This window comes from Carcharodon carcharias, chromosome 27 (genome assembly GCF_017639515.1).
Source record: "Carcharodon carcharias isolate sCarCar2 chromosome 27, sCarCar2.pri, whole genome shotgun sequence".
Classification (NCBI taxonomy): domain Eukaryota; kingdom Metazoa; phylum Chordata; class Chondrichthyes; order Lamniformes; family Lamnidae; genus Carcharodon; species Carcharodon carcharias.
In genome coordinates this window covers 14,109,428-14,181,516 of record NC_054493.1, presented here as the reverse complement: position 1 = coordinate 14,181,516, position 72,089 = coordinate 14,109,428, and the positions used below count along the sequence as shown (strand labels likewise).

Genomic DNA, 72,089 nt, shown 5'->3' with positions numbered 1-72,089 from the left:
TTATCAAAATACATCATGTTGCACTCTGAGCTGCTTCAATACAATTATAATACAATTAGTATTCAATGCATACATTCATTTTGAGCTGTACAGCACGAGGGGCCTTCAAAAGTTCCCAGCCCCTTGGTGCACTATGGCAGAAAGGTCTTAGACAGTGACCTTTCCCCATTGTGCCTTTGCGGCAGCTGCCCCAAGCTTTAGTGCATCCCTCAGCATGTAGTCCTGGACTTTGGAATGTGCCAGTCTGCAGCACTCGGTCAGGAACAACTCTCTGTGCTGGAAGACCAACAAGTTTCAGGCAGACCAAAGAGCGTCTTTCACCGAGTTGATGATCCTCCAGCTGCAGTTGATGTTTGTCTTGGTGTATGTCCCTGGTTCAGCCCATACTGCACAGAGTCCTGTGTCACAGAACAGCTCGGGATGAACCTCGACAGAAACCATTGCAGATAAAAGCAAAAAACTGCGGATGCTGGAAATCCAAAACAAAAACAAAAATACCTGGAAAAACTTAGCAGGTCTGAAAGCATCTGCGGAGAGGAACACAGTTAACGTTTCGAGTCCATATGACTCTTCAACAGAACTAAGGAAAAATAGAAAAGAGGTGAAATATAAGCTGGTTTAAGGGGAGGTGGGACAGGTAGAGCTGGATAGAGGGCCAGCGATAGGTGGAGATAACCAAAAGATGTCATAGACAAAAGGACAAAGAGGTGTTGAAGCTGGTGATATTATCTAAGGAATGTGATAATAAAGGTACCCTAGTGGGGGTGGGGTGGGGGGAAGGGATCAAAATAGGCTAAAAGGCAAAGATAAAACAATGGATGGAAATACATTTAAAAATAATGGAAATAGGTGGGAAAAGAAAAATCTATATAAATTATTGGAAAAAAGGGGGATTGAAAGGGGGTGGGGATGGAGGAGAGAGTTCATGATGTAAAATTGTTGAACTCAATATTCAATCCGGAAGGCTATAAAATGCCTGGTTGGAAGAAGAGGTGCTGTTCCTCCAGTTTGCATTGAGATTCACTGGAACAATACAGCAGGCCAAGGACGGACATGTGGGCATGAGAGCAAGGTGGAGTATTGAAATGGCAAGCGACAGGGAGGTCTGGGTCATTCTTGCAGACAGACCGAAGGTGTTCCACAAAGTGGTCACCCAGTCTGCATTTGATCTCTCCAATGTAGAGGAAACCACATTGGGAGCGGCAAATGCAGTAGACTAAATTGAGGGAAGTGCAAGTGAAATGCTGCTTCGCTTGAAAGGAGTGTTTGGGCCCTTGGACGATGAGGAGAGGGGAGGTAAAGGGGCAGGTGTTGCACCTTCTGCGGTTGCATGGGAAGGTGCCGTGGGAGGGGTTGAGGTGTAGCGGGTGATGGAGGAGTGGACCAGGGTGTCCCGGAGGGAACGATCCCTACAGAATGCCACCTGGGGGGGTTGAAGGGAAGATGTGTTTGATGGTGGCATCATGCTGGAGTTGGCTGAAATGGCCTAGGATGATCCTTTGAATGTGGAGGCTGGTGGGGTGATAAGTGAAGACAAGGGGGACCCTAACATGTTTCTGGGAGGGAGCGGAAGGTGTGAGGGCGAATGCACGGGAGATAGGCAGGACACACTGCATCTCTCTCCAGACCTTCTTTGCAAAGGCACAATCCACAAGGAGGTGAACAACGGTCTCATCCCCACCACAGCCACCTCGAGGGCAACGTGCCGAGGGGGTGAGACTCCTGGTGTGTTGGAAGGATCTGACAGGGAGGGCCTTTCTCACCACCAGCCAAACTACATCTTGGTGCTTGTTGGAAAGTTCTGGCGATGAGGCATCCCACAGGATCCACCCTCTCCTTTTCCCGCAAGGCCACCAAGACGTTACATGCTGACCACTGCCTGATGGACTTGTGGTATTTATCTGCATAAATTTTTCCACGAGAGACAGATGGTTTGGCACGGTCCAACTACTTGGAGCGTTCAGTGGCAGCGTGGCCAGACCCATTCTTCGCAACACCAGGGACAGGTAGAACCTCAGCACAGTGACACTTGGTGTTTGCATACTGAGGATCTACGCACAGCTTGATGCAGCCGCACACAAAGGTGGCCATCAGTATGAGGGCGATGTTGGGCATGTATTTTCCCCCCTTATCTAGAGGCTTGTACATCGTGTCCCTGTGGACAATCCATTTTCAACCTCCAGATAAAGCGAAAGATCGGGTGATCGCCATTGCGCAGGAGTCTGGAATGGGACAGACCTGCGCCACGTACAGCAACAGTGAGAGTGCCTCACACCTGATAACCAGGTTCTTACCCACAATGGAGAGGGAGCGTTGCTCCCACATGTCCAGTTTTCTTTGCACCACAGTCACTCGCTCCTTCCAGTTCCTAACGCATTCCCCAGTCCCTCCAAACCATATCTCCAGCACCTTCAGGCCATAAGCCCTGACGGTGAAGGGGTCAAAGGATCGGTCAGCCCAGTTCCCAAAGAACATGGCATCGCTCTTCCCACGATTTACCTTGGCCAGCATGAACTGGTCACAGATGCACAGGATCATTCTGCGAACCAACAGCAGATCCGAGCAGAAGATGGCGACATCTTCCATGTACAGGGAGTCTTTGACCTGACTGCCTCCACTGCCTGGGATCATCACTCCTCTTATGCCCGGATCCTTCCTGATGGACTCAGCAAAGGGTTCTATGAAACACCCAAACAGGACGGGGAGAGAGGGCAGCCCTGCCTGACTCCAGATTTAATAGGAAAGCTATCTGATTCTCACCCATTGATTGAGACTGCACTACTGATGTTAATGTAGAGCATTTGGATCCAATTGCGAATTCCATCCCCAAACCCCATTTTGGAGAGCACATTCAGCATGTAGGTGTGTGATATTCTGTCAAAGGCCTTCTCCTGATCCAGGCTGATGAGGCAGGTGTCCACACCCCTGTCCTGCACATAGGCAATCGTATCCCTGAGTACCGCGAGGCTGTCAGAGATCTTACTGCCGGGCACAGCGCATGTCTGGTCAGGGTGGATCACCAATTCCAGAACGGAATTGACCTGATTGGCGATGACCTTGAACTTCTCCCAGAATGCTTCAGTCTCTTCTCACCAGCGCCCTTTGTTGGATGCTCTTCCTCCTGTTCAGCACCAGCGTCCTTCTCCTCGATTCCCTCCTGAGTCACGGTGTCTGCTGTGACTTCTCCCAGAATTTTTTTTTGAAAAATATACTTTATTCATAAAATATCTGTAAGAACATTACAAAACAATTAAAAATCGCTATCACAAAAATTACAATCAGATCAAACTTTTACACAAGGATCACGAGGTGCATCGATACAGTCAATGAATATTACAATCATTTCAATATGGTCATTACAGACAAACAGACAATGGTATTGGAGTTATCAACATACATCATGTTGCACTCTGAGCTGCTTCAATACAATTATAATACAATTAGTATTCAATGCATATATTCATTTTGAGCTGTACAGCCCGAGGGGCTCTAAACAGTTCCCAGCCCCTCAGTGCATTATGGCAGAAAGGTCTTAGACAGCAACCTTTCTCCATTGCGCTTTGCAGCGGCTGCCCCAAGCTTTAGTGCATCCCTCAGCACGTAGTCATCTTAGAATGTGCCAGTCTGCAACACTCGGTCGGGGACAACTCTTTGCGCTAGAAGACCAAGTTTCAGACAGACCAAAGAGCATCTTTCACCAAGTTGATGATCCTCCAGCTGCAGTTGATGTTTGTCTCGGTATGTGTCCCTGGTTCAGCCAGTGGAGCACAGATTCCTGTGTCACAGAACTGCTCGGGATGAACCTCGACAGAAACCACTGCATCTCTCACTAGAAGTGTGACTTCTCCCAGAATGCTTCAGTCACTTCTCACCAGCACCTTCAGTTGGATGCTCTTCCTCCTGATGAGTGCAAGGGACCTTCTCCTCGATTCCCTCCTGAGTCACAGAGTCTGCGGTCTTCTCCCAGAATGCTTCAGGCACTTCTTATCAGCGCCTTCCTTATATACATTTCTTTCTCTTTAGGATGAAAGTTCCAATGTTCCATATGTCTTTGCAACTATACCTTTCCCATAATATAAAAACTTTCATGTTGCCAATATTGTCAGTAACCTTTGAGAAAAATAAACTCACTCCTTAGCCTGGCTTCTCTGGCTGGTAGCAAACAGACTGACATCCCTTTTAAATCCAAACAATCCCTTCACATACCTAAAAATACAAATTCCCTTCACATTTTACATGCTAAAATAGCAAATATGTTTACTCAATAGCATTTCAAGTACATTTTGACACCTAGCTTATTCTGATAATTTCAAGCTTGCAGTCTACCTGACTCCAAATGTAATAAAATCACATAGACAGGACCATCTACCCTCACACACATATGCCTACCTTACAACAAACCAGCAAAATATTGTGAAAATTATTATACTTTCGTAACAAATTACACAACCTTGTTCGATCACTGAAATAGGATAGTGGTTCTTTTAACAAAGTCACCAAACATGGAAAAGTTGGATGGTCAACAGTTGAGTAGGAAAAGGGCTGATGGAGCAGGAGATGGGTCTCATAGACAAGGTGAGCACTGAGAGGGCATGAGAGGAGATTGGAAAGAAACTGGAGAAAGACGTGAGTTCAGGGCTTGGCAAGGGGCAGTTTTAGAGGCAGTTTGGATCAGTGGGCTAGTAGAAGGGAGGAAAGGAGCAGAGTCAACTGATCAGATTGCCTCAATCTTGGTGACAAAGAAGCTCCATGAGCTCCTCAGGCTAGTTGGAGATGAGGATAGAGGAGAGAGCAGAGAGAGAGAACATTTTAAAAGGAATTAACTTAGTTTAGAGATATAAAAAAGGCTCAACAGGCTGTGTTTAATACAAAGTGGTTTTCTTTGACTTTTATGCAGAAAATTAGCTCCAATTACAGGACTGGAGTTGATTAACATCAGCAGAAACAGAACCCAATGAACATATTTCAGTCCTGAATATGCTTCACAGCAAAGTCCAATCACTGTAGTAACTTGTGATCTTGCTGGTGTCTCAGCAGGGTGGAGGAGTGAGTGAATCCCTTCCCATACATGGAACAGATTAACCGCCTCTCCCCATTTTGAATTTGTTGGTGTTTCTGTAGGTAGGATGAATGAGTGAATCCCTTCCCACACCTGGAGCAGGTGAATGGCCTGTCCCTATTGTGAAAGTGTTGGTGTCTCAGCAGGTCTGATGAATGAGTGAATGCTATCCCACACTCAGAGCAGGTAAATAGCCACTCCCCAGTGTGAATTTATTGATGTTTCTGCAGGTCAGTTGAACAAGTGAATCCTTTCTCACAGCCGGAGCAGGCAAATGGCCTCTCTCCAGTGAACTCACTGATGCCTCACCAGGTTAGTTGAATTAATGAATCCCTTACCACACTTGGAGCAGGTGAACGGCCTCTCCCCAGTGCGAATGCACTCGTGTGTCAACAGGGTGGATAACTGAGTAAATCCCTTCCCACACACCGAACAGGTGAATGGTCTCTCCCCAGTGTAACTAAGTCAATGAATTTCCAGCTCAGATGGAGATCTGCATTTCTTCACACAGTACCCGCATTTCCATGGTTTCTCCATGGTGTCAGTGTCCTTGTGTTTCTTCAGATTGGACAATCAGTTGCAGCCTCATTCACACACACAATATGTGTACAGCTTCTCTCCAGTGTGAATGGTGTGATTTTATTTTAGCTGTGTAACTGGTTAAAGTTCTTTCCAGTCAGTTCACACTCTCACTCAGGAGTGTGTGAATGTCTTAATGCTTTTCCAGAGACACTGATGTTTGAAATGTTCTCTCACAGACAGAACACTGTCCTTTTCCTTCCACATTCAAAGGCTGATGATATTGAGGTCCTGATGAATCGAGTGACTCTGTCAGGTCTCAGTGTGATGTTTTTTATGATTTTCCCACCTGTAAATCCTCCCCTTCTAACTCCCTGTAAAAAGAGCTCAGAAAGCTCTTCACTTTAAATACAGGATAGAAATTTGTTCCGATTAGTTGGAGGACCAGCCATTCCCGCTGGGTCCTCCAAGCCTGCACCTCTTCCTATTGGTCCAGCTCAGCCGTCAATCAGCCAGACATTGTGAGGTGTCAGGTGAGAGGTCACTATCAGGAGCGAGTTAATAACAACTCATCAATACCAACACCCATCTAGGACCCTCCACCCCTGCCTGTCCTTCCGTCCCCACCCCATCTTCCAATACCAGCCCCGGCTGTGTATTCACTATACCCCCTGACCTTCCCCTCTCTGACGCTGAACGTTCAGTGCTCAGCAAATGACTTAGTTTCATACCCTTACACCCTCATCTCAATGAATTTTGGGCTTGGCACGATGCTGAACTCTTCTTCCGCCGCCTTCGTCTCCATGCTCACTTCTTTGGGCAGGAGTCCTCTCCCCGTTCAACGGATCCTTTTACCCACATCCAATATTCTCCCTCCACCTGGACCCCTCCCTCTGGATTCTTATCTTCTCTTGATCTTTTCATTGAGAACTGTTGGCGTGACATTAGTCGTCTCAATTTCTCTGCTCCTCTCACCCATTCTAACCTGTCTCTCTCTGAACTTATTGCATTCCGTTCTCGCAGGTCCAACGCTAACATTGTCATCAAACCCACTGACAAGGGTGGTGCTGCTGTTGTCTGGCGCACAGACCTCTAAGTTGCGGAGGCTGAGCGTCAAATCGCAGACACTTCCTTCTACCTCTCCCTGGACCATGACCCCACCACTGAACATCAAGCGATTGTTTCCAGGACTGTCACTGACCTCATCTCCTCTGGAGATCTTCCTTCCACAGCTTCCAACCTGATAGTCGCCCAACCTCGGACAGCCCACTTCTACCTCCTACCCAAAATCCACAAACAGGACTGTCCCGGCAGACATTTCGTGTCAGCCTGTTCCTGCCCCAAGGAACTCATTTCTCACTATCTTGACTCCCTTCTCTCTTCACTTGTCCAGTCCCTTCCCACCTACATCCGTGAATCCTCTGACACCTTACATCACATCAACAATTTCCAGTTCCCTGGCCCCAACCGCTTCCTCTTCACTATGGACGTCCAATCCCTCGACACCTCCATCCCCCACCAGGATGGTCTGAGGGCTCTCAGCTTCTTCCTCGAGCAGAGGCCCGAACAATCCCCATCCACCACTACTCTCCTCCGTCTGGCTGAACTTGTTCTCACACTGAACAATTTCTCCTTTAACTCCTCTCACTTCCTCCAAATAAAAGGTGTGGCTATGGGTACCTGCATGGTCCCCAGCTATGCCTGTCTCTTTATGGGCTATGCGGAACATTCCTTGTTTCAGTCGTACTCCAGCCCCCTCCCACAACTCTTTCTCCGCTACATTGATGATTACTTCGGTGCTGCTTCATGCTCTCGTCGGGACTTAGAAAAATTTATTAATTTTGCTTCCATTCTCCACCCCTCCATCATTTTCACATGGTCAATCTCTGACACTTCCCTTCCCTTTCTTGATCTCTCTGTCTCAATTTCTGGTGATAGACTGTCCACCAATATCCATTACAAGCCTACCGACTCCCACAGCTACCTCGACTACAGCTCCTCACACCCCGCTTCCTGTAAGGCCTCCATCCCATTCTCTCAGTTCCTTCGCCTCCGTTGCATCTGTTCTGATGATGCTACCTTCAAAAACAGTTCCTCTGACATGTCCTCCTTCTTCCTTAATGGAGGTTTTCCACCCACGGTCGTTGACAGGGCCCCCAACCACGTCCGGCCCATCTCCCGCGCATCCGCCCTCACGCCTTCTCCTCCCTCCCAGAAACATGATAGGGTCCCCCTTGTCCTCACTTATCACCCCACCAGCCTCCGCATTCAAAGGATCATCCTCCACCATTTCCGTCAACTCCAGCATGATGCCACCACCTTCCCTTCACCCCCCCCCCCCCCCCCCCCCCCCACCCCCCGGTAGCATTCCGTAAGGATCATTCCCTCCGTGACACCTTGGTCCACTCCTCCGTCACCCCCTCCTCCTCAACCCCCACCTACGGCACCTCCCCATGCATATGCAAAAGATGCAACACCTGCCCCTTCACTTCCTCTCTTGTCACCGTCCAAGGTGCTCAAACACTCCTTTCAAGTGAAGCAGCATTTCACTTGTATTTCCCCCAATTTAGTCTACTGAATTTGTTGCTCCCAATGCGGTTTCCTCCACATTGGAGAGACCAAACGCAAACTGGGTGACTGCTTTGCAGAACACCTTCGTTCTGTCCGCAAGCATGACACAGACCTCCCTGTCGCTTGCCAGTTTAACACTCCACCCTGCTATCTTGCCCACATGTCTGTCCTTGGCTTGCTACATTGTTCCAGTGAAGCCCAGCGCAAACTGGAGGAACAGCACCTCATCTTCCAACTAAGCACTTTACAGCCTTCCAGACTGAATATTGAGTTCCACAATTTTAGATCTTGTACTTCCTCCTCCATCCCCACCCTGTTTCCGTTTCTTCCCCCTCCCTTTTGTTTTTTTCCAATAATTTATATAGATTTTTCTTTTCCCACCTATTTCCATTATTTTTAAATGTATTCCACCCATGGTTTATTTCATCCCACCCCCACTAGAGCTACCTTGCTTGTCCTGCTCTCCATTCTTAATTAGTACATTCTTTTAGATAATATCACTGCCTTCAACAACTCTTTGTTCTCTTGTCTGTGACATCTTTTGGTTATCTCCTCCTATCACTGCTTGCTTGTCCCAACGACCCCCCCTCTTCTTGCCCCCCACCTTAAACCAGCTTATATTTCACCCCTTTCCTATTTCTACTTAATTCTGTTGAAGGGTCATGAGGACTCGAAACATCAACTTTGCTCTTCTCCGCCGATGCTGCCAGACCTGCTGAGTTTTTCCAGGTATTTCTGTTTTTGTTGCAGGTTAATAAACCCTGGGCGGGTGTGAGTGGGGTTTACAAATCCTGAGTGCGGCCCCAGAGCCGAATATTAAACAATGAACATTCTCCACTCTCACTATCTGCCACTTCTGGCTTCTCTCCGGCAACAACCTCAAAGAGACCAGGACCCTCTGAGAATGCGCGATCCATCCAGCCAACCTGCGGCAGATAGAGCAGTTTCGTCTTAGCATGGAATTATGGGTAATCAGGCCACCATTAGCGACGGGATCTCAGCTAATCTCTGTCTCAATCTGGGCAAGTGAGGGTGAGGTTCTGCTGACATAGGGATTGTAAAATAAAAATTATCAATGTCTTTCTCCTAGCATCCGCATCCTGCAATCTTGGCAATGAACCTGTTTCATTAAGTTTCTAAAAGAAGTGAGGGTGCAGGAGACAGGGGAAAAGGAGAGCACTTCAAAAGGAACTAACTTGTGTTAAGAGATATTAAAAAAAGTCGCAAAAGACTGTGTTTAACAAAAGCTGATTTTTTTTGAGTTTTATCCATAATATTACCAACTATAGTTGGGCTTGAGTTTATTAACATCGGCAGAAACAGGTCGGAGTTCAGTCTTGGATGTGACAGTCATATTCACTGGTGACACAGGACATGGGACAAAAAAACAAATCCATTCCCACATTCAAACAGGTACACGACCTCTCCCCAGTGTAAATTTGCTAGTGTAATGAGTTCAAGTGAATAGTGAACACACTCCCGCAGTGAAAACAGCTGAGTGGTCTGTCGTCAGTGAGAACAAGTTGAAGGAACCTCAGTTCCTGGGAACCGGCATAACACTTCCTGCAATCTGGGCATTTAAAAGGCCTTCCATCAGTATGAACATGCGTGTGTTCCAATAGGATGACTGAGTGAATTTCTTCCCTCACTCAGAGGAGGTGAAAGGCCTCTCCCTCGTCTGAACTCGTTGGTGTTTCAACAGGTTGGATGACCGAATGAATTCCTTCCCACATTCAGTACAGGTGAATTGCCTTTCCCCAGTGTGAACCTTCTGGTGTCTCAGCAGGTTCGTTGAATTAATAAATCCTTTCCCACACTTGGGGCAAGTGAAAGGTCTCTCCCTAGTGTGAACTCATTGGTGTATCAGTAGGTCAGATGACTGAGTAAATCCCTTCCCGCACTCGGATCAGGTGAACGGCCACTCCCCGGTATGAGTTCGCTGGTGGAAAGTGAGTCAAGATGATTTCCCGAACCTAGTTCCACAGTGAGAGCACCTGAACGGTCTCTCATCAGTGTGAACATGTTGATGGGATTTCAATTCCCAGGAAGTTTTATAGCATTTCCGGCAGTCTTGGCATTTAAAAGGTCTCTCGTCAGTGTGAACTCGCTGGTGTTTCAGCAGGGTGGATGATTGAATGAATCCCTCCCCACATTTAGAGCAGGTGAATGGCCTCGCCCCAGTGTGAAGCTGCTGGTGTATAATGAGTCCAGATGATCACTTGAACCCAGTCCCGCAGTGAGAGCACCCAAATGGTCTCTCATCAGTGTGAACATGGGATGGGACATTAGTTCCCAGGAACTTTTATAGGACTTCCCACATTGTGGGCATTTAAAAGGTCTCTCATCATGTGAACACATGATGGGACATCAGTTTCCCAGAACATTTATAGCACTTCCCGCAGTCCAGACATTTAAAAGGTCTTTTGTCAGTGTAAACTCGCTGGTGTCTCAACAGGGTGGATAAATGGGTGAATCCCCTCCCACACTCTGAACAGCAGAATGGTTTCTCCCCAGTGTGAACTCGCTGATGTTTCAGCAGGTTGGAGGAACCGGTGAATCCTTTCCCAAACACAGAGCAGGTGAACAGCCTCTCTCCAGTGTGAACTCGCTGGTGTCTCAGCAAGTTCGATGATCGAGTAAATCCTTTCCCACATATGCAGCAGATGAATGGTCTGTCTCCAGTGTGAGTACATCGATGAGTCTCCGATTCAGACGGGTAACCAAATGCCTCCTCTCAGTCACCACATTTCCATGGTTTCTCCCTCGTGTGAATGCGCTTGTGTCTTGACAAGCCAGATGATTGGCTGAAGCCTCGTCCACACACAGAACATGTATACAGTTTCTCTCCACTGTGAATGGTGCTTTTTCCTTCCATGTTCAAAATCCAATGATACTCAAGTTACGATAAACTGTGTGACTCCGTCAGATCCTGATATGATGCTTCGTCTCAGTTCCCTGATGCAAATCTTCTCCTTCTAACACCCTGTGAAATCAATTTAAAACAGAAAAAAGAGAATGAGAGAGACCCCACACAAACACTAAGGCAGGTTGTGAAATTGAGCTGAATGAATCTGGTAAATTGTGGACCGGCATGAGGAAAAAGTGACCATGAAAACTGCAGGATTGTCGTAAAAACCCAATAGGTTCACTCATGTCCTTCAGGGAAGGGAACCTGCCACCCAGTCCAGGCCTACACAAGACTGCCGCCAATGTGGAGAGGAGAGTGAGAGAGAATTGGGATCAGGTGCAGAGAAGGAGAGGGATTTTCTATTTCTGCAACTTGACCAGAACTTTGACAGACTTTCCAAAATGCTCAATCTCCACCACCTAGAGGAACAGGGTAACAGGTGTATGTGAACAGCATCACCTTCAATCTCCCCTCCAAGTCACACTCTGTCTTGACGTGAAAGACATCCAGATGAACAGAAATTTCCTCCATTTAAACATTGGAAGGACTGAAGCCATTGCCTTCAGTCCCCATTATCAACCCTGACACTGACTCCAGCCCTCTCCTTGACAACAGTCTGAGTCTGAACCGTTGGTGTCATATTTTACCCCAGGACAAGCTCCCAACCATATATCAGCCTCATCGTCAAGACTGATTCCACCTCAGTGACATTGCCAGACTCCACCCCGGCCTCAGCTCATCTGCTGCTGAAACCATCACCCATCCCTTTGTTACCTCCAAGATATCTGCGCTCTTCTAATTCTGGCTTCCTGGGCATTCCTGATTTTATTTGCTCCATATTTGGTGGCCCCATCTGCAATGGCCAAGAACATAAGCTGTGGAATTACCTCCCTAACCTTCTCCACTTCTCTATCTCCTTCTTTCAGATACTCCTGAAAACCTACTTCTGCTTCTGGTACACTGTCAGTCTACAGAAGCAGTCACTAGTAGTCAGGATAGGAACAGGAGAAGACCATTCAGCCCGTCCAGCCTGCTCCACCATTCAATGCGATCATGGCTGATCGAATACTTAAATGCCTTTGACCTGCGCTATCCCCATAACTCTTTATGTTATTATTAATCAGAAATCCATCAATCTCTACCTGAAACATACTCAATGACTGAGCTTTCACGGCCCTCGAAGTAGAGAATTCCAAAGATTCACAACCATCCGAGTAAAGAAATTTCTCCTCATTTCAGTCCTAAGTGGCTTCGCCCTTATTTTGAAATTGTGTCCCTAGTTCTAGACTCCCCTATCAGGAGAAACATCTTACCTGCATCTACCCTGTCTACTTCCTTTCAGTATTTTGTAGGTTTAAATGAGATCACCTCTCATTCTGCGAAACTGTAGAGAATACAGGCCCAGTTTCCCCAAGTTCTCCTCATAAGACAGTCCCGCCATCCCCAGAACAAGTCTGGTGAACCGTCGTCACACTCCCTCAATGGCAATAATATCCTTCCTGAGGTAAGGGGCTAAAACTGCACACACTACTCCAGGTACAGTCTAACTAAGGTTCTATATAAATGAAGCAAGACTTCACTATTCCTGTACTCAAACCCTCTTGCAATAAAGGCTAACATTCCATTAGCTGCATCTGCATGTTAGCTTTCAGTGACTTATGGACAAGGAAAGCCAGGTTCCTTTGTACATCTACATTTTCTGATCTCTTACCATTTAGGAAATGCTCTACACATCTGTTCCTTCTACCAAAGTGGATGACTTCACATTTTTCCACGTTATATTCGATCTGCCATGTTCTTGCTCACTCACTAAATCTGTCCAAATCCTTTTTTTTAATTCATTCATGGGATGTGGACATCGCTGGCTTCTCTTCAACTCCCAGCTCCTCTCGTGTTTCTCTTCAACTCCCAGCCCCTCTCGCGCTTCTCTTCAACTGCCGGCTGCTCTCGTGTTTCTCTTCAACTCCCAACTCCTCTCGTGTTTCTCTTCAACTCCCAACTCCTCTCGTGTTTCTCTTCAACTCCCAACTCCTCTCGTGTTTCTCTTCAACTCCCAACTCCTCTCGCGCTTCTCTTCAACTCCCAACTCCTCTCGCGCTTCTCTTCAACTCCCAACTCCTCTCGTGTTTCTCTTCAACTCCCAACTCCTCTCGTGTTTCTCTTCAACTCCCAACTCCTCTCGTGTTTCTCTTCAACTCCCAACTCCTCTCGTGTTTCTCTTCAACTCCCAACTCCTCTCGCGCTTCTCTTCAACTCCCAACTCCTCTCGTGTTTCTCTTCAACTCCCAACTCCTCTCGTGTTTCTCTTCAACTCCCAACTCCTCTCGTGTTTCTCTTCAACTCCCAACTCCTCTCGTGTTTCTCTTCAACTCCCAACTCCTCTCGTGTTTCTCTTCAACTGCCGGCTGCTCTCGCGCTTCTCTTCAGCTCCCGACTCCTCTCGCGCTTCTCTTCAGCTCCCAACTCCTCTCGTGTTTCTCTTCAACTGCCGGCTGCTCTCGCGCTTCTCTTCAGCTCCCGACTCCTCTCATGCTTCTCTTCAACTGCCGGCTGCTCTCGCGCTTCTCTTCAGCTCCCGACTCCTCTCGCGCTTCTCTTCAACTGCCAGCTCCTCTCGCGCTTCTCTTCAGCTCCCGACTCCTCTCGCGCTTCTCTTCAGCTCCCGACTCCTCTCGCGCTTCTCTTCAACTGCCAGCTCCTCTCGCGCTTCTCTTCAACTGACGGCTGCTCTCGTGTTTGTCTTCAACTCCCAGCTCCTCTCGCGCTTCTCCTCAACTCCCAGCTCCTCTCGCGCTTCTCTTCAACTCCCAGCTCCTCTCGCGCTTCTCTTCAACTCCCGACTCCTCTCGCGCTTCTCTTCAACTCCCAGCTCCTCTCGCGCTTCTCCTCAACTCCCAGCTCCTCTCGCGCTTCTCTTCAACTCCCAGCTCCTCTCGCGCTTCTCTTCAACTCCCGACTCCTCTCGCGCTTTCCATTATTCAAGATTCAGTATTAATTTTTTTTATATTAATGCCCTCGGTTGACTTGAGACTCTCTGAAATGTACAACATCGAATTGCAAATGTGACAGGCAAACAAAAGAATGCCAGACACCAGGTAATGCACTTGATATGGGCCTGATTTGAGATTTAGCGCATCAGTCAGCATTTCAACAAAATCAAAAGAATTTTGCAGGCAACAGATTTGAGAATGATAAAAACAAAAAAGCTGCGGATGCTGGAAATCCAAAACAAAAACAGAATTACCTGGAAAAACTCAGCAGGTCTGGCAGCATCGGCCGAGAAGAAAAGAGTTGACGTTTCGAGTCCTCATGACCCTTCAACATATTTCACCCCTTCCTTGGATTCACCCAGTTCTGTTGAAGGGTCATGAGGACTCGAAACATCAACTCTTTTCTTCTCCGCCGATGCTGCCAGACCTGCTGAGTTTTTCCAGATTTGAGAATGATGCGTTAATTAGATCTGATCGCTCTTTGTCTGTCGTTACGAGCACACATTATCTTTGACATGGTGGGTAACTGTGTTAATCTGTGTCGAAAGACCCATTAATTGTTGACTGAACAAACTGCTAATATCTGAGCGCAGTGAAGTACCAGCATCTAATTCCACTCAAGTGTGTCATGAAATTTCAGAGCGCCCTCGCTGAGAGAAAATGCAATACGCCTGGGACTTGGTAGATTCAGCTAAGCAAATCACCCTCAGTATTGAATGAGTAAGTTTTAATAACGTTTCTACCCATTTCCGAACCGGCGACTTTTCGCCTGTTAAGTGAATGTGATAACCACTGCACTACAGAAACTGCCGTGGCTGCAGTGAGCCTGCCTGGAAAGTTAAACTGCGCTGTGACGCAGCAGCACCCCGGGTGTCTATTTCAGAGAAATGGAACGCTGCAGCGAGACTGATGTAACAATGGAATCATAAAATGGCCTAGCACCGTGCATCCATGCAAAGGCATAAGAGGCCCATCCACCATCCGACCTCTGTCCCCTTTTTAAACGAGTAAACTAATGAATCACAATTTGCTTCTCTTTTAATAAACATGTTTCTTTTTTTCTCCCCTTTCATTAAATTGCTCACTACCCTTTTGAAAAAATAGTTTCTGCAGAATCCATGCCTAGTTTGCCTTAATTCACAAGGTTCACATGACGATTTGGACTTCGGTTCCTAATATACTTTACCACATGAAGATGATGTAATTTTGCAATTGATCTCATATCGAATTTATTTTTTCTAATCAAACATCTCATTATATCCGAGTTGATTTATACAATCTTATTACTTTTGCTCCATATCCCTTCAATCGAGGGTGCGATATTACAGAGGAAAATGTTTGTTCCGAAGTTTAACAGGGCCCGGCCAAGATCACGTGCTTCAATTGTTCCTTTACTTCATTTGGTTTGAAATAATTTTGTTCCTGTCCCGGAATCTTACGGAGGATAAATATTTGTGTAGCAAACAGGGCAGTGCTCAGCTACCAGAATGTTTGGAAGGTTTCAGTGGTTGGATTGAGGGTCCATGTCACTTGTTGCAGGAAGACAACTGTTGGTTTCTCCCTGGTGCCTCAGCTTGTTTTGAATTCCTAAATGTAGATGTGTCCATCCAGCAAATGTTTCCGGGTGGAATGCTTTCTTCCTAATCATTAGGAACATCCTTCTTATCCTTGGAACACGGTATTGAACAAACTTTACTCGGTATTTGTTCCATTATTCTATATTTAATATTAATATTTTATCTGTTATTGATGCCTTCATTTGAATTGAGGCTCTCTGAAATATGCACCAACCTCTAATTGCAAACATGACTGAGAGACAAAAGAATGCAAGTCAACAGATAATGCAAACCATGTGGTGCTCATTTGAAATTAAGCACAGTTAGCTTTCAAACAAAATGCTAGAGTTGTACTGGGAACAGTTTTGAGAATGATGTGTTCATTATATTTGATCCCTCTTTGTTCCAGGTGACAAGCATTCTGGCGTCTAAATCGCATTCATGTAGAAGACAGGAGGGAAGGCAGCAGGTCTGCACTGCGCCTTGGTTTCTACGACTCCCTGGGTCATTATTCGTGTAATTTTGCTATTCCAAAGACCGATTACTTAAAGGAGTGAATCTGTAGGAGCTAATAGAGAGAAGGAAACTGAGATTAATTAATTTGCTCTTTTAAAAAGCTTGACAGGGACAGGATGATGGAAGGGCCATGGTATGAATACATGGTGTTATGCCATTTTATGATGACATTGTGAGATGAGTCTGCAGCATTCCCGATAGGCTCACTAAAATCTTGGCTCGCCAATATTTCTGTGGTGTAGTTGTTGTCATGTTTTCCTCACATGCGAAAGGTTCCTGGTTCTAAACTGGGCAGAAACATTATCCAAGCTTGCTAATTTTGAGTGAGGGGAAATTTGCATCTCTCAGGATGTTGTTGAATGTTACCTGAATCTCGCGTGTGACAGGGAAGGTGCTTTTGCTCTTACCTGGGCCTTAAAATGAATGCAGCAAAATCAGAAGTGCTGAAATTTCATGACACATTGAGTAGAAATTTTTTGACTCAGCACATATTTTAGCAGTTCGTCTGGTGAGCAACAGAATTTAATGGGTTTTCAATGCAGATTTACATCATTACTCACCATCGCAAAGATGTCTCATACTAAAATGCGTTCGTAAAGACAGGCACAAGCGATGCTGTAATTGAACCAGAGGAAATGACAGAGCTGGTACAGGATCATTCCTTTAAATAATTGGTCTTCAGAATAGAGTATCAGGAAAAAAACAGTGAGCCGTGGAAACCAAGGCGTAGTGCAGTCCTGCTGGCTTCCCTCCTGTCTTCTACATGCACGCGATTTAGGCACCAGAAGGCTTCTCACCAAGAACAAAGAGGGATCAAATATAATGAATGTATCATTCTCAAAACTGCTCACAGTAAAATTCTTGGATTTTGTTTAAAAGCTAACTGCACTCAATTTTAAATGAGCACCACATTACCTGTTGACTGACATTCTTTCATCCATCAGTCATGTTTGAAATTCGAGGTTGGTGTATATTTCAGAGAGTCTCAATTCAAATGAATCAATAACAGATAAGATATTAATATTAAATATAGAATAATGGAACAAATACTGATTAAAGTTTGTTTAATTTCATCTTTCAAGAAAAGAAGGATATTCCTAATGATTGAGCAGAAAGCATTGCACCTGGGGACATTTTGAAATTCAAAACAAGCTGAGGCACCAGGGTGCAACCAACAGTTGTCTTCCTGCAACAAGTGACATGGACTCTCAGTCCAACCATTGGAAACCTCTAAACATTCTGGTAGCTCAGTGCTGCCCTGTTTGTTACACAAGTATTTATCCTCTGTAAGATTCCAGTCCAGGAACAAAATTATTTCAAACTAAATGAAGTAAATGAACAATTGAAAAATGCAATCTTGGCAGGGCAAGGTTAAACTCCAGAACAAACATTTCCTTCTGTAATATCGCACCCTCAAATGAAGGGCTGCGGAACAAAAGAAATACGGTGAAAATTAAGATGTTGAAAAAATAACAATTTCACAAATTCGATCTGAGTTCAATTGCATAATTACTTCATGTTCATGTGGTAAAGTATATTAGGAACCCAAGTCCAAATCATCATGTGAACCTTGTGAATTAAGGCAAACTAGGCATGGATTCTGCAGAAACTACATTTTCAAAAGGGAATTGAGCAATTTAGTGAAAGGGAGAAAAAACATGTTTATTAGAAGAGAAGAAAGTTGTGATTCATTAATTTGCTCATTTAAAAAGGGGTCTGAAATCGGATGGTGGAAGGCCCTCTTTTGCTATTGTATGGATACATGGTGCTCAGCCATTTTATGATTACATAGTTATATCCGTCTCACTGCAGCGTTCCTGAAAAGCAGCTGAATTCCATTTCTCTGCAACAGAGACCCAGATTGCTGCTGCATTACAGCGCAGTTTAGCATTCCAGACAGGCTCAGTGAATCTCAGTTGCTGTAGTGTAGTGGTTATCTCGTTCCCCTAACATGTGAGAAGTCCCAGCTTCAAAACTGGGCGGAAGCATTATGAAAACTTACTCATTAAATAGTGAAGGCAATTTGCATTGTTGATACTTATGTAGCAGGCATATTGCATTTGCTCTCACCAAGGTTATAAAATGAATGCAGCAAAATCAGCACGTGCTGAGATTTCACAACACACTTGAGTGGAAAACGATGCTCGTATTTCACTGTGCTCACATATTAGCAGTTCGTTCAGTCAACAACAGAAATTAATGATAAAAACAAAAAACTGCGGATGCTGGAAATGCAAAACAAAAACAGAATTACCTGGAAAAACTCAGCAGGTCTGGCAGCATCGGTGGAGAAGAAAAGAGTTGACATTTCGAGTCCTCATGACCCTTCAACAGAACTTAATGAGTCTTTTGATGCAGCTTAACACAGTTACTCACCATGTCAAAGATGTCTCATTGTAATGTGTGCTCATTAAGACAAAGAGGGATCAGATCTAATTAACGCATCATTCTCAAGCCTGTTCCCTGCAAAATTCTTTGATTTTGTTGAAATGCTGACTGTTGTGCTACATCTCAAATCAGACCCATATCAAGTGCATTACCTGGTGTCTGGTACTCTTTTGTTTGCCAGTCAAGTTTGCAATTCGATGTTGTTGTATATTTCAGAGAGTCTGAAGTCAACCAAGGGCATCAATATCAAGTATATTAATTCTGAATGTTGAATAACGTAACAAATTGCTGAGAAAAGTTTGTTGAATTTCGTCTTCTGAGGAGGAGAAAGCTGTTCCTAATGATTGAGCAGAAAGCATTACTGTCTGAGACATTTGCTGGATCGGGCCTTCTGCATTATAAAAGTTAAAAAAAAATGGAGGCACCAGGTGGAAACCAAGAGTTGTCTTTCTGTAACATGTGACATGACCTCTCAGTCTAACCATTGGAATCCTCCAAACATTCTGGTAGATCAGCACTGCCCTGTTTCCTAAAGAAATACATATTCTGTAAAACTACATTCCCAGAACAAAATTATATTAAACCAATTGAACGAAACCACCTATTTCAGCATGTGATCCTGGCAGGGCTCTGTTTAACTGTAGCAATCATTTTCCCCTGTGATATAAAACCCTCGATTAACGAGTTGTGGAGCAAATGTAATTAGATTGTGTAAATAACTCAGAAATAATGTGATGCTTGATCAGAAAAATTAGCACTTTCATCAATTCGAGATGAAATCAAAAGATAAGTAAATAATGTTCATATGCATAGCTATGTAAGGAACACAAGTCTAAATCTTCATGGCATTGGGTGAGGGGAACAGTGTTAATTAAGGCAAACTAGGCATGGAATCTGCAGAAACTCCTTTTTCATTGATATGCAGAAAAGTAACACTTTCACTAACAGACAGCGTTAGAGCAGTTTAACATTCCAAGCAGGTTCACTGCAGTCACGACAGCTTCTGTGGTGTAGTGGTTATCACGCTACCCTAACACACGAAAAGTCCCCGATCCAAAACCGAGCAGGATACGTGATTGAAACTTACTCATTCAATCGTGAGGGTGATTTGCATCGTTTAAGTTTGGCTGAATCTTCTATGTTGCAGGCTTATTGCATTTACTCTCACCGAGGACGTGTTGCGATTTCATGACACACGAGTGGAAATAGATGTTCGTATTTCACTGCGCTCACATATTAGCAGCTCGTTCAGTCAACAACAGAAATTAATCTGTCTTTTGACACAGATTAACACAGTTACTCACAATGTCAAAGATAATGTGTGCTCGTAACGGCAGAAAAAGGGGGATCAGATCTAATTAACGCGTCATTCTCAAATTTGTTCCCTGTAAAATTGTTTGATTTTGTTGAAATGCTGACTGTTGTGCTAAATCTCAAATCAGACCCATATCAAATGCATTACCTGGTGTTTGACATTCTTTTGTTTACCAGTCACGTTTGCAATTCGATGTTGCTGTATATTTCAGAGAGTCTCAAGTCAACCGAGGGCATCAATATCAAATAAAAAAATATTAATACTGAATGTTGAATAACGGGAAAAAATGCTGCTGAGTATAGTTTCTTGAATTTCGTCTTCTGAGGAGGAGAAGGGTGTTCCTAATGATTGAGCAGAAAGCATTTACTGCCTGAGACATTTGCTGGACCGAGCCGTCTGCATTGTGAAACTCAAAACAAACTGAGGCACCATATGGAAACCAACAGTTGTCTTCCTGTAACAAGAGTCATGACTTCTCAGCCTAACCATTGGAATCCTCCAAACATCTTGGTAGATCAACACTCTCCTGTTCCCTAAACAAATACATATTCTGTAAGATTTCATTCCCAGGACAAAATTATTTCAAACCAAATGAACGGAACGAACTATTTCAGCATGTGATCTTGGCAGGGGTCTGTCTAACTGTATGAATGATTGGTTAACGGGTTGTGGAGCAAATGTAATTAGATTGTGTAAATAACTCAGATATAATGAGATGTTTGATCAGAAAAATGAGCACTTTCGTCAATTCGACATGAAATCAAGAGAAAAAATAAATAATGTTCATATGCGTGGCTACGTGAGGAACACACATTGACTGAGGGAAAACAGTGTTATTTAAGGCAAACTGTACATGGAATCTACAGAAACTCCTTCCAAAGGGAATTGTGCAATTCATTGATATGCAGAAAAATAACAGAAAGAAGGAAACTGCGATTAATTCGTTTGTACTTTTAAAGAGCTGACAGAGACAGGACGATGGAAGGGCCATGGATACATGGTGCTGTGCCATTTTACGATGACATTGTTATATGAGTCTGTCTGCAGCATTCTAAATTAAAGCAGCGGAGTACCAATTCTCCCAACAAAAGAGCCAGAGAGCTGCTGCGTGACAGCAAAGTTTAACATTCCGGATAGGCTGAGTGCCGTCATATCTGGTCAATGTTTCTGTAGTGTAGTGGTTATCACATTCGCCTCACACGCGAAAGGTCCCCAGTTCGAAACTGGGCAGGAGCACTATCCAAGCTAGCTAATTTTGAGAGGGGAAAATTTGTGTCATTCAGGTTTGTTGTTGAATGTTACCTAAATGTCGCATGCTACAGGCATGGAGCTTTTGCTCTTATCTGGGCCTTAAAATGAATGCAGCAACATCAGAAGCACTGAAATTTCATGATACACTGAGTAGAAACAGATGTTCGTTTTTTGACTCGGCACACAATTTAGCCGTTCGTCTGAGCAGCAACAGGATTTAGTTTGTTTTCGATGCAGATTTACATCGTTACCCACCACCTCAAAGATGTTTCATACTAAAGTGCGCTGATAAAGACAGGCGCAAGCGATGCTGTAATTGAACCAGAGGAAAAGACAGAGCTGGTACAGAATCACTCCTTTAAATAATCGGGCATCAGAATAGAGTTTCAGGAAAAACGACCAAGGGGGTGGTGGAAACCGAGACGCAGTGCAGGCCTGTTGGCTTCCCTCCTGTCTTCTACATGGACGAGATTTAGGCGCCAGAACAGAAAGGGATCAAATATAATGAACGCATCATTCTCAAATCTGTTCCCAATAAAATTCTTGCATTTTGTTTACAAGCTAACTGTGCTCAATTTCAAATGAGCACCATATGATTAATATTACCTGCTGACTGGCGCTCTTTCATCTATCAGTCATGTTTGCAATTCGAGGTTGCTGTATATTTCAGAGACACTCAATTCAAATTAAGGCATCAATAACAGATAAAAAATAATGTTAAATGTAGAATAACGGAACAAATAAAGTTTGTTCAATTTCGGTCTTCCGAGGATAAGACGGATGTTCCTAATGCTTAAGCAGAAAGCATTGCGCCCGGAGACATTTGCTGGGCAGACACTTTTACATTTTGAAATTAAAAACAAGTAAATAATTTTGAACCTGGACCGGAATCTTAGAGAGAATAAATATTTGTTTAGGAGACAGGGCAGTGCTGAGCTACCAGAATGTTTGGAGGATTCCACTGAGGGTCCATGCCACTTGTTGCAGGAAGACAACAGCTTGTTGCCTCAGCTTGTTTTGAATTTCACAATGTAAAAGCTTCTGCCCAGCAAAGGTCTCCGGGAGCAATGCTTCCTGCTTAAGCATTAGGAACATCGGTCTTATCCTCGGAAGACCAAAATTGAACACGAGCACAAATTATCTTTGACGTGGTGAGTACCTTTGTTAATCGAAAGACAGATTAATTTCTGCTGTTGACTGAGCGAGCGGCTAATATGTGAGCGCAGTGAAATACGAACATCTATTTCCACTCAAGTGTATCATGAAATCTCAACATGTCCTCGGTGAGAGTAAATGCAATATGCCTGCAATATAGGAGATTCAGCTAAGCTTCAATGATTCAAATCACCCTCACGATTGAATGAGTGAGTTTTAATAATGTTTCTGCCCGGTTTTAAGCCGGGGACCTTTCGTGTGTTAGGCGAACCTGATAACCACTGCACTACAGAAACTGCCGTGGCTGCAGTGAGCCTGCCTGGAATGTTAAACTGCGCTCTGACGCAGCAGCACCCCGGGTGTCTATTTCAGAGAATTGGAATTCAGCTGCTATTATTAGGAACACTGCAGCAAGACTGATATAACAATGGAATGATAAAAGGGCCTAACACCATGTATCCATACAATGGCATAAGAGGTCTATCCACCATCCGACCTCTGTCTCCTTTTTAAACGAGCAAACTAATTCATCAAAATTTGCTTCTCTCTTTTAATAAACCTGTGCTTTCCTCTTTTTCATTCAATTGCTCGCTACCCTTTCGAAAAAGTAGTTTTTGCAGAATCCATGCCTAGTGTGCCTTAATTCACAAGGTTCACATGACGATTTGGACTTGGGTCCCTAATCTACTTTAGCATATGAACATGATGTAATTATGCAATTGATGTCATGTCGAATTTTCGACAGCGTTATTTTTTCAACCTCACTATTTGTACAATCTTATTACTTTTGCTCCATACACCTTCAATGGAGAGTGCGATATTACAGAGGAAAATGTTTGTTAAAGAGTTCAACAGGGCCCTGCGATGGTCATGTGCTACGTTTGTTCGTTTCATTTGGTTTGAAATAATTTTGTTCCTGGAACGGAATCTTAGAGAGGATAAATATTTGTTTAGGAAACAGGGCAGTGCTGAGCTACCAGAATGTTTGGAGGGATCCAATGGTTGGACTGAGGGTCTATTTCACTTGTTGCAGGAAGACAACAGTTGGTGCTTGTTTTGAATTTCAAAATGTAAAAGTGTCTGCCCAGCAAATGTCTCCGGGTACAGTGCTTTCTGCTTAAGCATTAGGAACATCCAACTTACCCTCGGAAGACCAAAATTGAACAAACTTTATTCAGTGTTTGTTCCATTATTCTATATTTAATATTAATTTTTACCTGTTATTGATGCCTTAATTTGAATTGAGACTCTCTGAAATATACAGCAACCTCGAATTGCAAACATGACTGATAGACAAAAGAAGGCCAGTCAGCAGGTAATGCAATCATATGGTGCTCATTTGAAATTGAGCACAGTTAGCTTGTAAACAATGTAAGAATTTTACTGGGAACTGTTTTGAGAATGATGAGTTCATTATATTAGATGCCTTTTTGTTCTGGGTGATAAGTCTTCTGGAGCCTAAATCACATCCATGTCAGAGACAGGAGGGAAGCCAGAAGATCTGCACTGCATCTCGATTTCCACCACCCCTTTGGTCATTTTTCCTGAAACTCTATTCTGAAGCCCGATTATTTAAAGGAGTGATTCTGTACCAGCTCTGTCATTTCCTCTGGTTCAATTACAGCATCACTTGTGCCTGTCTTTATGAGCGCACTTTAGTATGAAACGTCTTTGAGGTGGTGGGTAACGATGTTAATCTGCATCGAAAACCCACTACATTTTGTTGCTGCTCGGACAAATGGCTAAAATACGTGCCAAGTCAAAAACCAAACATCTATTTCTACTCAGTGTGTCGTGAAATTTCAGTGCCCCTGATTCTGCTGCATTCATTTTAAGGCCCAGGTAAGAGCAAAAGTAACATGCCTATAGCATGCGAAATTCAGTTAACATTCAACAACAAACCTGAATGACGCAAATTTACCTCTCTCAAAATTAGCAAACTTGGATTAGGTTTCTGCCCGGTTTCAAACCAGAGACCTGGCACATGTGAGGGAAACACGATAACCACTATACCACAGAAACACTGGGCAGCCAACGTGGCAGTGAGCCTGTCCAGAATGTGAAACTGTGCTGTCACGTAGCAGCTCTCTGGCTCTTTGTTTGGGAGAATTGGAACTCCGCTGCTTTAAATTGGAATGCTGCATACAGACTCATATAACAATGTCATCATAAAATGGCAAAACACCATGTACCCATACCATAGCCCTTGCATCGTCCTATCTCAGTCAGCTTTTTAAAAGTGCAAATGAATTAATCTCAGTTTCCTTCTGTAAACCTGTTATTTTTCTGCATATCAATGAAATGCACAATTCCCTTTGGAAGAAGGAGTTTCTGCAGGTTCCATGCCCAGTTTGCCTTGAATAACACTGTTTTCCCTCAGCCATTGCTATGAAGATTTAGACTTGTGTTCCTTACATATTTATTTTTTCTCTTGATTTCATGTCAAATTGATGAAAGTGCTCATTTTTCTGATAAAACATCTCATTATTTCTGAGTTATTTACACAATTACATTTGCTCCACAACTCGTTAATCGATGGAAATCATTGATACAGTTAGACAGAGCCCTGCCAAGATCACGTTCCATTTGTTTGGTTTGAAATAATTTTGTCCTGGGAATGAAATCTTGCAGAATACATATTTTCTTACGAAAAAGGGCAGTGTTGATCTACCAGAATGTTTGCAGGATTCCAATGATTAGACGGAGAGATCATGTCACATGTTACAGGAAGACAACTCTTGGTTTTCACCTGGTGCCTCAGTTTGTTTTGAGTGTCATAATGCAGAAGACTCGGTCCAGCAAATGTCTCAGGCAGCAATGCTTTCTGCTCAATCATTAGGAACATCTTTCTCTTCCTCAGCAGGCAAAATTCAACAAACTTTACTCAGCAGCAATTTTTTTCCGTTATTCAACATTCAGTATTATTATTTTCAAATTTGATATTGACGCCCTCGGTTGACTTGAGACTATCTAGAATATACAACAACATCAAATTGCAAACGTGACTGGCAAACGAAAGAATGCCAAACACTAGGTAATGCACTTGATATGGGTCTGATTTGATTGCACAACAGTCAGTATTTCAACAAAATCAAAGAGTTTCACAGGGAATAAATTTGAGAACGATGCGTTCATTATATCTGATCCCTCTTTGTCTGCCGTTATGAGCACACATTATTTTTGAGTTCTGATGAATAGTCATCCGGACTCGAAATGTTTACTGCATTCCTCTCCGCAGGTGCTGTCAGACCTGCTGAGTTTTTCCAGCTACTTTTATTTTTGTTATTTTTGACATTGTGAGTAACTGTGTTAATCTGTGTCGAAAGACAGATTAATTTCTGTTGTTGACTGAACGAGCTGCTAATATGTGAGCACAGTGAAATACAAACATCTATTTCCACTCAAGTGTGTCATGAAATCACAACATGTCCTCAGTGAGAGTAAATGCAATATGCCTGCAACATAGGAGATTCAGCTGAGCTTCAAGGATGCAAATCACCCTCACGATTGAATAAGGAAGCTTTAACAATGTTTCTGCTGAGTTTTGAACCAGGGACCGTTCGTGTGTTAGACAAACATGATAACTACTACACTACAGAAACTGCCGTGACTACAATGAGCCTGCCTGGAATCCTAAAATGTCCTAACGCCAGGTATCCATACAATGGCAGAAGAGGCCCTTCCACCAGGCGATCTCTGTCCTCTTTTTAAACGAGCAAACTAATGAATCACAAATTGCTTCTCTTTTAATAAACCTGTATTTTCCTCCCTGTCATTAAAATGCTCGATTCCCTTTCGAAAAAGTAGTTTCTGTAGAATCCATGCCTAGTTTGCCTTAATTCACAAGGCTCACAAGACGATTTGGACTTGAATTCCTAATATACTTTATCATATGAACCTGATGTCATTATGCAATTGATCTCATCTCGAATTTGCCGAAGTATTAGTTTTTCAACTTCACTATTTTTACAACCTTATTATTTTTGCTCCATGCCCCTTCAATCGAGGTTGCGATATTACAGAGGAAAATGTTTGTTCCGGAGTTTAACAGAACCCTGCCAAGATCGCGTGCTTCAATTGTTCGTTTACTTCATTTGATTTGAAATAATTTTGTTCCTGGTCCGGAATCTTACAGAGGATAAATATTTGTGTAACAAACAGGGCAGTGCTGAGCGACCAGAATGTTTAGAGGTTTCCAATGGTTGGACTGAGGATCCATTTCACTTGTTGCAGGAAGACAACTGTTGGTGCCTCAACTTGTTTTGAATTTCACAATGTAGACGTATCCGTCCAGCAAATGTCTCCGGGTGCAATGCTTTCTGCTCAATCATTAGGAACATCCGTCTTACTCTTGGATGATGAAATTAAACAAACTGCGCCTCGGTTTCCACGACTCCCTGGGTCGTTTTTCCTGATACTCTATTCTGAAGCCCAATTATTTAAAGGAGTGATTCTGTACCAGCTCTGTCATTTCCTCTGGTTCAATTACAGTATCACTTGCGTCTGTCTTTATGCGCGCACTTTAGTATGAGACATCTTAGAGATGGTGTGTAACGATGTAAATCTGCATCGAAAATCCACTAAATTCTGTTGCTGACTGGACGAACTGCTAAAATGCGTGCTGAGTCAAAAAACGAACATCTATTTCTACTCAGTGTGTCATGAAATTTCAGCATTTCTGATTTTGCTGCATTCATTTTAAGGCCCAGATAAGAGCAAAAGCTCCATGCCTGAAGCATGCGAGATTCAGGAAACATTCAACAACAGACATGACAAACGCAAATTTCCCTCTCAAATTAGCAAACTTGGATAACGTTTCTGCCTGGTTTCGAACGGGGGACCTTTCACACGTAAGGAAAATGTGATAACCGCTACACTATAGAAACATTGACCAACAATGACTGTAGTCAGCCTATCCGGAATGTTAAACTGTGCTGTCAGGCAGCAGCTCTCTGGCTCTTTGGATGGGAGAAATGGTATTCAGCTGCGATAATTTGGAATGCCGCAAATAGATTCATGTAACAGTGTCATCATAAAATGGCAAAACACCGTGTACCCATACGATGGCCCTTCCATTGTCCTGTATCTGTCAGTTTTTTAAAAGAGCAAACCAATTAATCTCAGTTTCATTCTCTCTATTAGTGAATTTATTAATTTTCTGCATATCAATGAATTGCATGATTCCCTTTTGAAAATGGAGTTTCTGCAGATTCCATGCCTAGTTTGCCTTAATTTACAACGTTTCCCTCTCCCAGTGTCATGAAGATTTAGACTTTGTTCTTTACGTAGCTACGCAAATGAACATTATTTACTTACCTCTTGATTTCTAAAAAAATTAACGAAAGTGCTTATATTTCTCCTCAAACAACTCATTATTTCTGAGTTATTTACACAATCTAATTACATTTGCTCATTAATCGAGGGTGTTATATCACAGAGGAAAATGATTGCTACAGTTAAACGGAGCCCTGCCAGGATCATATGCTGAAATAGGTCGTTTCGTTCAATTGGTTTAATATAATTTTATTCTGGGAATGTAGTTTTACAGAATATATATTTCTTTAGGAAACAGGGCAGTGCTGATCTACCAGAATGTTTGGAGGATTCCAATGGTTAGACTGAGAGGTCATGTCACATGTTACAGAAAGACAACCCTGGTGCCTCCGTTTTTTTGAATTTCAAAATGCAGAAGGCTCGGTTCAGCAAATGTCTCAGGCAGCAATGCTTTCTGCTCAGTCATCAGAGCCTTCTCCTCCTCAGCAGACAAAATTCAACAAACTTTACTCAGTGTTTGTTCCGTTATTCAAAATTAATATTAATATTTTATTGTTATTGATGCCTTCATTTGAATTGAGTCTCTCTGAAATATACAGAAACCTCGAATTTCAAACATGACTGATAGACAAAAGAATGTCAGTCGACAGATAATGCAAATCATATGATGCTCATTTGAACTTGAGCACAGTCAGCTTTTAAACAAAATCCAAGGCTTTTACTGGGAACAATTTTGAGAATGATGCGTTCATTATATTTGGTCCTTTCTTTGTTCCAGCTAAGATGCTTTCTGGCGCCTAAATCGTGTCCATCTAGAAGACAGGAGGGAAGCCAGCAGGTCTGCACTGCGCCTCGGTTTCCACGTCTCACTGGGTCACTGTTCCTGATGCTCTATTCTGAAGACCAATTATTTAAAGATGTGATCATTTCCTCTGGTTCAATTACAGCATCGCTTGCGCCTGTCCGAATGAGCACACTTTACTATGAGACATCTTTGAGATGGTGAGTAACGATGTTAGTGTGCATGGAAAACCTTCTAAATTCTGTTGCTGACCGGACGAATTGCTAAAATGTGTGCCGAGTTAAAAATTGAACACCTATTTCTACTCAGTGTGCCATAAACTTTCAGTGTTTCTGATTTTGCTGCCTTCATTTTAAGGCCTAGGTAAGAGGAAAAGCACCATACCTGATTCAGGTAACATTGAACAACAAACCTGAATTACACAAGTTTTCCTCACTCGAGATTAGCAAGCTTGGATAATGTTTTTGTCCAGTTTCAAACCAGGGGCCTTTCATACGTGAGGTGAACATGAAAACCACTACACTACAGAAACACTGGGCAAACGCGATGCAGTGAGCCTATCTGGAATGTTAAACTGAGCTGTCATGCAACATCTCTCTGTCTCTTTGTTTGGGAGAAACGGAATCCAGCTGCTATAATTTGGAATGCTGTAGGCAGACTCAGAAAACAATGTCATCATAAAATGGGACAACACCATGTATCCATACAAGGGCCGTTCCATCATCCTGTCTCTGTCAGATTTTTAAAAGAGGAATTAACCTCAGTTTCCTTCTCTCTTTTAGTAAACCTGTTATTTTTCTGAATATCAATTAATTGCACAATTTTCTTTTGAAAATGGAGTTACTGCAGATTCCGTGCCTAGTTTGCCTTAAATAACACTGTTTCCCTCACCCAATGCAATGAAGCTTTAGACTTGTGTTCCTTACATAGCTATGCATATGAACATTATTTACTTTTCCTCTTGATTCCATGTTGAATTGATGAAAGTGCTTATTTTTCTGATCAAACATCTCATTATTTCTGAGTTACTTACATAATCTAATTACATTTGCTCCACAACTCGTTATTCGAGGGTGTTATATCACAGAGGAAAATGATTGCTACAGTTTAACAGAGCCCTGCCAGGATCACATGCTGAAATAGGTCGTTTCATTCAGTTGGTTTAATATAATTTTGTTCTGGGAATGTAATTTTACAGGATGTATATTTCTTTAGGAAAAAGGGCAGTGTTGATATACCAGAATGTTTGGAGGATTCCAATGGTTAGACTGAGAGGTCATGTCACATGTTACAGAAAGACAACTCTTGGTTTCCACCTGGCCCCTCAGTTTGTTTTGAGTTTCATAATGCAGAAGGCTTGGTCCAGCAAATGTCTCAGGCAGCAATGCTTTCTGCTCAATCATTATTAACACCCTTCTCTTCCTCAGAAGACAAAATTCAACAAACTTTACTCTGCATTTATTTTACATTATTCAACATTCAGTATTAATATATTTCTATTTGATATTGATGTCCTTGGTTGACTTGAGACTCTCTGAAATGTACAACATCGAATTGCAAACGTGACTGGCAACCAACAGAATGCCAGTCACCAGGTAATGCACTTGATATGGGTCTGATTTGAGATTTAGCACAACAGTCAGCATTTCAACAAAATCATCAAAGAATTTTACAGGGAACAGGTTTGTGAATGACACGTTAATTATATTTGTTCCCTCTGTGAGCACACATTACTATGAGACACCTTTGACATGGTGAGTAACTGTTAATCTGCATCGAAAGTCACATTAATTTCTGCTGTTGACTGAACGAAATGGTAATATGTGAGCGCAGTGAAATACAAACATTTATTTCCACTCAGGTGTGTCGTTTTGCTGCATTCATTTTATGACCTCGGTGAGAGCAAATGCAATATGCCTGCAACATAGGAGATTCAGGTAAGTTTCAAAGATGCAAATTATCTTCACTATTTAATGAGTGAGTTTTAATAATCTTTCTGAATGGTTTCAATCTGGGGACCTTTCATGTGTTAGGCAAACGTGATAATGACTACATTACAGAAACAGCCGTGGCTGCAGTGAGCCTGTCTGGAATGCTAAACTGCACTGTAACTCAGCAGCACCCTGGGTCTCCATTGCGGAGAAATGGAATTCAGCTGCTATTCTCAGGAATGCTGCAGTGAGATGGATATAACAATGTAATCATAAAATGGCCAAGCACCATGTATCCAAAAAATGGCAAAAGAGGCCCTTCCAACATCTGTTCTCAGGCCACTTTTTAAATGAGGAAACCAATTAATCATAATTTGCTTCTCTCTTAATAACCAGTCTTTTTTCCACCCTTTCATTAAATTGCTGAATTCCCTTTTGAAAAAGCAGTTTCTGCAGAATCCATGCCTAGTTTCCCTTACTTCACAATGTTCACATGACGATTTGGACTAATATACTTGACCAAATGAACATGATGTAATTTTGCAATTGATCTCATATTGAATTCACGAAAGTGTTATTTTTTCTGATCAAATATTTCATTATATCCGAGTTGATTTATACAATCTTATTACTTTTGCTCCACAACCATTCAATCGAGGGTGCGATATTACAGAGGAAAATGTTTGTTCCGGAGTTTAACAGGGCCCTGCCAAGATCACGTGCTTCAATTGTTCGTTTACTTCATTTGGTTTGAAATAATTTTGTTCCTGGACTGGAATCTTACAGAGGATAAATAATTGTGTAGCAAACAGGGCAGTGCTGAGCTACCAGAATGTTTGGAGGTTTCCAACGGTTGGACTGACCAGGAAAGCTGACAAGTGACCCTTCAAAATCACTGATGATCATCTCTTTACCAGTTACTGCCCTTCCATTCACTGGCACTGCCGCCAGGTTTCTTACACAAAATGGTTTGCTTGATTAACCTTTGGTCACTGGCCATTGAGCCCAGGCCGTGATGGAGAAAGCAATGGCTCCAAACCACCTGGGGTCCACCATCACCAGCTCCGTACTGCCCTGTCCATCATTCTTGTGTCAGTTAATCCATCCTACCTTGCTCTCTATCATAGATCTTCCTTTTTGTTCTTTTCATGACTCCTGACTTTTCAATCAGGAAAAGCTGGAAATAGCAGGCGGAGAGAGAAACAGAGTTGATGGTTTTTTTCTTATTCATTCATGGGATGTGGGCGCTGCTGTCTAAGCCAGCAGTTATTGCCTATCCTTAAATTGCCCATTCTTTCAGGGGCCAGTTAAGAGTCAACTATATGTAGGCTAGTCCAGGTAAGGACAGCAGATTCCCTTCTCGAAGGGACATTAATGAAGCAGATGGGGTTTTACACTTTTCATTCCAGATTTTTATTGAATTCAAATTTCACCATCAGCCGTGGTGGGGCCACCAGAGCATTACCCTGGGTCTCTGGAATACCAGTCCAGTGAAAATACCACTGTGCTACATCAAAACTGGTAAATGTTAGAGATGTAACAGGTTTGAAAGATACAGAGGAGAGCAGGAAGAAACGAAAGGGAAGGTCTGTGATAAGTTGGTAGGAGCAGGAGAGATGGAGGGGGCAGTGGACTGGTATTGTCACTGGACTAGTAGTCCAAAGGCCCAGGGTAGTGTTTGAATCCCACCATGGCAGGCGGTGAAATTTGAATTAAAAGTCTAAATGATGAAACCATGAATTGTCCTTAAAAAACCCATCTGATTCACGAATGTCCTTTCAGAAACTTGCTGTCCTTACCTGGTCTGCCCGACATGTGACTCTGGACACACAGCAATGTGGTTGACTCTGAAATGGCTGAGCAAGCCACTCAGTTCTCAGGAGCAATTAGGGAAAGCCAATAAAATGCTGGCCCAGCCAGTACCGCCTACATCCCATGAATAAGTAAAAAAAACACAAGGGATGATGGTGCCATTCTGTCTCAATCAGTTCTCTCTGCTCTCACTTCTGTCCCACACTGAAAACTCTCAATCCTTCCCCTCTGTTACCTGGAACAAACATTTCATTGAACAAGCCCACACAAGTCACACAGGAAAAGAAATCTTCACTGTGACTTGGATAATTTCAGTTGCAGTTCCCTAATTTCCCTCCTGTAATCTTATGAATTAGACCATTTTCATCTGGATCCCATCGGATGTGGACCCGATGCTATCAGTCCTCCAGGAAGTGACTATTCTAATTCTGAGACTCTGACAGTTCTGTTGGTGCAGGGGCTTGAGTGGAACTTGCTACTTTTAAACTGTCATAAGAGCATAAGAAATAGGGACAGGACTAGGCCATTTGGCCCCTTGAGCCTGCTCTGTCATTCAATAAGATCATGGCTGATCTTCTTGTGTTTCGATTTCCACTTTCCCATCTAATCCTGATAACCTTTGATTGCCTTGCCTAACAAGAATCTATCTACCTCTGCCTTAAAAATACTCAATCGTCATTCATTGCATATCAGACCCACACCTACAAACTGCTGTCCACACTTCCAGTGAAGCAAAGGCAGTTTGCACCCAGAGCCCAATAACTGTGATGTTATCTGATGGAGACAGACTCTGTTCCAATGCGATGACACTACTGGAGGAATGGAGAGCTGGGGTTAGCTCCTGAAAACGGCAGCAATGTTTAAAGTCAACAATATCTGAGTGGAGCTTGAACACAGGATCCTGAGATTATGAAGCTGATGTCCCACCAGCTGAAGCAGCCAGGCATGCATGAATCAGGCTTCCTATCTCAAAATACAAGGAGACAAATGTTGGTTTCCACCCAGCGTCTCAGTTTGTTCTGAATTTCAAAGTGTAGAAGGTAATTGACCTACAAAAGCCCCAGGGGTGCAATGCATTCCTCTCAAATCATCAATAATATCATTCTCATCTTCCACTTCATTGCTGCATCTCTTTCCAAACATTGCAATCCATTTTCAAGGCTTGTTTCAGGATTTAATATATGATATTGATATTTTAATGTTGGTGTGTAAAAATGTCAATCTACTTCAATAAACCCATACATTTCTGTTGCAAGCTGTAAGAAATGCTAATGTATTTGCTGTGTGACAGTCAACACTTTCATCACTTTATGTGCTCTTAGTGCCATGCACTTATGTCACTTCTCATTTTGTGGACTGTACTTTAAGAGTTTGGTTAAAAAGCTTTTCAGGACATGAATAGTCTGATGCAGCTGTTACCAAATGTAAAAGGATTTTAGCCTCTTTCACAAAAGTGAAAACGTTCATGCAGAATAAGTTTCCACAAATTGTATCAGCTGAGGTTCTCAATTGAAGCTTAAGAAAGTTTCACTCACTCAGGTTTTCTGTGAACACTGTTCAGAGGTTGATTGACTGGAATATAACCTCCTTGTGTTTTCCTGAGTCTGTGCTCAGTGTAGTTGGAGGTTTGGACCGGGTTGCAGTATCTTGCAGCCCAGGGATGGGCAGTAACCCGTTGATTGATGCTGCTATCACTGCTTTCGGTTGGCAGTGGGTGATTGGAGTGTGCAGGGCAAAATCCTGTTGCTTGTCCCTGTCTCACTCACTGTGGAGCAGGGAAAACAGAATGATTGAGGCGTTTGTTGCCCCATCTGAAATGTAGCTTTGACCCACTGTTAGTGATGGAGGTCATGCTGCAGGAGCCTTTAATAATCTTACACAAATCAACATCAATCAGCCAGAATGTGCAAGTTTGAGGGAGGCTTTCTGAAGCATCAGAACTGGAAATGGGAGCAAGTGGAAGATTCTGTCTAGTTTCAGTGTGTACAGACTGTAGCGGGGATGAGCTAATATCACATGGCTGTTATTATATTCAGTTAATATTTAACAATAAAGGTGAATTATTGCTCACACTTAAATTCGTTTTGATAATGTTTCTGCCTGGTTTCAAACTGGGGACCCAGGAACTCTAGTTCCTATTTATTATGATTGATAATCACTGTCTATCTATAAACCTGTAGCAGACCAATATACTCTGCATTTTAATTGGATTTATCAGATGTGTGCACCGCTATGGGCTGGGTTGTGGACTGTAATGTCTTCACTCTTCTCTGGTGATCTCCAGAAAGGCTGGTGTGGATAGAATCACTTGGTCTGCAAGATACGGTCACTGTGAGGATGATAATGGAACAATTTTCGGCCAAAGTTCAGTGACATCCGATCACTTACCAAGTGATTATGTAAAAATCTAATTCATATAATCACAGCCACTGCTGGTGAGGGAGGGAAGTAGCAGAGGCAGCTGATCGGATTGTCTCAAACTTAGTGACAAAGAGCCTCCATGAGCTCCACACACTTGTTGGAGGTGAGGGTGGAGACAGGGGAGGGAGAGCACTTCAAAAGGAACTAACTTTGGTTTGAGATATTAAAAAGACTCAAGGCACTGTATTTAACACAAAGCTGATCTATTTGACCTTTATGTACAATATCAGCCCAAATAACTGAGCTGGAGTTTATTATCATCAAAAACAGACCCCAATCCTGGATATGATTAACAGCAAAATCCAATCATTGTCATTACTTGTGAACTTGCTGGTGTCTCTGCAGTGTAGATAAAACAGCAAACCCCTTCCCACATTCAGAGCATGTAAATGGTCTCTCCCCAGTGTGAACTCGCTGGTGTGTCAGCAGGTTGGATGACTGGGTAAAACCCTTCCCACATTCAGAGCATGTAAATGGTCTCTCCCCAGCATGAGCTCGCTGGTGTCTTAGCAGGTTGGATGACTGAGTGAATCCCTTCCCACACACAGAGCAGGTGAACGGCCTGTCCCCGGTGTGGCTGTTCTTGTGTACAGTGAGTTGAGACAACCACCTGAACCCAGTCCCACAGAGAGAGCACCTGAATGGTTTCTCGTCAGTATGAACACGTCGATGGCGCATCAGTTCCGTGGAACCTCTATAGTACTTCCCGCAGTCCGGACATTTAAAAGGTCTCTCGTCAGTGTGAACTCGCTGGTGTGTCCGCAGGTTGGATGACTGAAGGAATCCCTTCCCACACTTAGAGCAGGTGAATGGCCTCTCCCCAGTGTGAACTCGCTGATGTATCAGCAGATAGGATGAACTAGTGAATCCCTTCCCGCACTCGGAGCAGATGAATGTTTTCTCCCCAGTGTGAGTGCGGCAATGACGTTCCAGGTGAGACGAGGATTTGAATCCCTTTCCACATTGCCATTGTTTTATCCCGTTGTGACGGCATTTATGTTCTGACAGGCCAGAAGATTGGTTGAAGCCTTGTCCACACACAGAACACGAGTACAGTTTCTCTCCACTGTGAACGGTGCTTTCTCCTTCCATGTTCAAAATTCAGTGATATTCAGTTACGATAAATTGGGTGACTCTGTCAGATTCTGATGTGATGTTTGGTTTGAGTTGCCCGACTGCAAATCCTCCCCTTCTAATACCCTGTGAAATTGATTTAAAACAGAAAAAAGTGAGAGAGAACCGACAAAAATACAAAGGCAGGTTGTGAAACTGAGCTGAATGAATCTGGTAATTTATGGGCTGGCACCAGGGAAAAGTGACCATGAAAACTGCTGGATTGTCATAAAAACCCAACTGGTTCACTAATGTCCTTCAGGGAAGGGAATCAGCTACGTGGTCTATGCCCACTCAAGACTCTGTCCACAAATTTCAAAATTGTGCCTGAACACTAAGGTCTGGATCATTTATATGTATCAGGAACAGCATGGGTCCAAACACTGACTCCTGGGGAACTCCACTCTTAACCTTCCTCCAGTCTGAAAAACATCCATTAACCACGACTCTCTGTTTCCAGTCAGCCAATATTGTACCCATGTTGCTTCAGTCCCTTTTATTCCATGAGATATAATCTTTGCTCACAAGTCTGTTGCATGGCACTTTATCTAATGCCATTTGGAGGTCCATGCACACCACATTAACAGCATTAGAAAGAACAAAGAAAAGTACAGCACAAGAATAGGCCCTTCGGCTCTCCAAGCCTGCACCGATCATATTGCCCGTCAACTAAAACATTTTGCACTTCCGAGGTCCGTATCCCTCTATTCCCATCCTATTCATGTATTTGTCAAGCTGCCTTTTAAACACCACTATCGTACCTGCTTCCACCACCTCCTCTGGCAGCGAATTCCAGACACTCACTACCCTCTGCATAAAAAACTTGCCCTGCACAACTCCTCTATAGTTTTATCCTCTCACCTTACATTTATGTCCCCTAGTAATTGACTCTTCCACCCTGGGAAAAAGCTTCTATCTACTCTGTCCATGCCACTCATAATTTTGTAAACTTCTCTCAAGTCATCCCTCAACCTCTGTCGCTCTAGTGAGAACAATCCGAGTTTCTCCAACCTCTCCTCATAGCTAATAACCTCCAGACCAGGCAGCATCCTGGTAAACCTCCTCTGCACCCTCTCCAAAGTCTCCATATTCTTCTGGTAATATGGTGACCAGAAGTGCACGCAATATTCCAAGTGTGGCCTAACCAAGGTTCTATACAGCTGCAGCATGACTTCCTAGCTTTTATACTCAATAACCCTGCCAATGAAGGCAAGCATGCCATATGCCTTCCTGACTACCTTATCCACCTGTGTTGCCACTTTCAGTGACCTGTGGACCTGTACACCCAGATCCCTCTGCCCATCAATGCACTTAAGGGTTCTGCCATTTACTGTATAATTCCTGCCTGTATTAGACCTTCCAAAATGCATCATCTCGCATTTGTCTGGATTAAACTCCATCTGCCATTTCTCCGCTCAAGTCTCCAACCGATCTATATCCCGTTGTATCCCTTGACAATCCTCTTCACTATCTGCAATCCTCCAACCTTAGTGTTGTTTGCAAACTTACTAATTCGCCCAGTTACATTTTCCTCCAAATCATTTATGTATATATTACCCTGAACAACGCTCTCTGTAACCTCATCAAAAAGCTTAAGCAACTTAATTAAACACAATTTTCCCTTAACAAATCCATGCTGGCTTTCCTTAATTAACTGACATTTGCTCAAGTGACTATTAAGTTTGTCCTGAATTACCATTTTTGGAAGCTTCCCCAGCACCGAGATTAAACTGACTGGTCTGTAGCTGTTGGGCTTATCTTTGCACCTTTTTTTGAACAATGGTATAACGTTTGCAATTTCCAGTCCCTGTGTCAGCAAATCTGAATCTTAGGAAGGCTGGAAAATTATGGTCAGCACTTCCACAATTTCCACTCTCATTTCCCCTCAGTATCCCTGGATGCATCTCATCCAGTCCCGGGGTTTTGTCAACTTTATCAGACAGCCTATCCAATATCTCCTCCTTATCAATTTTAAACCCCACAAGGGTGTGAACTATCTCCGCTTTCACAATCACCTGTGCAGCATATTTTCCCTTGGTAAAGGCAGATGCAAAATATTCATTTAATACCTCAACCATGCCCCCTGTCTCCATGCCTAAATCACCTCTTTGGTCCCTAATTGCCTCCACTCCTCCTTTTACCATTATTTTACTATTTATATGCCCATGGAAGACTTCTTGATTTATTTCCATGTTTGCTTTCAGTCTCTTTTCATGCTCTCTTTGCTTTTCTTATTTGGTTTTCCAAATCTCTCTGAACCTTTTCTATTCAGCTTGGTTCTTGGTTTTATTATCCAGCTGACATGTGTCATAAGCACACCTTTTCTCCTTTATCTCAATCTCTATCTCTTTTCTCATCAAGGGGGCTGTGGATTTGTTTACCCTACCTTTCCCCTTCATGGGAATACATCTTTACTGTGTCAGTAAAGGCAGTGCATTGTTCAGTTACAGTTTCACCTGCCAACTTTTGATTCATCAGACCATAAGATGTAGGAACAGATGTAGGCCATTTGGCCCATCGAATCTGCTCCGCCATTCAATGAGGTCATGGCTGATCTGATAATCCTCAACTCCACTTTCCTGCATAGTCCTTGATTCCCTTACAGGTTAAAAAATCTGTCTATTTCAGCCTTGAATATACTTAACGACCCAACCTCTACAGCCCTCTGCGGTAAAGAATTCCAGATTCACTACCCACTGAGAGAAGAAATTCTTCATTGTCTGTCTTAAATGGGCGACCCTTTATTCTGAGATTATGACCCCTGTTCCTAGACTCTCCCATTCAGCATCTACCCTGTCAAGACCCCTAAGAATCTTATATGTTTCAATAAGGTCGCCTCTCACACTGCTAAACTCCAATGAGTACAGGCCCAGCCTACTCAACCTCTCCTCATAAGAAAAACCCCCCAAACCCGAGATCAACCTCGAGAGCCTTCTCTGGACTCCCTCCAATGCCAGCATATCTTTGCTTAGAGAAGGGGACCAGAACTGTTCACAGTATTCTAGATGTGGTCCAACTAGTGCCTTATATAGTTTGAGCAAGACTTCCCGATTTTTAAACTCCATTCCCTTTGAAATTCCAACTTACCTGGGTCAGATCCATTCTTACCCCATTGAAGTTGGTTTTCCCCCAGTTAATTATTCTTACCCTTACTTGAAATCTTTGCACACAGGTAGAACAGATAAGTTGTTTACCTTCCACATTAAAAGTGTGATGATATTCAGGTCCTGATGAATCACATGACTCTGTCAGATCTTGATGTGACGTTTGGTTTGAGTCTCTCATCCGTCAATCCTCTGCCTCTAATACCCTGGAAAATAAATTTCCAAAATCCATGACTGTCAGTCCAGGATAGACATTCAGAGGAAAAATACATTTCTCTTGGTTTGTGTTTGGTGTGTGTAAATCCTCCCCTTTTAATCCCCCCCGTAATAAGAGTTTTCAAAATCCATCCCTGTCAGTCCAGGATAGACATTCACAATATTCTCTCCTCCTGCTGACAGTGAAAGGGATGAACGCGCACGTGGGGAGCATTTTAGTGGTAGCGACCACAACATGGTACAATTTAAGCTGGTTTTGGACAAAGAAATAGATGAGTTGCAAAAAAAATGTTTTGGATTGGGGGAGAGCAGATTTTAGTAAAATAAGGCAGGATCTGGCCAAGGTAGACTAGGAACAGCTACTTGTGGGGAAATCTACAGAAGAACAGTGGGGGGGCATTCGAAAAGGAAATGGGAAGGGTACAGGCTCAACATGTTCTCTCTAGGGTGATAGGAAGGAGTAACAAGCCCAGAGAACCATGGATGACCAGAGATATTCAGGATACGATGATAAGGAAAAGAGAGGCTTTTAGCAGGTACAAGGGGAGGAAATCAGCGGAGGCATTAGTGGAATAGAAAAAGTGCAGAATCACAGAATCACAAAGTGCAGAAGAGGCCCTTTGGCCCATCGAGTCAGTGCCAACACGCGAGAAACACCTGACCTACCTAATCCCATTTACCAGCACTTGTCCCACAGCCTTGAATGTTATGATGTGCCAAGTGCTCATCCAGGTACTTTTTAAAGGATGTGAAGCAACTCACCTCCACCACCCTCCCAGGCAGTGCATTCCAGACTGTCACTCTGGCTCCAGCCATAGATTTCCCCCTTGGTCCATAATGGGCCCAACCCTTTTCCTGGTTATCCTCTCCCTATTGATATACTTATGGAATATCTTGGGATTTTCCCTGCCTTTCCAGCTGGAGCTTTCTCATACCCTCTGTTTGCTCTCCTAATTGCTTTGGGAGTGTCTTGGGATACAGGAAGATGTGGACGGGATGGTCAAATGGGCAGATAAGTGACAGATGGAATTTAACCCTGAGAAATGTGAGGTGATACACTTTGGAAGGAGTAGTTCGACAAGGAAGTATTCAATGAACGGCATGAAACTAGGAAGTCCTGAGGAACAAAGGGGCCTTGGCATGTGTGTTCATAGGTCTCTGAAGGCGGAGGGGCATGTCAGTGGGGTGGTTAAAAAAGGCAGATGAGGCATTTGCCTTTTTCAATTGAGGCATAGATTACAAAAGTAGGGAGGTCATGTTGGAGTTGTGTAGAACCTTAGTGAGGCCACAGCTGGAGTACTGTATGCAGTTCTGGTTGCCACATTATAGGAAGAATGTGATTGCACTGGAGGGGATGCAGAGGAGATTCACCAGGATGTTGCCTGGGGTGAAACATTTAAGTTATGACGAGAGGTTGGATAGACTTGGGTTGTTTTCGTTGGAGCAGAGAAGACTGAGTGGCGACCTGATTGAGGTGTACAAGATTATGAGGGGCATGGACAGGGTGGATAGGGAGCTGCTGTTCCCCTTAGTTGAGGGATCAGTCACGAGGGGACATAAGTTCAAGGTGAGGGGCAGGAGGTTTAGTGGGGATGTGAGGAAAAACGTTTTTACCCAGAGGATGGTGACGGTCTGGAATGTGCTGCCTGGGAGGGTGATGGAGGCGCATTGCCTCACATCCTTTAAAAGCTGGAAATCTCTTCTTGGGCCAGCAGCTATCACTGGCCCCCTGTCAAGCTCTCCTGCCCCACTCCTTTCTATCAGCTTATATTTCATCTCATTTCTATGTCTTAATTCTGATGAAGGGTCATACGGACTCGAAATGTCAACTGTATCCCTCTCCGCAGATGCTGTCAGACCTGCTGAGTTTTTCCAGGTATTTTTGTTTTTGTTCTAGATTTCCAGCATCCGCAGTATTTTGCTTTTATCCTTTAAAAAGTACCTGGGTGAGCACTTGGCACATCATAACATTCTAGGCTATGGGCCAAGTGCTGGTAAATGGGATTTAGGTAGGTAGGTCAGGTGTTTCTCACGTGTCGGTGCAGACTCAATGGGCCGAAGGGCCTCTTCTGATAGACTGTCCACCAATATCCATTACAAGCCTAACGACTCCCACAGCTACCTCGACTACAGCTCCTCATACCCCACTTCCTGTAAGGAATCCATCCCATTCTCTCAGTTCCTTCGCCTCTGTCGCATCTGTTCTGATGATGCGACTTTCAAAAACAGTTCCTCTGACATGTCCTCCTTCTTCCTTAACTGAGGTTTTCCACCCAAGGTGGTGGACAGGGCCCTCAACTGTGTCCGACCCATCTCCCGCACATCCACCCTCATGCCTTCTTCTCCCTCCCAGAAACATGAGAGGGTCCCCCTTGTCCTCACTTATCACCCCACCAGCCTCCGAATTCAAAGGATCATCCTCCGCTATTTCCGCCCACTCCAGCATGATGCCACCACCAAACACATCTTCTCTTCACCCCCCCCAGCAGCATTCCGTAGGGATCGTTCCCTCCGTGACACCCTGGTCCACTCCTCCATCACCCCCTACACCTCAACCCCCTCCCACGGCACCTTCCCATGCAACCGCAGAAGTTGCAACACCTGCCCCTTTACTTCCCCTCTCCTCACCGTCCAAGGGCTCAAACACTCATTTCAGGTGAAGCAGCATTTCACCTGTACTTCCCTTAACTTAGTCTACTACATTCGTTGCTCCCAATGCGGTTTCCTCCACATTGGAGAGACCAAACGCAGACTGGGTGACCGTTTTGCAGAACACCTTCGGTCTGTCCGCAAGCATGACCCAGACTTCCCTGTCGCTTGCCATTTCAACACTCAACCCTGCTCTCATGCCCACATGTCCGTCCTTAGTCTGCTGCATTGTTCCAGTGAAGCTCAACGCAAACTGGAGGAACAGCACCTCATCTTCAGACTAGGCACTTAGAGCCTTCTGGACAGAATATTGAGTTCAACAATTTTAGATCATGAACTCTCTCCTCCATCCCCACCCCTTTTCTGATTTTTTTTCCCCCTCTTTGATTTTTCCAATAATTTATATAGATTTTTCTTTTCCCACCTATTTCCATTATTTTTAAATGTATCCATTTGTTTATCTCTACCTTCTAGCCTTTTTCGATTCCTTCACCCCACCCCACCCGGGCTATCTGTACCTTGCTTGACCTGCTTCCTACCCTTAATTAGCACATTCCTTTAAATAATATCACCACCTTCAACATCTCTTTGTCCTTTTGGCTGTGACATCTTTTGGTTATCTCCACTATTACTGGCCCTCTACCTAGCTCTTCTTGTCCCAACCACACACCACCCCCCCAAACCAGCTTATATTTCACCCCTTTTCTATTTTTCCTTAGTTCTGTTAAAGAATCATGCGGACTCGAAACGTTAACTGTGCTCCCTTCCACAGATGCTGCCAGACCTGCTGAGTTTTTCCAGGTATTTTTGCTTTTGGCCTCTTCTGCTCTGTGTGATTCTGACTCCAGCTGCACGTTTCCCACTAGAAAGATGGCAGCGGCGCATGCGCCCTGCTGCACATTGTCCCCTATACAAATGGCGGCCGTTTACTTGGGCCTCTCTCCGAATGTAAAGCAGGCCCCACCTGCCGCCGCCTCGTTTGATGCAACCGCAGGACCAGTAGCTTCTTATTCACGGTTTCAGAACTCTACTGGATGTTTATGAAGATCCCCACCAACTCCGCCGCTTCCATTTCTCCCCACTCACCGGCTCCTGTTCTCGATATTTCTCAGTCCTTCGGTGAGCTCTGGACTACGCATGCTCCGGTTTGAGCTCACATTGCGCATGCTCCTGTCACTGCCCGGTACTGCGCCTGCGCAAGGAGCTGCGGTAAACCATGGCCAAGCCGGCCCCGTCCACATCCCGTGAATGAATAAGAATAGAAGAAGAAAAGAGTTGACGTTTCGAGTCCTCATGACTCTTCTCCGCCGATGCTGCCAGATCTGCTGAGTTTTTCCAGGTATTTCTGTTTTTGTTTTGGATTTCCAGCATCCGCAGTTTTTTGTTTTTATCTCTGTGTTTAATTGACTGCCACTGCTCTTCAAGAAATGCCTACCTCCTTGAAGAAGTTCTGTTCGTCTCTGCGACAAGATTTCCGTATCTCTCTTTTGCCTTGTTCACCTTCGTTGCTTTCCATCTCTCTCCTGGTGTTTGACAAGGTGTTTACTAAAACCCGCTTTCACAGCCATATCTCCTTTCCCAGTGACTGTCTCCGTCTCCGACTTACCCCACGTGGATTTCAACTGAAATTCCACCCCTCATGTTTTGAACCCACCCAGGATTACAGGTATCTCCGGGACATAAAACGTTTCTCGGACAGCTGTTCCCGTCGCATTCTGAGATCCACACTCAGTGCCATGCGCCGCCATATGAACACACTCGACCTCTCCCTCCAGCAGCACCGCCGTACCCTTTTTCAAAGCTGCGCGTGCCCCCAGTTTCATTTTATTCTTCGTCTCATCAGTTCTGTTGAAGGGTCATGAGGACTCGAAACATCAACTCTTTTCTTCTCCGCTGATGCTGCCAGACCTGCTGAGTTTTTCCAGGTAATTCTGTTTTTGAAAAAGAATAGGGTCCATCCTGCCCCGTGGCGAATGCTGGGTAAACAGGCTGCCATTGAAACATGATTGTGTTCAACAGAAAATTATGTTTTGTGATCCGATGCTGATTGGAGCCACAGGGCCAAGATATAAAATTATTATAAAAGTAAAATTATGCGGATGCCGAAAATCTGAAACAAAAACAGAAAATGCTGGAAAAACTCAGCAGTTCTGACAGCAACTGTGGAGAGAGAAACAGACTTGATGTTTCGAGTCCGTATGACTCTTCTTCAGAGCTGACTCTTGTTCAGCTCTGACGAATCTTACGGACTTGAAACGTCAAATCTGTTTCTCCACAGATGCTGTCAGACTTGCTGAGTTTTTCCAGCACTTACTGTGTTTGTGTTATATAAAATTATTAAGTCCATTGATACAGCAACCAAAATGCACTGGTACTCCAATCTATCTTCATAACTGAAGATTCTCATCCCTGGAACCATTCTTGTAAACCTCGTCTTCACTCTTTCCAATCCTATACTGTGGCACCCAGAACTGTCCCGGTATAATTAACAGCAGAACATACACCTATGGTTAATTGTAGGCTGTTTGAACAAGTGACTTTTCTTCCCATACACAGAACATTCAAACTCTGTGTTGTCAGTAGAAATGTAGCAATTTTAGATCAAAGCCTCTGAAGGTTTAAAACTTGTGTGTTAACAAGTGGGCACAGTGAGTAAACCCCTTTGCACAAATGCAGTATCTGAATGGTCTCTCTCAGGTGTAACTGTTGCTGTGTCAGTGAATGGGGTGACAGAGTGAATCACTTCTTCTGAAGAAGAGTCATACAGATGCGAAACATTAACTCTGTTTCTCTCTCCACAGATGCTACTAGACCTGCTGAGTTTTTCCAGTATTTTATGTTTTTATTTCAGATTTCCAGCATGCACAGTATGTGGCTTTTATATGAGTCATTTCCATATTGAGCTGGTGACCTTTTTGTGATTTTACCCATGATTTTCCAGCTCAAACTGGGTTCTCAAATCCTTCTAACAATCACAGAAACAGAGAATTGTAATGGCACAAAAGGAGGCCATTTGGCCCATCGTGTCTGTACGGGCTCTCCAAATGAGCATTATGACTTAGTGCCATTCTCCGCCTTTTCTCTGTAGCCTTGCACATTGTTTCTATTCAGATAATCACCCAATGCCTTCGAATGCCTGGATTGAGCCTGCCTCCACCACACTTCCAGGCAGTACATTCCAGACTCGAACCACTCACTCAGTGATTTTTTTTTTATCACATCACATTTGCTTCTTTTGTAAACCACTTTAAATCAGTGCCCTCTTGTTCTCGATCCTTTTATGAGCAGGAACAGTTCCCCCCACCCACATTATACTCTATCCAGCCCCCTCGTGATTTTGAACATCTCTATCAAATTTCCTCTAACTATCTCCTCTCCAAGGAGAATAGTTCCAGCCTTTCCAATCTATCTTCATCACTGAAGATTCTCATCCCTGGAACCATTCTTGTGAACCTCGTCTTCACTCTCTCCAATGCATCACATCCTTCCTATACTGTGGCACCCAGAACTGTACACAGTACTCCAGGTGAGGTCTAGCTAGTGCCTTATCTAAATTCAGCATAATCTCCTTGCTCTTGTACTCTATGCCCGATTAAAAGCCCAGAATACTGTATAATTTATTAACGGCTCTCTTCATCTGTCCTGCCACCTTCAATGATCTATGCACATATACACACAGGCCCAACTGCTCCTGCACCCTCTTTAGAATTGTACCGCTTATTTTATATTGCCTCTCCATGTTCTTTCTACCAAAATACATCATCTCACACTTCTCCACATTGAACTTCATCTGCTATCTATCTGCCCACTCCATCAATTGCCTATGTCCTTTTGAAGTTCTTTGCTGTCTGCCTCACGGTTTACAATGCTTCCAAGTTTAGTATCATCTGCAAACTTCGAAATTGTCCCCTGCACACCAAGATCTAGATCATTATTATTGGTCACAAAAAGCAAGGATCCCAATACCGACCTGTGAGGATCTCCACTAGAAACCTTCCTCCAACCAGAAAAGTATCCATTGACCATTACTCTCTGTTTCCTATTACTCAGCCAATTCTGTATTCACGTTATTATTGTCCTTTTTATTCCATGAACTATAACTTTACTCACAAGTCTGTTGTGCAGCAGTGTCTTGAATGCCTTTTGATAGTCCATAAACACATCAAGAGCATTACCCTCATCAACCTTCTTGTTACCTCTTCAAAGAACTCCAGCAAGTTTGTTAAACAGGATATCCCCTTTAGAAATACTTGCTGGCTCTTCCTAATCAACCCGCATTCTTCCATGTGACGACTAATTCTATCCTGAATAATTTTCTCTGGAAGCTTCCCCACCAACGAAGTTAAACCGACTGGTCTGTAAATGTTGGGCTTATCCTTACCCTTTGTGAGCAAGGGCGTAATGTTTGCAATTCTCCAGTCCTCTGGCACCTCCCCTGAGTCAAAGGAAGACTGAACGATTATGGCCAGTGCCTTTGCAATTTCCACTCTCACTTCTTTCAATATCCTTGAATGCATCTCATCCAGTCCCAGTGCCTTGTCAACTTTAAGTACCAATAGTTCAAACAACACTTGCCCCTTATCAATTTTGTACCCATCCAGTGACACAGGTTCCCCGTCTGTCACCATGGCTGATGTGGCATCTGCTTCCTTGGTAAAGTCAGATGCGAAATATTCATTTAACATCTCACCCTGCCTCCATGTGTAATCCCCCCTTTTGGCCCCTAATCGACCCCACTCCTCCTTTTACTATCCTTTTATGTACCTATAGAAAACTTTGGCATTCCCCTTTATGTTGGCTCCAGTTTTTTTTCTCATGACCCCTCTTTTCTTCTCTTATTTGCATTTTCATCTCCCTTCTGAACCTTTTGTAGTCTAATTGGTTCCCAATTGTATTTTCTATCTGACACCTGTCATCGGCACACTTTTTCTCCTTTATCCTAACTTCTATCTCATTTTTCATCCAGGGAGCTCTGGATTTGTTTGCCCTACCTTTCCTCTTTGAGGGAATATACCTCGAACCAATTCTTCTTTGAAGGTAGCCCATTGTGCAGCTACCTCTTCCCACCAACCTTTGGTTTCAGTCTATTCGGCCCAGTTCTGTTCTTGCTCTATTGAAGTCGGCCCTCCCCCAGTTAATTATTCTTACTCTGGATTGCACACTGTCCTTTTCTACGATCATCCTAAACCTAATGATAGAATGATCATTGTCTCCTGAATATTTTCCCACTGACACCTGATATAATTGGCTCACATCGTTTCCAAGACCCAGGTCTGGCAGTGCTTCCTTTCTTTTTGGACTGGACACATGCTGTAGAAAATTTGCCTGAACAAACCCTAGGAACTCTTGCCCCTATCTACTCTTTACACTACCACTACCTCAGTCTATATTCAGGAAATTAAAGTCCACCATTATAACTGCTCTATAATGTTTGCACCTCTCTGCTATTTCCCTGCAGATTTGGTCCTCAACATCCTTCCCACTAGTTGCTGGTTGAAAGACTACACTGAGCAATGTAATTGCACCCTTTTTGCTCCTTAGCTCTAGCCAAATTGATTCTGTCCTTGAACCCTCTGGGACATCCTCTTTCTCCAGCACTGCAAAGCTTCCCTTAATCAATACAGCCACCCCTCCTGCTTTTCTTCCTGCCTTATCTTTCCTGCACACGTTGTTCCCAGGAATATTTAACACCCAGTCCTGCCCTTTCCTGAGCCAGCTCTCTGTCAACGCCACAATGTAACATGGCAATCTGCACCTGTAACTCAGCAATCTTATCTACTATACTCCGTGCATTCACATACATATACTATAACCCTGATTTTGAGTGCATTATTTTCTCCCTCACTCCCTATTTGCTATTCTAGTGTTATCTGTCTTTCCCAGTATTTTGTGCACCTAGGTATTACTCTCTAATATTCTCTCCTAGTTCCCACACCCCTGCTGAATGAGTTTGAAGCACCCCCCCCCCCCCCCCCGCCCCCCCGCCCCCCGCCCCCACCCCAACCCCCAACAGGACAAGCAAACACACCTCAAGAGCTCAGTCCTGGCTCTGTCCAGCTGCAACCCTTCCGGCTTGTACAGGTGCCATCTTCCCTCAGAGCCAGTCCCAGTGTCCCAGGAATCTAAAGCCCTCCCTCCTGCAGACACACATTCATCTGCCTTATCCTCCTATTTCTATACTCACTTGCACATGGCACTGGAAGTAATATGGAGAATAATACATTTGAGGTCCTGCTTGCTAATTTTCTCCCTAGCTCCCTAAATTCTGTCTGCAGGACAACATCCCTCTTCCTACTTAAGTCATTGGTACCAACGTGGACCATGACCTCTGGTTGTTCACCCTCCCCCAGAAGAATATCCTTCACCCACTCGGTGACATCCTTGACCTTGGCACCAGGAAGGTAACATACCATCCTGGAATCATGTCAACAGCCACAGAAATACCTCTCTGTTCCCTTAACTAACGAATCCCTTATCACAATTGCTCTTCCTTTCTTCTTCTTCCAACTTCTCTTGTAGCTGGTCTGGAGAAGATCATGTCCACTTTGGAACTAGCAGCAAGAAATACCACTGTGGTTCTCCATAGACTCGGTCTGAAAAAAGATAACGTGTTTAAAACATGACTGTAGTGAAGGTCTTCCTAGTGACATTAAGGAGTGAGATGGCCCTGTAGTCACAATCTCTTCTGTCACCTTTGTTTTTGGTTATTGTGATGATTTTTGTGTCACGCATGTAGAATGGTTCCTATCTCCCAACAGAGAACAATAGGTGCTAACAATAGGTGGGACTTTCCGTGCTTGAGCAGTTCAGCTGGAATTCCATTAGGCCGGGTGACTTTCTGCTTGCTGAACAATCAATGGCCTTTTCAAGCTCGAGTGATGAGGGTTCCTTGTCCAACTAACCATGACAGGAAGTTACTGGAGAGTCAAACAGAGACTGGGAGATGTCCATCTCATGGGTGTACAGATCACAATAATGTTCAACCCAGCGGGACATCTGATTACTTCTGTTGGTGAGCACTTCACCATAAGATTTCAGTGGGAGTCAACTTTGGTGATGGTCGAACCAAGTGCCTTGTTCATCCAATCACTACATAGCACATAGATTTCCTACGCTCAGGCTGGTTGAATTTCTTGACGCAGGTCAATCCAGTGTTTATTTGCTGTTATGACCAATGCAGTTGGTGAAGTATAGTTATATAAAAATCCCAGAGGGAAACTTTAAACAACTGTCATAGCCTATAATTTTGAGTGTTATGTTTGAAATGCGGCCTTAAATTCAGGAATCAGACCATCAGTTCTCGAGGTTTTACATTAAACTAATTGAAACATTTATTAATTTACACAGGTTAAAACATATACACATGGCTACAAATTACTACTGTTACAGTTTTTAACAAATTCCCAAACTAGTCTTCATTAAGGCAACAGCAACTCATAGACTTAACCAAACACCAGGCAAAGCATTTTCACCTCACAAATTCAAAATGAGCTTATTTTCACTTTGGAGCCAGTTGGAGGCTTGCAGCTGTCTTTTGACATTACATTGCCTCTACCTGCACACCTGAAAAACACAGAAATTATACCTACCAGCCCCACTGAATGCTAATTCTCATTGTATCAACAACCTCTTTGAACTTCACCTTTTAACAATGAAACTCCTTTCATAATAACAATTTTATGAGTAACATGAACCACTACTCTCCTCCGTCTGGCTGAACTTGTTCTCACACTGAACAATTTCTCCTTTAACTCCTCTCACTTCCTCCAAATAAAAGGTGTGGCTATGGGCACCTGCATGGGCCCCAGCTATGCCTGCCTCTTTATGGGGTATGTGGAACATTCCTTGTTCCGGTCCTACTCCGGCCCCCTTCCACAACTCTTTCTCCAGTATATCGATGATTACTTCGGTGCTGCTTCATGCTCTCGTCGGGACTTGGAAAAATTTATTACTGGGGAGAAGGGCCACAATGCTTCAGAATGTCAAGTGAATATTACCCTGCAGGGACTGCAAACAGTTTTGACCATCCAATCCCCATTACTTTAATCTTAAATCCATATTGAACAACATCTGGGAGAGAAACAAAAACAAAACAATAACATTGAACAGTCTATTGCCACCCGGGTGATCAGCCCTGGTGGGAGATAGTATACAATACAGGATAAGCCCTGGTGGGAGATAGTATACAATACAGGACAACATCCTTGAATAATTGCAGCCACTACTTTCCTGCTAGTGTTACAGATGATGCCAATTCACCTTATATTGCTGATCTGCTTGCTTAAGAGAATTCTAAGACAGATTATAAGAAGAAAAAAATAGAAAGGGAACGTTTGCACTGATCAGGAGATAACCTTTGAAGCTACCAAAGGAAGAAGGTTCCTGAGACCTGAGGTGGAGAATGTTGACAGGGAGCAGCCAGATGGAAGACACAAATATCTCTAATAACTTTAGTAAACATTTCTTAATAGTAAAGGCATTTACCACATTTGCACTATGGATCTGCAATAGAGGTTTGTTCTAGCAAGTCATATTTGAGATAAAAATCGGACCAGAGGGCACTCATTTAAAGTGATTGAAAAAGAAGCATTGGTGACGTGAGGAAACATTGTTTTATGATGTAGACGGGAACTGGAATGCACTGCCTGAGAAAGTGGTGGAGCCAGATTCAGTCGAGGCCTTCAATAGAGAATTGGACAATTATCTGAAGAGAAAACATTTGCAATGCTATTGGCCAAAGATGAGCTACTCCTGCAGAGTTGGCACAGACATGATTTGTCAAATGCTTTCCTTCTGTGCTTTAATCATTGCATGATTCTATGGTATGAAGGAAATGCAGTTCCCCAGTGTAGGAGAGACTGATTGTTCCATCTTGATTTAATTGAAACACTGTCCCCAGTGCAGGAGTGGCTGGTTGTTGGGCAGTGTGAGCTGAGCATGCAGGGATGGTAAAGGTTGAAGCACAGATCAAGATTCTTGGGGATGAAATAGGCCTGGAGGACATTTGTTAATAAACCTGGGAGGTGCCAGCTGCATGTACCTTGAACGTGACCCCAGTCACAATTATAAACAGTAACCATATATATCACTGATTTTAATGAGATGGCTTTCCACCTCTTTCCTCAGATTTAAAGTAATTTGCAAAATAAGCTAATGTGAAATGAGCACTATTGAGCACATCTAGAGTACTGTTAACAATATTGGTCACCTTATTTAAGGAAGGATATAAATTCATTGGAAGCATTTCAGAGAAGGTTTACCAGGTTAATACCTGGAATGGGTGATATCTCTTATGAAGAAAGGTTGGACAGCTAGACTTGTATTCGCTGGAGTTTAGAAGAGTAGGAGGCAACTTGATTGAAACAGAAAAGTTCCCAAGGGTGCTTGACAGGGTGGATGTGGAAAGGTTGTTTCCTCTTGCAGTAGAATCTAGAACTAGGGGCCACTGTTTGAAAATAAGGGGTCGCCATTTAAAATGGAGATGAGGCAATTTTTTTTTCTCTCATTGGGTCATGAGTTTTTGGAACTCTCTTCCTGAAAAGGTAGTGGAAGCGGAGTCTTTGAATATTTTTAAGGCAGAGGTGGATAGATTCTTGGCAAGCACGGGGGTGATACATTATTGGGGGTAGGTGGGATGTAGATTTGAGGTTACTATCAGATTAGACACGATATTATTAAATGGCAGAGCAGGCTCTAGAGGCCGAATAGCCTACTCCTGATTCTTGTTCGTATGTTTGATGTTGGGAGAAATTTTTTCACACAGCGAGTGGTTTGAGCCTGGAAATGTAGTGGAGGCAGATTCAATTGAGGCATTTAAGAGGGCATTAGATGACTATTTGAATAATTACAATGCACAAGAGTGCGGGGAAAAGGCAGAAGCATGGCACTAAATCATAATCCTCAATTGGAGAACTAGTGCAGACATGATGGGCTGAATGGCCTCCTTCTGCATTATAACATTCAGTGGTTCTGTATGTACTAACTGTAAAGGGGGTGGGCTCTCAGAAGGTTCCACTCTGCTCGCTGTACGTGTTTAATTCTATCAGTGAAATGTGCTTCTGTATTTCAGTGCTGGGGATATGGTTTGGAGGGACCAGGGCGTACATTAGAAACTGGAAGGAGTGAGTGGCCATGGTGAAAAGAAAATTGGGCATGTGGGAGCGACGATCCCTCTCCATTGCGTGTAAGAACCTGGTCATCAGATGTGAGGCACTTGCGGTGTTGTTGTACATGATATAGGTCTGGCTCACTCCTGTGCTGTGATGACCAGCCAAGCCATCTTTCACTTTATCTGGTGGTTGAAAATGGATCGTGTTCACTGGGACATGATGTACAAATCTCTAGATGAAGGGAGAAAAAACGTGCCCAACATCGCTTTCATCCTGATGGCCACCTTTGTGTGTGGCTGCATCAAGCTGTGTGTAGACCCTCGGTATGCAAACACTACGTGCTGAGGTTCTACCTGTCCCCAGTGTTGTGAAGGATGGGGGGCCATGCTTCCACAGAACACTCAAAGTAGTTGGACCCATGCCATACCACCTACCCCAAGTGGAAAAAATTATGCAGAGAAGCATCTTTAGGGGAGGTGGTGGCATAGTGGTATTGTCATTGGATTGGTAATCCTGAGGCCCAGGGTAATGCACTTGGGATGTGGGTTTGAATCCCACCATGGCAGGTGGTGGAATTTGAATTCAATAAAAAAAATCTGGAATTTCTGAAAAACATTGATGTTTGTTGTTAAAGCCCATCTGGTTCACTAATGACCTTTAGGGAAGGAAATCTGACGTCCTTACCCGGTCTAGCTCCAGGCCCACTGCAATGTGGTTGACCCTCAAATGCCCTCTGAACAAGGGCATTTAGTGGTGGGCAATAAATGCTGGCCCAGCACATCCCATCCCATGAACGAATATTAGAAAAACCTTTGACCACAAGTCCATCAGGCAGTAGTCGGCATGTAATGTCCTAGAGGCCCTATGGGAAAAGGAGATGGGGGATCCTGTTGGATGGTTCCCTGAACAGACTGTCAAAATTATTTGGCAAAAAGCCTCATTTCCAGAACTTTTCCAACCCAAGGCATAGTTTGGCTGGTGGTGTTAAAGACCCTCCCCATTTGATCCTTCCGACATGCCAGGAGACTCACCCCCTCCACCCATTGCCCTTTAGGTAGCTGTGGTGGGGAAGAGACTGTTGTTCATCTCCTTGTGGAATGTGCCTTTGCAAAGAAGGTCTGGAGAGAAATGCAGTGGTTTTTGTCGAGGTTCATCCCAAGCAGTACTTTGACACTGGACTCTGTGCTCCACGGGCTGTTCTGAGGGACACACACTGAGACAAACATCGACTGCAGCTGGAGGATCATCAACTCGGTGAAAGGCGCTCTTTCTTGTTGGTCTTCCAGTGCAAAGAGTTGTCCCTGACCGAGTGTTGCAGACTGGCACATTCCAAGGTCTAGGACTAACTGCTGAGAGATGCACTAAAGCTTTGGGCAACCACCGCAAAAGTGCAATGGGGAAAGGTCGATGTCTAGGACCTTTCAGTCATAGTGCACCGAGGGGCTGGGAATTGTATTGACCCCTCAGGCTGTATGACTCACATCGAATACTATATGTGTAACAATTGTATTGAAGCACCTCAGAGTACAGCATGACCCATGTAGATAACTTAAATACCATTGCAATGACTTTTTGTAATGACCATGTTGAAATGTCTGTAATGTTCATTGATTGTATTCAAGCACCTCGTGACCTATGTGGAAAACTTGAATATGATTGCACGTTTTGTGATGGCCAGTTTGAAATGTTTTGTAATGTTCTTTCAGATATTTAATGAATAAAGTATATTTTTCAAAAAAAAATTAGTGAGTCACATTGGATGTATACAGTAAATATTACATGTATCACAATTGTATTGTAACATCTCAGACTGCAAAATGATCTATGTAGAATATTTGAATATCATTGCACTGTCAAAGTGGCCATTTTGAAATGGTTTATAGTGTTCTTTTAGATATTTCATGAATAAAACGTACTTTTCCAAAAAAAAACTGTGTCAGGACCAATTATTGTGCTTCACGTCCAGTATGCTCCTCATCCGTAGATCTTCTATTTTGCCAAGGTGGGGGGGGGGGGGGGGGGGGGGGAAATTTCTTGATTACTCACTTATCTCTATGGTAGTTAGTTTACCCAGAACAGCCTGCGCTGCAGAAAGTCCCTTATCAATGACTATAGGAGTCCAGTGCGCAGGTGCAGTGTGGGTGTGCGCTCTGAGCATGCTCAGTGTCAGTCATGGTGACCGAGTGAGGAGGAGCGGACGGTTCGGGAGGCGGGAGGAGATTGTGAGCACAGGGTAGGAATGGAAACCGCGGCTGGACTGGGAACTGGATCAACTTCTGGGGTAGGCCCCAGGCTCCGTGTTTACCCCGCGGTGACAGGCCCGGCGAGGAGAGGGCTCACTGGCCGCCATCTTGCGAGTGGGAGTCGGGGCGAATCAAGGAGGCGGGGCTTCCTTCCCGGTGACAGGCCCGGGTACCCAGGCCACCATCTTGGGAGGGGCAGGAGGGTCTTGTTCCGGGAGCGAGGCGCATGGGCAGCCATCTTGGTGAGGGAAGAGGCAGTGGGCGGGGCTTCAGGGACGCACCAGTCTGTGCAGCCTTGTAAGATGGAATTCACTTCCCCAATGCACATATTCAAGGCTGAGTTAGCTGCAGTGATTTTTGATCCAAACGGCAACCATAGGTTATGGCTGCAGGGAGAAAAGTGGAGTGAAGACCAGAATCAGATCAGCCATGATCTTATTGAGCAGGCCTCTGCTGCTCCTATTTCTTATGATCTTATGAAGGCGGAGCTGCTTCAGTGAGCTGAGTGTATTTATGGACATCTTACAGGGGAACAGAGATTTGGTGGAATTTCAGCATCCCAGAGACCAGGAGGGAGAGTGTTTGGGACAGGTGTGTTGGGGAAAGAAGAGAGGAAAAAATGTTGCGTAGAAACTAGAATTGTCTGCTCTGAATTTCTGTTCTTTACTGACAGTGGTACTTTTGTAAACTCTTTTTACAGAGAGGATTTGCAAATAAAAGCTTAAACCAAACATCGCATCAAGATCTGACAGTCACTTGTTTTATCAGGACCTGAATATTATCCACCTTTGAATGTAGAAGGAGAAATGTTTGTCTGTTCTATCTGTGGGAAAAGATTTCAAGCATTAGTGTGACTGGAAAATCATTGAGACAAACACAGTCGAGTGAGCGTGTTCCAGTGAATAGACTGTGGAAAGAGTCTTAACCAGTTAAACAATCTGTAAAACATTACCACATTCACATTGGAGAGAAACCACACACGTATTCTGTAAGTGGATGAGGCTTTAACTGATCATCCAATCTGGAGAGACACAAAGACACCCACACCATGGAGAAACTGTGGAAATGTGGGGACTGTGGGAAGGGTTTCAGTTACCCTTCTGAGCTGGAAATTCATCGCCGCACTCACACTGAGGAGAGACCATTTACCTGCTCCACTTGTGGGAAGGGATTCACTCAGTCATCCAGCCTGTTGACACACCAGGATGTTCACACTGATCAGAGACCTTTTGAATATTCTGACTGTGAGAAGAAATTTAAAAGCAAAAGGAATCTGCTGAGACACCAACACATTCACAGTGGGGAGAAGTCATTCACCTGCTCCATGTGTGGGAAGGGATTCACTGCTGCATCTAACCTGCAGAAATACCAGCGAGTTCACACTGATGAAAGACCTTTTAAATGCCCAGACTGTGGGAAATGCTTTAAAAGGTCTGGGGACATGACATGCCATCAACGTGTTCACATAGGCGAGAGACCGTTCAGCTGCTCTCACCACGGGACTGGGTTCAGGCGATCATCTGAACTCACTACACCAGCGAATTCATACTGGGGAGAGACCATTCACCTGCTCTGCCTGTGGGAAGGGATTCACTCAGTCATACAACCTGCTGAAACACCAGCGTATTCACTCTGATATGAAACCCTTTAAATGTTCTGACCCTGAAGAGAGCTTTAAAAGCAGCAATGATCTGCTGAGGCACCAGCGAGTTCATGAGTGACTGCAGGATTTGGATTCTGCTGTTTCTGTTGCTGTTAATCACATCCTGGACTGAACATGTGGGTTAATCCTGTGGTGTGTAAGAAATGTTTCCCAGCTGCTCTCTTCCATGGTTCAGAGATCCTAGACACAGGAAAGAAAGCTCCTTTACAACTGTGTTTAGAGCCAGTAAGATTAACGATGAATGCTGGAAACTAAGATTTTAGTCTGAAACTTACAGATTACCCAAAAGGGGAGTTGAAGTCATAGGTGACTTTTCAGCATTTTACTAAGAGGCAACAGTTTAGATATGATACATCAGTTAAATATTCAGAAAAGACACATGACCCATAATAGCTGAAAATGGTTTACTGATCCTTGATATACTTGACCTCATCAACCTGCCTGCCACAGATGCATCTGTCCATGACAGTATCGATCAGAGTGACCACCGCACAGTTGTTGTGGAGACAAAGTCTCGCCTTCATATTGAGGATACCCTCTATCATGTTGTGTAGCACGATCGCTGAGCTAAATGGGATAGATTTCGAACAGACCTAGCAACTCAAGACTGGGCATCCATGAGGTGCTGTGGGCCATCAACAGGATGGTACTTGAGCACACTCTGTAACCTCATGGCCTGGCATTTCCTCCACTCTACCATTACCATCAAGCCAGGGGATCAACCCTGGTTCAATGAAGAGTGCAGGAGGGCATGCCAGGAGCAGCACCACGCATACTTTAAAATGAGGTATCAACCTGGTGAAGCTATAACATAAGACTATTTACATGCCAAACAGCATAAGCAGCAAGTGATAGACAGAGCTAAGCGAAACCACAACCAACGGATCAGATATAATCTCTGAAGTCCTGCCATATCCAGCCATGAATGGTGGTGGACAATTAAACAACTCACTGGAGGAGGAGGCTCCACAAATATCCCCATCCTCAGTGATGGAGGAGCGCAACACATCAGTGCAAAAAATAAGGCTGAAGCATTTGCTGCAATCATCAGCCAGAAGTACCGAGTGGATGATCCATTTCGGCCTCCTCCGGAGGTCCCCAGCACCACAGATGCCCGTCTCCAGCCAATTTGATTCACTCCACGTGACATCAAGAAATGGCTGAAGGCACTGGATACTGCAAAGGCTTTGGGCCCTGTCAATATTCCAGCAATAATACTGAAGACTTGTGCTCCAGAACTTGCCGCGCCCCTAGCCAAGCTGTTCCAGTACAGCTACAACATTAGTATCTACCCTGGCTATGTGGAAAATTGCCATCTAGAAGGACAAGGCCAGCAGATAGATGGGAACACCGCTGCCTGGAAGTTCCCCTCCAAGCCACTCACCGTCCTGACTTGGAAATATATCGGCTGTTCCTTCACTGTTACTGGGTCAAAATCCTGGAATTCTCTCCTGAACAGCACTGTGGGTGTACTGACACCACATAGACCGCAGTGGTTTAAGAAGGCAGCTCACCACCACCTTCTGAAGGGCAACTAGGGATGGGCAATAAATGCTGGCCCAGCCAGTGAAGCCCACATCCCAGGCATGAATTTAAAAAAAAGATTATTAGATGGTGATATTTCAGAAAACGTGCTGTCCATTCAGGGATGTGTGTAAAACTGTGATCTATTCCTGACTGAAAGTGAAGTTTACAGTCTGAAAGTTTCCAAGTGTTTATGTGATATTCTGGAGTCACCCAATGTAAGGCAGTGACAACAATGCCTTGGATTTACCCTTGAACAGATTAAAATGTCCCGAGACCCTTCACAGAGGATCAAAAGCTGGGTTGAAAAGGTAAGAAGGAGACAGGTTTAGTGAGGGAATTCCAGCCCTCAAAGCCATCCCACTTCTCACCCATTCTGGAGAAGGCGGCTGCCTGATGACCACTGCCACATCACCAGCCCTGCCCCCTGTCCCTGAGCACTTGCTGATATACCCTTTTCCTGACGGCTTACCCAGTGTCGATCATCTATTCAGACCCCTCTGTCCAATGGAAACAGGACAGGTACCCAAAATGTCAGGGTGGTTACCTCCTCCCCTGTTCGTCGCCGTGCTCCAGTTCAGTTTTTTAGTTTCCGACATGCTGAGCGTCATTTCCTGGCCTTTTCTAAACACTTGCATGGATAAGGGGGTACACAAGATGCCATCCTACCAACTTAGGAATGTTAACATGTCAGCCTGAACCAAGTGACCTTGCCGTTTCCTGGGAATGTTTCGTGTTGTTGCCTGTTTAGAAATTGCCTTTCCAGAAGTTGCCTTTCCTGAGGGAGAAAATCAATGCTGTTGATCTAATCTCATAGAGCTCTATCCTGTGCAGAAATACCGATTTATTAAAGTTTGTTTTGGGAAGGTCACGTTTGACAAATTTGATTGAATTTTTTGAGGAGATAACCAGGAATGTTGTTGAGGGTAATGCCTTTGATGTGGTCGACATGGACTTAGCAAGACATTTGATCAGGTCCCTCATGGCAGACTGGTCAAGAAAGTAAGAGCCCATGGGACCCAAGGCAAAGTGGCACATTGGATCCAAAACTGGTTGAGAGGCAGGAAGCAGAGGGTGATGGTAGAGGGATGTTTCTATGACTGGAAGTCTATTTACAATGGGCTCCGCAGAGCTCGGTGCTGGGGCCCTTGCTGTTTGTGGTGTACATAATTGATTTGGACTTAAATGTAGGGGGTATGATCAAGAAGTTCGCGGATGACACGAAAAGTGGCTGGGAGATAAATAGTGAGGAGGATTGCCGTAACTGCAGGAGGGTATCAATGGACTGGTCAGGTGGGCAGAACAGTGGCAAATGGAATTCAACCTAGAAAAGTGTGAGGTAATGCACTTGGGGAGGGCTAACAAGGCAAGGGATTACACTATGAATGGCAGGACCATGGGAAGTACTGAGGATCAGAGGGACCTTGGTGTGCATATCCACAGATCCCTCGAGGTAACAGGGCAGGTAGGCAAGGTGGTTAAGAAGGCCTATGGGATACTTGCCTTTATTAGCCAAGGGAGGTGATGCGGGTACTGTATAAAATGCTGGTTAGGCCACAGCTGGAGTACTGCGTGCAGTTCTGGTCACCACATTACAGGAAGGATGTGATTGCATTGGAGAGGGTGCAGAAGAGATTTATCAGGATGCTGCCTGGGCTGGAGAGTCTGGGCTATGAGGAAAGATTGGATAGGCTGGTGTTGTTTTCCTTGGAGCAGTGAACATTGATAGGAGACCTGATGGAGGTGTATAAAATTATGAGGGGCAGAGATAGGGTGGATAGGAAGGCATTAGTAGACGGGTCAATAACCAGGGGGCAGAGATTTAGGTAAGAGATAGAAGGCTACGAGGGGAGTTGAGGTGAATTTTTTTTACCCAGAGTGGTGGGAGTCTGGAACTCATTGCCTGAAAATGTGGTTGAGTCAGAAAATGGGATTAGTGTAGTCAGATCTTTGTTGATTAGTGCAGGCATGACGGGCTGAATGGCCTCCTTCTGTGCTGTAAACATCTGGGAGTCTGGGAGTCTAAATCCCACCTGCAGAGACACCAGCGAGTTCACAGCTGGTGCAGGAGTTGGATTTTGCAGTTAATCACATCCAGGACGGAGCCATGTTCATTGGGGTCTTTTTCTGTTGATGTTATTAAGTTCCAGCCGAGTTACAGATGTTAATATCTGGATAAAAGTCAAATAAATCAGCTTTATACACACATCGGGTGATGAGTCATTTTAATATTTCTAACACAGGTTAATTCCTTGATTGGCACCCAATCCACCACTGTAAACATTCACTCCTTCCATCACCGACACACAATGGCATCAATGTGTACCATCTACAAGATGCACTGCAACAAACCACCAAGGCTCCTTCAACAGCTCCTTCCAGCAACCTCTACCGAAGGACAAGGGAGCAGATAGATGGGAGCACCACCACCTGCAAGTTCCCCTCCAAACTAGTCACCAACCTGACTTGGAAATATATATCCCGTTCCTTCACTGTCACTGGGTCAAACTCCTGGAACTCCCTCCCTGACAGCACTGTAGGTGTACCTACACCACATGGACTGCAGCGGTTCAAGAAGGCAGCTCACCACCACTTTCTCAAGGGCAGTTAGGGATGGGCAATAGATGGTGACCCAGCCAGCGATGCCCACATCCTGTGAGCGAATAAAAAAAGTGCTCTCCATCTCCTGTCTCCATCCTCACATCCAACAATTGCGAAGAACTCATGGAGCTTCTTTGTCACAAAGATTGAGACAATTTGATCTGCTGCTTCCCTCCCTTCCATGAGCCCACAAGGCCAAACTGTCTCTCAAGTTCCCCCTTGTCAGAGCCCTGAACTCGTATCTTTCTCCAGCTTCTCTCCTATCTCCTGTTATGCCCTGTCAGAGCTCATCTTATTCACCTCCTGGTCCCTCGACCCTATTCCCACTAACCTGCTGACTATCCACTTTGTCCAAAGTCACCTGGACAGTATCAGCTGCCACTGTGGATTCACAGTTGAAGAGTTGTTGAAAATGTTCTTTCCTGTGTTGATGGATGACATTGTCATCCCCGAGAGAAACACCATCCTGTAAGTGAAGGGGTTTATACATGGCCCTGGTGGCTTCAAAAAGCTTTGCTTGTCACAATAGTCAGTGTATTGTTGGGTATCTAGGGCTTGCTCCTCCCACCACTTGTACTTTATTGTCTTTGGCCGTCAGCTTTGAGCTGTTGGAACTCTGCCTTGTGACCTCGGGTTGTTCTGCAGGGCAATGAAGGTTGTTCATTTTTGTTACAGGAGGTCATGTTTTGAGCATCATTTTCATTGAACCAGTCCTGGTGATGACGATGCTTGAACCAAAAGGTCTGGGTACAGGAGTCTCATACAGCTGACTTCATCCGATCCCAACATTCTGAGGAGAAACGACACAGGCCGAATGGTATAATTTTGAAGAGGATGCAGAAAAGGACAGATTTGAGTTTGCTTGTGCACAAATCTCTGAAGGTGTGAGGACAGGTTAACAAACAGTCAATGAAGCAGACGGATTGCTGGGTTTTATAAGTAGAGACAGAGAGTACAAAGGTCAGGATGTCTCACTATAAAAAACATTAGTTCTGCCCCGGCTGGAGAATTGTGTCCAATTCTGAGCACCACATTGTATGGAGGACATGAAAGCTTTGGAGTAGACACAGAGGAGATTGACTCCAATGATTCCAGTGTTGGTGGATCACAGGTTCACGGATCAATGAGAGAACCTGGGGCTGTTCTCCTTGGAACAGAGAAGGCGAAGAGGAGACATCATGGAGGGTTTAGATAGAGTGAATAAAGAGAAGATATTTCCTATGACCAATGGTTTGATAACCAGAGGATATTGATTTAAGGTAATTGGCAAGGGAACCAGAGGCATCAGGAGGAAATCTTTTCAGTAACAAGTGGTTATGATTTGGAATGCGCTGTCTGACGGGGCGATGGACACAGGTTCAAGACTGACCTCCAAAAGGGAATTGGAGAAATACTTGAAGGAGAAATGATGCAGGGATGGGGTAAAGAACGGGGAAGTGGGACTAATTGGATCGCTCGTTGAAAGTTACCAGCACAGATTCGATAGGCCAAATGGCCTCCTTGTCTGCTGTACTATTAAGAGATTCTATGATTTATAATACAATGATTCATAGTAAACATCATTTGATAGAATCATAGAGCACAGATGGTGACCATTCAGCCCATTGTGCCTGTACTGTCCCTGAAAATGTTACCCACTCCCCTGCTCTTTTCCAATTGCCCACCAAATCATTCTTTATTAAATAAAAGTCCAAATCACTTTTGAAAGTTACTACTGAATCTCCTTCTACCAGTCATTTAGACAATGAAAACAACTTCAGTCTTCCCAATACTTAATTGGGGGAAATTTTTGCACATCCATCACTGGATGTCAGACAAACAGTCTGATAATTGACCAAGAGTGGAGAAGTTGAGAGAGGTGGTGGTAAGGTAGAGCTGGGAGTTATCAGTGTAATTGTGATAAGTGACAGAGTTTTCAGATGATGTCATTGTGTGGAGCAGATTGATGAGAAATAAGAGGAGACCAAGGCTGGATCCTTTGGGGACACCAAAGGTAACTGTGGGATTGGGAAGGAAAGACATTACAAGTGATTCTCTGGCTATGATTAGATAGAGAAGAATAGAACCAGGAAAGAGCGACCCCACCCAGCAGGACGACAGGGGAGAGGTGAAGGTGCAGAATGACGTGGTTAACATTGTCAAAGGCTGCAGACAGGTCGAGAGGGGAGAGTTTATCTTTGTCACAGTCACATAGGATGTCATTGTGACTTTGATAAGAGCTGGTTCAGTCCCGAGGCAGGGATGGAAACCTGATTAGAGGGATTCAAACATGAGCCAGGATTTTCCGGTGGTCGGGCGGGCCCGGGAGCAGTCAGGAAGCCGCCCGTGATCTGGATTTGAGGAAGGTTTTTAAAATTAAAAACTTACGCAAATGTTAAGAACATATCCCCTCATGTGACTCTGTCAGGAGGAGGGACATGTTATTAATTAAATGTAAACATTTTTATTTAATTTTTATTTGCTGTTGGAAACCTCACCCCACCCGTGGATGTGATTTCCTAAAAAAACTCCAAAGGCTGCTTGGCCTGTTCACCTGCCCACCGACCATGAGGTTGGACGGGCAGCGCAAAATTTCATTGAATTATTACTTTCATGGGCTCAATAGGCCTGTTAATTGTCAGCAGGCGCGCTGCCAACTCCCACATGTACCCACTGACCGCAATATTGCCCGATGACATTGGCCGTCATTTTATGTTGGGGTCGGGTGCGCCGGCCTGATGAGCACAATATCCTGCCCATGGAATTCTGGGAAAGATGGGCAGGGATTTGGGAGGTGACAACACGTTCATGGACTTTGGAGAGGAAAGAGAGGCTGGAGATGGGGGCAATAGTTTGGAAGGACAGTGGGGTCAAGGATTTGTTTTTTGAGAAGGGGGTGAGGATGGGAGATTTGAAGGAGAGAGGGACAGTACCTGAGAGAGAAACTGTTAACATAGTGAACATGGGGATGTTGAATGATCAGTGGTTTTGTGGGAGTAGGGTCGACAGGGCAGGAGGTGGGTTTCATAGACAAGATGAGCTCTGAGAGGGAGTCAGGGGAGATGGGAGGGAATCTACAGAAAGATGAGAGTTCAGGGCTCGAGCAACAGCGAACTTTAGAGGCAGTTCAGCCCTGTGGGCTAGTGGAAGGGAAGCAGCAGAGGCAGCTGATCAGATTGTCTCAACCTCAGAGACAAAGATGCTCCATGAGCTCCTCACACTTGTTATTGGGAGGTGAAGATGGAGGAGGCAAGGGAGAGGGAGAGCCCTTCAAAAGGAACTAACTTATTTTAGAGATATTAACAGGAGTCAACACACTGTCTTTAACACAAAGCTGATTTATTTGACTTTTAGCCAGAATATTAGCCCCTGTAAGTGATCTGTAGTTTATTAACATCAGCAGAAACAGACCCCAGTGAATGTAGTTCAGTCCTGGATGTGATTAACAGCAAAAGCCCATCACTGCAGTTACTTGTGAACTCGCTGGTGTCTCAGCAGGCTGGATGACGTAGTGAATCCCCTCCCACACTTGGGGCAAGTGAACGGCCTCTCCCCAGTGTGAACTCGCTGGTGTGTCAGCAGGTTGGATGACTGAGTAAATCCCTTCCCACACTCAGTGCAGGTAAACGGTCTCTCCCCTGTGTGAATTCGCCGGTGGTCAGTGAGTTGAGATGATCGCCTGAACCTAGTTCCGCAGTGAGAGCACCTGAACGGTTTCTCGTCAGTGTGAACACGTTGATGGTACATCAGTTCCCAGGAACTTTTAAAGCACTTTCCACAGTCCAAGCATTTAAAAGGCCTCTTATTAGTGTGAACTCGCTGGTGTGTCAGCAGGGTGGATGAGGTCGTGAATCCCTTCCCACACTCAGAACAGTTGAACGGCTTCTCCCCAGTGTGAACTCTCTGGTGTGTCAACAACTGTGATAACTGAGTGAATCCCTTCCCACACTCGGAGCAGATGAACGGTCTCTCCCCAGTGTGAATTCGCTGGTGCGTCAGCAGGTCGGAGGACTGAGTGAATCCCTTCCCACAATTGGAACAGGTGTATGGCCTCTCCCCAGTGTGAATTCGCTGGTGTACTGTGAGTTGAGATGATCGCCTGAATCCAGTACCACAAAGAGAGCACTTAAATGGTCTCTCGTCAGTGTGAACACGTTGATGGTACATCAGTTCCTGGGAGCTTTTATAGCATTTCCCGCAGTCTGGACATTTGAAAGGTCTCTCTTCACTGTGAACCCGTTGGTGTCTCAGCAAGTGGGCTGAAATAGTGAATCCCTTCCCACACGTGGAGCAGGTGAATGGTCTCTCCCCAGTGTGACTGCGCTGATGCTTTTCCAGTTCAGATGGGGATCTGAATCCCTTCCCACAGTCCCCACATTTCCATGGTTTCTCCCCGGTGTGACTGGACTTGTGTCTCGACAGGCCTGATGACTGGCTGAAGCCTCGTCCACACACAGAACACGTGTGTGGTTTCTCCCCACTGTGAACGGTGCTTTTTCCTTCCATGTTCAAATTTCGATGATATTCTGGTTACGAGAAATTGGGCGATTCCATCAGATTCTGATGTGATGTTTGGTTTGAGTTTCCCGACTGCAAATCCTCCCCTTCTAATACCCTGTGAAATTGATTTAAAACAGACAAGAGGGAATGAGAGCAAACCCACAAAAACACAAAGGCAGGTTGTGAAACTGAGCTGAATGAATCTGGTAATTTGTGGGGCTGGCACTAGGAGAAAGTGACCATGAAAACTGCTGGTTTGTGGTAAAAATCCAATGTGGTGATTGTTGCTGTAAGGCCAGCCTGACTGAATGAGGGTCACGTGGTCAGAACAGCCAATCAGCACTGAGCATGGGGAAGCTTATAAGGGGCGGAGTTTTCCTACTCTGGAGAGTGTATTGTAGCCTTGCTCAAAGCCTGCAGCTAATCCAGCAGCTCTGTAAATAAAGCTCAGCTAAAGAGGTGAGTGAGAGAGAGTCCACAAAAACACAAAGGTAGGTTGTGAAATTGAGCTGAATTTGTGGGGCTGACACTAGGAAAAATGACTGTGAAAACTGATGGATTGTCATAAAAACCCAACCGGTCCACCAATGTCCTTCAGGGAAGGGAACCTGTCAACCAGACTGGGCTACACAGGACTCTGGCCTCCATGAGAGGAGAGAGAGAGAGAGAGAGGTGGGAAATGCAGGGGCTGCAGGAGTGTTTAATACATCTTCAACTCAACCAAAACTTTGATGGAACATCCCAGATCCTCAACCACCACCACCTTGAAGGACCAGGCAGCAGATGAATGTGAACACCATCACCTCCAAGTTCCTCACCAAGTCACACACCATCCTGACTTATCTGACATCCAGTACTGGATTAGCAGAAGTTTCCCCCATTGAAATATTGGGAAATCCAAAATAATCATCTTTAGTCCCTGCTACAAACTCCAACCCCTAACCAACAACTCCATCCCCCTTGCAGCTCTCTGAAGCTGAACCAGACTGTTCACAATCTTGTCACATTTCAGCCCAAGCTGAGCTTCTGACTACAAATCACTAAAACCACCCATTTCCACCTCAGTAACATCACCCAGCTGTGTTCCTGCCTCAGTTCATCTGCTACTGAAACTCATCCATTCCTTTGTTCCCTCTAAACTGGACTATTCGACTGTGCTTCTTATCGGCCTCCCAGATTCAACTCCATAGAAACTGGAGGTCACCCAAAACTCAGCTGCCCATGTCCTTACTCGCACCAAGTCCTTTTCACTATCATCCCTGTGCTCCCTGACAGCCATGGTCGTCTCCAGCCCTTCAGCCTTCCAGGATTATCTGGGATGATTGAATTCTGGCCCACCCCCAGCTCCAAATCCTCCCGTGCATCCACAATCTCCCCCGGCCTCCTGAGTCACCTGTTCCACCTCAATCCATCTCCACCAGCCACAGTGAGCGCAGCCCGGTCCCCACGCTGGCACTCTGGGTTCCTATTCTCATTGATAGGGGACTTTCTGAACCATAAGGCATTCTGGATAATCATACCGTCATCGAGACCAATCAGTGAACAGGCATTTCTTTTCCCGGTTGGTAAAACAGAAGATCCATGGATGAGGGGGATATTGGACAGGAAGCACAATGAGAGGTTCAGACATTATATTAAATACTCACAGCAGAAGCACATTAATCTGATCGGAGATCACTTCCTCATGAGCAGCCAGCGGTGTGGAGCCTCCTGAGATTCTGTTCCCTTTCCCATCAGTATTTACAGGAGCTGGGACATGGAAAAGAGTCTCAGTAAAATCAGGGATTTATTTGTTCACTGTTTTACAATGGGTCTGGGCTCACATTCGAAGTTTGTGCAGCCTGTGATTCCCTGGGATTATTAACAATCCCCTTCCAGACCCTTTGGGCTCTCTATTGTTGGACTCTCTATTGTTTCTCAAGGTCTTCCTGGCCTTGTTGTACCTGATCCAATAAAAACCCTCTTTACATCACACAGAGAACAGCTTTAGACATGTTCTGACCTTTCACCTCAATCTTATTCTGCTGAATGATCTCACTGACCGTTCCCTTTCTCTCGATCAGTCCGTCCACCATCTCTTTTCTGGATTTCACTCCTTCTTGTTGTTCCAGGATTTCATCTCTCTGCCTTTTATTTCTTTTACTGAAGATTCCCGTCCATTGCTGCCTCACAGTCTTGTCCTGTTCCCACATATTCTCCATGTCTAAGTGCTTCCCAGCGGCCATGCCAGCCGTGGCCCCTATTCCAGCCCAGTCACTGATCCCTCTCTTCCCTCCACCCTTTTTACTGGTGTCACTATCACAGGGACTATTTCCATGTTTTCCAAAACTGCCTTAACACCTGGCTACTGAGTTGTCATAGTCCACCCATCTCTCTCCCTGCGTTCTGACTTCTGAAATCCCCGGATAATTCCCTTATCATCTGAACATTGAGATCCTTGTAGATGATGACATAACCTTGGGGATGGGTATGGTATTCAGGGCACATAGTTCAGGAACTCTTTTAAATCTTGTATCATTATATAGGCTTTCTGAGTATGGGTGATGACTAAACCATTTGTGGGGCCTATTTCTTATGGCAGGACAGATTGAGGGGGTATCAGTGAAGCAAATGGGGGTCTTGGGCTTCATAAATAGAGGCATTGAGTACAGAAACAGGGAAATTATAGAGTTTTGGTTAGGTCACAACGAGAATATTGCATCCAGTTCTGGTCACCAGTCTTTAGGAAAGATGTGAGGGACCTTGACAAGGTGCAGAGGAGATTTACCAGAATGGTTCCAGGGATGAGTGAATTTAGCTACAACATTAGGTTGGAAAATCTGGGGTTGTTCTCCTTGGAGCAGGGGAGATTGAGAGGTGATTTGATAATGATGTACAAGGTTATGAGAGTTTTAGATAAAATAGACAAAGGAAATCTGTTCCCTTTAGCTGATGGCACAAGGATAGAGATTTTGGACATGAGATGTGGGGGAGGGGGTGGGGATATGAAGAAGAACTTTTTTACACAACGAGTGATGATAACCTGGAACTCGCAGCCCACGAGGGTGGTGGAAGTGGAGACGATTAATCATTTCAAAAGGAAATTGGATGTAATACTGCAAGGATTTTATTGAGAATTTGGCCATGTTAAGTGAACACTAGACTCAGAGCTTACAGTCATTGTAATTCTCCTCCCTGCTCCCACTTTGACCTCTCTGTCCTTGGCCTCCTGAGCTGTTCCAATGAAGCGCAATGGGAGCTTGAGGAACAGCAGCTCATTCTTCAATTTGGCACTTTACAACCTTTCAGACTCAATATCGAGTTCAGCAGCTTCTGCACCAACAGAGAGTTGTCAGGATCTGGTACTCTCTACCTAAAAAGGTGCTGGAACCCGATTCTATGTTTAGTCTCCACCCAGTCAACATAGATTCCCCAACCAGTGAAAATAGTTCCTTTATATCTACCCTGTCAGTTCCAATTAGTATCCCAAAAACTTTAATCAAATCACATCTTAATCTTCTAAATTCCAGGAATTACAACCCTCACAGTGAGGTAATGTATTTTAGCAGGAGGAATAGGGAGGGGGAAGATATAATTCATGGCACAGCTTTAAAGAGTGTGTATGGACAGAGGGACCTGGGGCTTCATGTGCTTTGATCTCTGAAGGTGACAGAATGTATTAAGAGAGAAGTTCGCACAGCAGATTGGATCTTGAGCTACATAAATAGTGGTATTGAGAACAAAAACAGGAAGTTATGCTGAGTCTTTACAAAGCTCTGGTTAGGCCACAGTTCAAAAATTGCATCCAGTTCTAGTCACCTCACTTTAGGAAGAATGTGAAGGTCCTTGAGAAGGTGCAGAGAAGATTTACCAGAAAGGTTCCAGTGAAGGAGGTTGAGGGGAGATTGATAGAGGTGTACAAGATTGTGACAGGTTTAGATAAGGTGGATAAAGAAAGGCTGTTCCATTAGCTGATCATACAAGGACTAGTGGGACACAGGTTTAAAGTTTTGGATAAAAGGTATGGAAGATGTGATGAAGAGTGTTTTTGTACAGTGAGTGGTAATGACCCAAAACTTGCAGCCGATGAAGGGGGTGGAAACGGACACGATGAGTGATTTCAAAAGGAAATTTCATAGGCATTTAAGGGAAATAAACTTTCAAGGATATGAGATAGAGTAGGGTAATAACTGACTGGATTGCTGTAGAGAGCTGGCATGAACTCAATGGCCTCCTCTGTGCCATAATGACTCTGTGACTTTTGTGGAATTTTGCCTTCTAATCTGATCCTTGGAGTTCAGATATTTCTCAGGTAAATCTGTGCTACAGTCCCTCCAAGGCCATTCTGTCCTTCCTAAGTTTTGTTGCCCATTACTGAACACAGTTCTCCAAGTGTAGTCTAACCTGGGTTTGTGTATCTCGGTGCTTTTCCAGTCACACTGATACCTGAAATCTACTCTCACAGACAGAGCAGACAAACCTTTTTCCTTGTAGATTCAAAGGCCAATGACATTCAGGTCCTGATGAATTGAACGACTCTGTCAGCACTTGATGTGGTGTTCAGTTTGAGTTTCCCATCTGTCAATCCTCCACTTCCAGTAACCTGTATATTTACCAAAGGCATCACTGTCAGTCCAGGATAGGAATTGGAAAGAGACAAACATTTCTCTTGGTTTGAATTTGCAGTGTGTAAATCCTCCCCTTCTAACCCCCTGTAAAAGGAGTTTCCAAAATCAATCCCTGGCTGTCCAGGATAGAAATTCACAATAAAAACAGAAATACCCGGAAAAATTCAGCAGACCTTCTGAGTTTTTCCAGGTATTTCTGTTTTTGTTTGGATTTCCAGTATCCGCAGTTTCTTAAAAACAAAAATACTGTGGATGCTGGAAATCCAAAACAAAAGCAGAATTACCTGGAAAAACTCAGCAGGTCTGGCAGCATCGGCGGAGAAGAAAAGAGTTGACGTTTCGAGTCCTCATGACCCTTCGACAGAACTTGAGTTCGAGTCCAAGAAAGAGTTGAAATATTATTTGGCTCGAAACGTCAACTCTTTTCTTCTCCGCCGATGCTGCCAGACCTGCTGAGATTTTCCAGGTAATTCTGTTTTTGATCCGCAGTTTCTTGTTTTTATCTCTAGAAATTCACAATATTCTCTCCTCCTGCTGACAGGGACAGGACGACCGCGCATGCGCCCTGCTGCCCCTTGCCCCCAATCAAGATGGCGATCAGGCATGCGCTCTCCTGCACATCGCCCCCCTATAAGGCTAGCAGCCGGTCACTCGGGCCTGTGACCGAGAGTAGCTCACGAGCTCTCGCCCCACGTAAACGCAGGATCGGTCGGCTCCTAGGCACCCCGACCTCCACCGAGTGCTTATTAAGCCTCCCCGCCCAATCCACTGGCTCCAATCCTCTCCACCCACCCAGCGTCTCCATGGCTCAACAGCACCCGATTTTGCTCCCTGCTCCGCCGAACTCCAGGCACAACCCATACTGCGCATGTCCCAGTCAGAGACCGCAATGCGCATGCCCTGGTTACAGCCCAGCAGTACGCCTGCGTACCAAGCCCCTGTCGTCTGGATAGGACACAGTCTTTCCCGCGGAGAATGCTGGGTAAACCCCGCCATTGAAAGGTGGTATTGTTCAATCGAAAATTATGCTTTGTGATCCGATTTCGATTGGAGTCACAGTGCCAGGGTATGAAATTATTAAACCAATTGAGTAAGCAAAATGCATAGATCTTCTGCTATATTTCTGTCCTGGATGCGATTAACTGTAGAACTAATCCCTACTGTCAGATGTGAACTCACTGGAGTCTCAGCAGGAGGGGTGAACGTGATTTTTTTTCCCTTAAACAGAACAGTTAAACTGCTCCTCGCCAATAAGAATGCGCTGGTTGTGGATCAAATCCTTCAAACCTTTAAAGCTTGAGTGTTAACAAGTGTGAAAATACACAGGTGAAGCATCTGAATGGTCTTCCGCCAGTGTGACTGAGCTGTTGTGTCAGTAAATAGGATAACTGAATGAATCCATTTCCACATTAAGCAGATGAACGATCTTTTTTTGTGGTTAGCTTTTCCAGCTCAGTTTCCAGCTCAGATGGTGATCTAAAAACCATCTGGTAATAAGTTCCACATTCTTAATATGCTTCGGTTAATGAAAAGGAAAATACTGCACATTCTGGAAATCTGAATTAACAACAAAATAGCTGAAAATATTCAGGAGATCTGGTGGTGTCCGTGAAGAGGGAGACTTAGTTTACATTTCACGTCTATGACCTTTTATCAGAACTGCACTACATCATTGCACAGACCTGAAACATTAACTCTGTTTCTCAATCCCCAGATGCTGCCAGATATTTCAAGCATTTTATGTTTTTATCTCTGGTTAAGGAGGTTTCTCCTGAACTGTACATTAGATTTATTACTAAGCAAGTTATATTTATTTTCATTCTTGCACAAGCGGAAAATCTTCCAGTTGTCTACCCTGTAAAAAACTTTTGAAATCTTAAATTCCTCGATCAAGTCACCTCTCATTCCCTTTTCCAAAGAAATCGTATCCAGTCTGTTCACCCTTTCTTGATGAGTATAACCTGTCAGAGAATTCAGAATACCATCTTATAATATGGTGACCTAAGCTAATCTGAGCCACAAACTCATCATTGTCCCCAAATGTCTGTATGTTGCAGTATTTCAGGCATTTTCCATTAGCTGAATATCAGATGAGATGGATGAGCAGATCTAACAAGCCAGTCTATAACATATGGAGCATCTACAAAGTTGTCTCTTCCCTTTCCAATGAAACAGTGGGCTGTTTCACATATAATCCATCAATTATGACATTAAGAATAATGTGTCAGAGAAATACAGGATTTCAGCACGGTGACACTAGGTCAGATCCAGTTCAGTTCATATGATTGCTGAACAGGGATAGGGGCAACTTGCAATTAATGTGGGCCTTCACTGTGCATTTTCCAGATTAAAATGAATTGAACCTATGACTCTCTGTCTTGACTGTATTTAAGATGTTCTGTTCGTGTCTGTGATGTCATCACACACCGACAATCGCGCAGTGACATCACCCCGCTCCCCGGGTATTTCCTCAACTGGGAGATTTTTCTCTGACTCCAGTGCTTCTGATATCTTTCCAGCTGCAGGCTCCGGCAGATTTTAAAATTGAAAACAGTGAAATTGTTTCAGAGATGACTATTCTTAACCAGTTGTCTACCTATTTGTGCTTAAGTTGTATGCTGTGAGAGGTTCCATGGCTCTGAGGCTGTTCAGCTCCTTTACTGTGGATCTAAATCCATTGCTCTGCCCTCCCTGATCACCTTTTGTTTAAGTTCTTCTGTCTTTAATAATGGGTGCATTTGAGCTATGTTTAGTATTTTACTGTTACTTCTGCTGACTGTGTCTAAATGAGGTTTCCATTGCTGCCCAACCCCCAACCAGGTGCTGCTGGCTTTCCAGCTTTATCTTCCCACAATTATCTTTAATAGTCAGGAAATGTTTTTCCTGCACTATCGCTCATTTCTCTTCCACTTCTGTGATTTTTTTGACCATCAAATTCTGCACCATTTTTATTCCCCATAATTCATCCTGCACGCCCTGAAATGTTAACTCTCTTTCTCTCCCTGCAGATACTACCTGACCTGCTATTTCCAGCATTCCCTCTTTTTATTTCGGATTTCCAGCACCTGCAGTATTTTGCTATGATTTTATTGCAAGCGTTGCTCAGAGAAGCGAGTCTAGAAACATAGTTGGATCAGTTAAGAGCCAGTTTGTTTCAGGGTAGGAATTGGTTGTAGAAGTTAATTCCTGACCTCAAGTAGGTCCTTTTTCATCAAGTCATCGAACCCACTCCCCTGTCCTTCACTAACAAGACCAGCAGCAGATATTACCCATCCCCAGTTGCCTGTGGAGAAGATGATGTTTGACCTTCTTG

The 72,089-nt window shown here is 44.2% G+C and overlaps 1 protein-coding gene and 1 non-coding gene across 2 annotated transcripts; one reads left to right on the top strand and one right to left on the bottom strand.

Moving 5' to 3' along the window:
- Positions 1-20,985: 20,985 nt before the first annotated feature.
- Positions 20,986-21,058, top strand: trnav-cac. The gene has a single exon. It is a non-coding gene; the product is annotated as a tRNA-Val (tRNA).
- Positions 21,059-34,718: 13,660 nt separating this feature from the next.
- On the bottom strand, positions 34,719-69,636 carry LOC121270448 (zinc finger protein 420-like). Its single transcript, XM_041175783.1, has 6 exons — positions 69,569-69,636; positions 68,629-68,751; positions 65,816-65,918; positions 63,142-64,284; positions 35,509-35,534; positions 34,719-35,433 (listed from the first exon to the last, which is right to left on the bottom strand). Exons 4-6 carry the CDS (start codon positions 64,173-64,175, stop codon positions 34,784-34,786), a joined length of 1,710 nt encoding a protein of 569 aa, XP_041031717.1. The 5' UTR covers positions 64,176-64,284; positions 65,816-65,918; positions 68,629-68,751; positions 69,569-69,636; the 3' UTR covers positions 34,719-34,783.
- Positions 69,637-72,089: the final 2,453 nt, after the last annotated feature.

What these genes read in the sequence shown, in the direction of transcription:
- LOC121270448 (XM_041175783.1), bottom strand. Translation starts at nt 64,175, where the DNA reads ATGGAAGGAAAAAGCACCGTTCACAGTGGGGAGAAACCACACACGTGT. An exon ending in AGACACCAGCGAGTTCACAA is followed by an intron (nt 35,535 to 63,141) that starts GTAACTGCAGTG and finishes CACCGTTCACAG; the next exon opens with TGGAGAGAAACTGTACTCGT. An exon ending in GAAACTGTACTCGTGTTCTG is followed by an intron (nt 35,434 to 35,508) that starts TGTGTGGACAAG and finishes TAAAACAATGGC; the next exon opens with AATGTGGAAAGGGATTCAAA.